The sequence below is a fragment of the Heloderma suspectum genome, chromosome 17 (genome assembly GCF_057233095.1).
Source record: "Heloderma suspectum isolate Gila_16-S chromosome 17, 16-S_ref, whole genome shotgun sequence".
NCBI classification, from domain to species: Eukaryota; Metazoa; Chordata; class Lepidosauria; order Squamata; family Helodermatidae; genus Heloderma; species Heloderma suspectum.
The window spans coordinates 20373639-20439326 of NC_139474.1; the positions used below are offsets into that span (position 1 = coordinate 20373639).

At 49.2% G+C, this 65688-nt stretch overlaps 1 protein-coding gene across 3 annotated transcripts; it reads left to right on the top strand.

Annotated features, from left to right (window-relative positions):
- The first annotated feature begins 3611 nt into the window (after positions 1–3611).
- Positions 3612–58309, top strand: PIP5K1A (phosphatidylinositol-4-phosphate 5-kinase type 1 alpha). 3 transcript variants are annotated; one of them, XM_084823717.1, is made up of 17 exons: positions 3612–3692; positions 23077–23114; positions 25411–25497; positions 31232–31362; positions 31962–32079; positions 33523–33675; positions 39372–39671; positions 40207–40412; positions 42277–42360; positions 43924–43972; positions 44771–44855; positions 45848–45985; positions 46899–47028; positions 50530–50607; positions 51632–51697; positions 55727–55811; positions 56195–58309. In XM_084823717.1, the coding sequence occupies exons 1-17, from the start codon at positions 3632–3634 to the stop codon at positions 56195–56197; spliced, it is 1812 nt and encodes a 603-aa protein (XP_084679843.1). In that variant the 5' UTR covers positions 3612–3631; the 3' UTR covers positions 56198–58309. The 3 variants fall into 3 exon arrangements, with proteins under 3 accessions (XP_084679843.1, XP_084679844.1, XP_084679845.1); XM_084823718.1 differs by lacking the exon at positions 51632–51697; XM_084823719.1 differs by lacking the exons at positions 50530–50607; positions 51632–51697.
- The last annotated feature ends 7379 nt before the right edge of the window (positions 58310–65688 follow it).

The following is a 65688-nucleotide window of genomic DNA, read 5'->3' on the forward strand; positions in this document are numbered from 1 at the left end:
GATCAGACCCAGAAAGACGATGGCCTTGTTTGCATGTAACAACAACCCGTTGGTTAACCCATGGTTTGTTGTTGGGTTAATCGCTGGGTTGTTTAGCCCTAAAACACCCAGCTGTCTGGGTTTGGATGTCACACTCCACAACCTATGAAGGAGCTGATCATGTGTTGCAATAAAACGTGCTGCAATAAAAGCAGAAGAGGCAGGCATGCTGCAGGTACAGCCACAATTTATTGTATTCGTAGGTGGGTCTTCTGGCAGCTATTAGTCATGGTGGCTCAATAGAACACCCATGTTCAGGAGAAGTGTAACTCTGAGTGCCAGTTTCTGGGTGAAACAGCATGAGGAATGTTACTGCATGTCCTCGGTCACATGTGCATGTAAACACACATCTACATAAGCATATCAAAGGATACAAAAATACCAGGATCTTTGGGGCAGAGGCATGCATGTGTCAGCTTGTATGCCATTACTTAGACCAAGTGGGGCAATTATATTGCAAAGTCTGTAAAATGTGAAATTAAAACACTGCATTTAAAGCACATTTATTTGGTTCAACCAGGGTGGGTGATTTGGGACTGCAGACTATTAAAGCAGCACAGCCTGCTGATCTCTGGACAGCGACAGAAGGGTTTGTTTTCAGAGAACCCACCTGGTTTGTTTTAAACAGATATTCCTCACAAATTGAGATAAGACATTCTGCGATGGATGGATGTGAGTGGTGAAGGGGTATTCTCTGCTGATTCCATAGTGAACAGGAGTTAGATCATTTGGACTTGACCACCTTCCGAGCCCTGCTCTGAGAATGCAAAAGGAATCAACAGCATGAACCTGATTTTAAATCATTGGTGTTCCAATCTTTGCTTTTTGGAGTTATTGGTCCCTACCAGTACAAGCAGTGGGGTGGATTTCAGGTTCCTCCAAATCCCACCTGCAAGTGCAACCCCCTGTGCAAGACTGAGGAAACACTAACATGCTGTGGCCCATTCCAACACTTGAAATGAGCACTGTGGCCCCCCATTTAAAAAATCACAGGTTGTTTAGTGTATGCATTTTTAAAATTGCTTGATCCATTAAGGGAGCGATCCTGTGACCCCTAAACAGCAGCTGAAGGGCCATAGGATACTTTGGATTCCTAGATCCGGGGTTGAAGACACTCCTATTAACAAAGGAGTAGCTTTTATTGCCAATAACTTCCTCCACAGAATTCAGGGTAGTGCGTGTGCACACCCCAGTCAACTATGTCGTGACGACAACTCGGTGAGGCAGGTTAGTCTGAGAAAACAACTGATCAAAATGACAGTGAGTTTCAAGGCTGGGTGGGGTTTTGATCCTGTATCTTCGTGATCCCAGTCCAACTTGCCGTCTACCACACAGAACAGTAGCTCTTTACAAGGCTGTGGCCTCGCAATGGTTACTAAGAGCATATGTTAAGCACTTAATGAAAACGAACAATGCCAGGATGTAGCACCTTGCACTAACTTGACGTAGCATTGGGCAGTATCCACTGGTAGCCCTACTTAGATTAGGCCCTTTCATGTCAGTACCACTGGATACTACCCACTGTTTTTATATATTTTATTTATTTATTTTAGATTATTTTCAGGCTGCCTTTAAGGATGGAACCCTCTCTGTTATTATTAATAATACTATTTATTAATAATAATAACAGCGATAATAGTCTTCTCCCAAAAGAGGGTCTATGACCCCCCTTGGCAAAAGTGAAGTACAGGCTGAAGGGACAGGATTGCAGCTTGAGATCAATAGGCATATGGTCAAGGAACACTTAATTACTTTGAATGAGTTCAGATCTCCAGGGCCAGATGAACTGCATCCTAGAGTAGTAAAGGAAATGGCAGAAGAACTGGCAGAACCACTGTCTATTCTCTTTGAGAAATCATGGAGGACAGGGAAAGATCCACAGTTGGCTACAGGATCGGACTCAAAGATTGCTTATCAATGGGATCTTCTCAAACTGGGGAGAGGCAACGAGCGGGGTACCGCAGGGCTCAGTCCTGGGCCCAGTGCTCTTCAACATTTTCATGAATGACTTGGAGGAGGAGGTGCAGGGAATGCTGATCAGATTTGCAGATGACACAGAATTGGGTGGGACAGCTAATACCCTGGAAGACAGAAGCCAAATTCAAAGTGATCTTGATAGCCTGGAGCACTGGGCAGAAAACAACAGAATGACATTTAATAGGGATCAATGCCAAGTTCTGCACCTAGGAAAAAGAAACCAAATGCACAGTGACAAGATGGGGGATACATGGCTCAACAACACTACAAGCGAGAAGGATCTTGGAATCATTGTCGATCACAAGCTGAATATGAGCCAACAATGTGATGTGGCTGCAAACAAGGCCAATGCTCTTTTGGGCTGTATTAATAGAAGCATAGCTTCCAAATCCCAGGAAGTACTAGTTCCCCTCTACTCAGCACTGGTTAGGTCTCTTCTGGAGTACTGTGTCCGGTTCTGGGCACCGCACTTTAAGAAGGATGCAGACAAGCTGGAGAGGGTTCAGCGGAGGGCAACGAGGATGATCAGGGACTGGAAACAAAGCCCTCTGAGGAGAGACTGAAGGAACTGGGCATGTTGAGCCTTGAGAAGAGGAGACTGAGGGAAGACAGGATAGCGCTCTTCAAGGACTTGAAAGGCTGTCACAGAGAGGAGGGCCAGGATCTTGTCTCAATCATCCCAGAGTGCAGGACACGGAATCACGGGCTCAAGTGACAGGAAGCCAGATTCCGGCTGAACATCAGGAAAAGCTTCCTGACTGTTAGAGCAATACAACAATGGAATGAATTACCTAGGGAGGCAGTGGGCTCTCCCACACTGGAGGCATTCAAGACGAGGCTGGACAGCCACCTGTCAGGGATGCTCCAAGTGGGATTCCTGCACTGAGCAGGGGGTTGGAGTAGCTGGCCTTATAGGCCCATTCCAACCCAACTATTTTATGATTCTATAATAATATATGATGTCACTAGTGCAGCACAAGATGAGGTCATCATGGTGGAGGAATGGAGCAAGGCCACATTGTCATGACGACGGTGTTGCTGTGCCAGGGTGTGCCTTTGATTGGCCAGCCTGCATTACTATGGCGACAGCAACTCTGCTCCCCCCCCCCCCGAGAACCCTTTGTGACGGTGGGGAGTCACGCCCGCTTCCACGCAATCCGTGACGACCCTGCTAGAGAACGTCGACCGGCCACTTTCCCTCTGACGCACGCGCAGTGTCCTTTCTCCCTCCCGCTCCTTGGCTACCCGCGTTCCGTTATAAACAAGGCGGTGGCGCCCTTTCCATTTCTGTGACCCCCCTTTAGCTCCACCCCCCCTCCCACCTGAGCAAAGTGGTTTGTCCCGAAGCCGTTTGGGCGGGTCCATGAGAGGAAGCGGGTGTGTGGCGTTTGTGTGTGGAAGTGAAAAATAGGAGGCGGAGAAGGCGTGGCCACCCCTCCAAGCGCGGGGGTGGTGCGGCCCGCAGCCGCTGCTTGAAGCGAGGCGGGCGAGACCAAGAGGAGAGTCGGGGGGGGGGCAGGAGGAGAGGGGGGACAGGACTAGTGAGAGGAAACGAAGGCGGCGCCCAAAAATAAATAATTTAAAAAAGAGGCGGAGAGGAGGGAGAAGCGGTAAGATGGCGTCGGCCGGGCCCGAGTCTGGGGGCAGCAGCAGCAGCAGCGGTGGCGGCGGTACAGGTGAGGGGGGGCCCTTTTATGAGGGGGGCTAATACTGGTGGGGGGGCTTGCCAGGGGCGGGGAGTTTCTCTTCTATGGGGCCAGGGGTGACTATGGGGGGGGCTGTCCTCAGACTTTTTTTCCTGAGGGGGAGGGCGATTTTGAGCCCCCCATGAGTTAGGGGTCCTGGGGGAGGCCCGTGAGACCCCCATCCCTCTCCTAGTGCATAAGGTTTGGAAAGGAGTTACTTACCTCGTGGGGGGGGGACTTGTGGGGGGGGTTGAAAGGAGAGAGGGATTCAAGGGGGCCTTTAAGTGTGGATTTCTGTGAGGAGGGGGCGTCCTTGCCAGACTTCAGACGGGGGGGTTCCTGAGGTAGGGGGAGGTGGATGACCCCCCCCCCCGCCCGCAGAAGCTTCCCTCAGTGGAGGAGATTAGGTGGGCGGGGGCTGTTTGAGTTTTTAGTGGGGGGCTTAGGGGGAGGATTTGGAGGATGCTAAATGTGACCCCCCCTTTAATGGGAGGAGGAAGTTTTATGTGGGGGCGCTTGGGGAGTGGGAGGAGATGAAACAATTGGGGAGGGGGAATAAGATACCCCCCTCGAATGGGGGGGGCACTGAAGGGTTGAAATAGGATTTGGGGGAAGAATGAGACAACCTCCCCGTAAGTGGAGGGGAAAGGTGGGAGAGAAGTTTGTTGGGGTCTTATGGGGGGCGCTTGGATTAGGGAGTGTCAGGTCTATCCCAAACTCTATGGGGGGGCAAGGAAGATTTTGACACCCCCCCCCCAAAGAGTGTGAGGAAAGACATGAGACCCTCCTCCCTTCCCAGAGAAGGAGATTTGATGGAGGGCATTACAGACGTGGGGCACCTATGGGGAAGTGAAGAGAAGGAGGAAGGGGGGCTTACTGTGGGGCAAATGGGGGCTTGAAGTTACATGGGGGGAAGAAGTGAGTTTGTCTTACATGGTGGGGGTGGGTGCACATACCAAATACCAAATTTGGGATTTGGTAGTCCCAAATTGTCTGGAGGAGGGAAATAAAATGGGGAAGTCTTGACAATCTGGAAGCATCGGGTGTACGGTGGTAGATGGGGTATTCTTCAGGTGGGGTGAGGGGCTGAGCCTCCTTCTCTGTGGTGAGAGCAGATGGGGAGTAGCTGGCCCCCAATGTGGGGCACCTTGAATAGGCAAGGGCGCTAATTTCACTGCCCCATTGTGTACTTATTTAAAATACTCATAAATAGCATTGAAGGGGACTTAACAATAAATAACTTGAAAAAGCAACTTAAACTTTAAATAAGATCCTAAACAATAACAGCAAAATACAAAACAGCAGGTTTATATAAAAACCAACAAACACTGGAATAGGGAATTTAGATAAAACACAGCAGTTAAGTAGTAATGAATGGTTGGATGTTGCAGAGCCTTTTTAGGATAGTAGAAGAAACCTTAGGGTGATATAATGAAGGGGGAGCACTGGACACACCCCCCCCCCCCATGGGGAGGGCGTACAGGGGAAGTTGTGTTGGAACAAAGGGATCCTTTGTGGGCCAGAGCATCCTCTTCATTGCTGGAGGAAGGGGCTGTGATGGGGGTCCTTCAGTGTCCTGTGTGTGTGTGGCGGTGATTGTTGGGGGGGGGGTGTCCCTGAAAAAGAAAGGGGAATGGGGGCCTGCAAATACCATTGAGCATATGGTTGTGTGTGCACGCATGCATGTGTAGGAGTGAGAGACAGCCGCTTGGCCTAATAAGGGAGGATTCTGGGAATAAACATCTCATATGTGGGAGTGGGGTCATTTAAGGAGATGAATTGCAACTTCGCGGGGTGCTCAGGACGGGTTGCCCCCCTCTCTGGGGAAAAAGGGGTGATGAGAGGACCTTCTCAGAGGTGGCCCTGGGAATGTTTTGCAGATCTGGTGGAGGGACCCATGGATGGTGTATACCCCCTGCTATGCGGTAAGGGGGCAGTTCTGGGATACATTTCTACCAAAACCTGGCTTTTGCATGCAAAGGAACACCCTAAGTGATTGATTAGACAGTGGTTGGGGGAATCTTGGGGGGGATGGAGGGGCTTCTCTTAAGAGGGAGAAGGAAGTAGTTCGTGGTTTTGACAGAGGTAGGGTCTCCTGAGGGTATCCTCAGGCTGAGGATGAAGGTCTGTTCTGTGTTCTTTTTAAGGAAGAAGGGCTTAATCTTGGGGGTGGAGGTAGTTGGGCCCTTAATGCAATAGGGATGCTTAGATAGGTGCCTCCTTTTCCCAAGGGAGGTTGCATAGTGGGTACAGGGCACTCCACGAAGGAAGCGATTGGCTGGCTTGCACTCAGATCTCATGGGTGGTTTTATTTCGTGGGTGGGATGAACATTCTCTGTGCTGTGGTGTGGAAGGAGCAGAGTCCCTCAGAGGAAAGAGGTCAAATAAGTCCTTGGGGTGTGTGTGTATGTGTGTGTGTGGGGGGGAGACTTTGCAGGGAGTTGTGTGTGGGGAGCTGGAAGAAGCAGGAAAAGGAAACAAAGCATGGTGCCCATTTTGGGAGCAAGTCGAGGTGGGACTTAGTCATTCTTTCCTTTGATTTATGTAAATGGAAGTGTGTGTGATCTGACTTTTCATAAGAAGGGTAGTGTAGCCCGTTGCCATGGTGTTGTGGGCAAGCACCAAATGTGGGTTAGCAGATTCTGCTGGGTGGGACACCATTCCCAAGAGAAGCCTCCGGTCTCTCATAACCCGCCTTCCATTACCAGTTATCATTAATAAAGCTGCCAGCTGGAGGACTGATCTTGTGTCTTGGAGGCACATGTGTGAGATTGCCCAACAGGGATTTATTAACCTATAAACGTCCCTTCAGCTACCTTGTCAGTCCCTGTGGTTGCCAAAGATTTGGGGGAAGGCAGTTTCCCCATCCTTCCACCCCATGCGTATGGGGAAAATGGGGCTTTAATCTCTCCCTGCACGCCACCCCAGTGATTATTGAATAAGCAGCCCCAGAATGATGAAAATTCTGGATTACTGAAAACAGAATACAAAATCTTATGCATTGGCTCTTTCTAAAGTGGCACACCTGCCTATAGTAAAGGGGAGAAAGTTTATTCATTTCAACCTTCTCGCTCACCCCACTGTCACCAACTAATGTTATAAGAGCTACTCTGAAGAAGGGGTGGAGACAAGGAGCCTTGCCTCCCCTGCCCCGAATTGGTTGCCAGCAAAGTCATTGCTGCAGCCATCACCCACCCCACAAGACTTCTTGCCTCTGGGCTGGCTGCTGTGGGGCCAGTTATATTTCCTCAGGGGGCTAGATGTGGCTTTGGAGCCTCTGGGTTGATGAACTGTATCTTAAGAAATTCTGTAGCACTTCCCATAGTACAAAACAAAACAAGTAAAAAGTGTATCTGCTTCTTTTTTATTACTACCTGCCCTTGTTCCTGCTGATTTGGAGATGATGTTAACAAGAGTTGGTTACTGCATCTAGACAACATCAAGATGAAGCCAGGAATAATAAGAGATTATTAATGCTGGCAAGTTTGTCCAGTCAGAGCATATTTTTTTACAGTTAATGTATAGCCCTAAATCATGTATTAAATCAATGTATTAACTTGTAAGAAATCTTAATTTTCAGCTGATATATTTCATAATGTGCTTCTCTTTTCTCAGTTATACTAGCTGAGGAAACATGGTATTTTTCTCCTACCTTTTTCTCAATCAGCAGTTCTTCTGGAGGCAAAGTTCTTGGAAGGATGATCAGCAAGTGGAGAAACACAGCCATGAACTTTACGCAAGGCCCGTGACGTTTACCTCTTTTGGCCTATGTAAGGCCTGCTGATGTGAACACAACCTGCCATAGTAGAGAGTGTTGGGGCTTTCATGTGCTTAATAGTTGTGTAGAAAAGGGAATTTTAGCAGGTGTGAGTTCTCAGACAGGTGGAAAAAACTGCTGCCTCCTGTGTGCAACTTCTGAATTTTATTTGATTGTAATATTTACATTTTCTGCTGTAATGTGAGGCCCCAGTGGTCTCCTGTCCAAGGATTTGATCAGCCCCCATGCCCATTCAGCTTCGGCAATGCTTGAGATTGTCTCCTGCAAGGATGGAGAACGTGTGGCACTCCCAATGTTGGTGGACTGTGAGTCCCGTCATTCCTCACCATTGGCCATGCTGGCTAGGGCTGATGGGAGTTTCAGTCTTACAACATCTGGAAGGCCGCATGTTCCCCACTCTTGGTCTAGCGCAGCCTTCCCCAACCTGGTGCCCTCCAGATCGCCATGCTGGCTGCAGTTGCCACCCAGCAGATGTGGAGGGCACCAGGTTGAGGAAGGCTGGTCTGCCAAGACCCTGCTTAGTCTCTGCCTGCTGCCTGAAATAAAAGGCACGAGGGATGTGCTTTGAGAGAGGGATGGATGTCTGTGCTGGCTTCGAGACAGTGGGCTCCCCTGCCAAAGAAATTATTTTGGCCCTGCTGCTGCTCGTGCTTGGCAGGGAGCTGAAATCTACCTTTTTCCAATGGGCTTTTTTAGAGTGATGCCTTTTAAAAGAGACTTCTGAATTCTGCTGCTGTTGCACATCCAATTCTGGCCTTTTAAATTGTAGTTTAAGCTTAGTTTTTATCGTGAACTTTTTCAATGTGGTCTCTTAACCTTTGATCGTTGCCTTGACTGCTTTATAGAAAGATGAGATAAAAACAGTGAAAGTCAGTCAGCAGTCTTGCATGCTCCCAGAACAGCCGCTGGGCCCAGGACGCTGCTTTTAAGAGTATAGGAGCCTCAACGGTGGGTCCTTTGTATCTGGCACCCTGCCTACCGGTGGTCACAGGCCCGCCCGGGTGTGCACCACGTCCTGCCCCCAAGCTTCCGCTGTGTCACTGCTGCCAGCTTGTTCTAGGGAAAATCCTAGCAGGCCATGTAGAATCCGAAGGATCTTTCTTTTAGTCTGTCTCTGCTTTTCCAATGTGCTGTTCTTCCCTTCTCCCCCCCGCCCCAAGCCAGCCCCAGCTGCCAGTAAAAAAAACAAACACCCTTTGGAGGCTTTAGGGAACTGTCTGTACCTTGTTAACAGGAAAAAAAATAGAAAACACCCATAGAGGATTGGGCAGTTTCTCCCTTTCATTTTTAGATGGGTCAAGTGCCAGAAATAACCAAAGGGAATGCTGGGCCCCACCCACCCCATGCACCTTATGTAACGTGGTTGTCTGTGAATGACATTTCTAACTCAGTAATAATACTATTTGAGCTTTCAGTAGCAGTTTAGAGAGGTGATCCTCAGCATATTTGCTTGGAAATAAGGTCCTCAGAGTTTAGCGCAATGTAACTTCAGTACTGATTAGCTTCAGCTTCTCAAATGCTTAACAGTGTCGTTTGTGTTGATATTTATGGCTTTCCTGTGAACTAGGACAATATTATTCCCACTTTACAGATGACAGGTAAAACTGAGGCTACCTGAATCCCATGGAATTTCCATGCCAGAAGTGGGGCTTGAGACTTTAGGTCAACAAAAAAGCTGTAGTAATGAAGCCAATTACATGTGTGTTTTTATTACAGTTTTGGTGGTGGTTGTTTTTAAGAAACATCAATTTCCAAATTGAAAACAGGGAAGGTCAATAAGGTTCTGTTGCTTAGAATTTAAAAACAATAGTTTGCTTGGTATCTGTGGGAATGGAAGGTTGAGGCGGCATGTAAACAACTATAAAAGTGAAATGTCACTATCTTGATCAAGTCTAAGCTTTAATAACAATACTTAGTTTAGTGCTTTGTATGCATTTTCGGGGGCCCTTACAACAGGGGTGGGCAACTTGAGGTTCTCCAGATGTTTGGGCCTACAATTCTCACCAGCCCTAGCCAGCATAGCCAATGGTGAGGGATGATGGGAGTTGTAGGCCAAAACATCTGGAAGGCCACAAGTTGCCAGCCCTTGCCTTACAACAGCCATGAGCTTATGGCTGAGGGGACAACTGGGGGCTTCCTAGCTCAGAGCTTTACCTCTTAGTCCCTGTTACATTAAAGCTGCTGTCCTACACTTGCTTATCTGGGCATAAGTCCCACTGAACTCTGTGGGCATTATGAGTATGTCTGAGTAGTTACGTAGAGGATTGCACTACAGCTGCAATCCTTTGGGCGCTTATTTGAGAGTAAGCCCCTTTGAACTCAGCGAGGCGTAACATCTGAATAACCATGTGTGGGATTGACCTGTGCATCTCCTTGAAACAGCCCTATGATTTGATAACAACTGATCCCATTTTACAGATGACTTCCTCACAACCTAGTATGGTTCAGAAAATTATTCTGCATCCCAGGCCTTGTTTTGCTATGACAGCAGCTTACATTGAGCAGATGACACAGTTGCCGTTCCGGTAGAGAGGGACTGACTGCAGCAGAATGATGCTCTTGCTTTTCTAAGCACTATTCAAACAGGTCTGTTGAAATGGGACACTTTCTTCTGGGTGAGAAAACAGACCAGAAAGCCAAAGTGGAAAAATACAGCGGGTTATTTACTTTTCTCATAGCTTTTGAAAGCTGAGTCTCTAAACGCTTGCTCTTGTCACTGTTATGGGCTAAACATGGAGAAAGAAAAACATACAATCCTTTAGCCAGTAAAAGATTGTATGCTTCCCCCAACTCCAAATGTTAATAAATGCATATTGTTTTTCTGACAATCTTAACTAAAATTCAGGTCATGAGGGGCTGGAAATTACTTACTTACTTACTTATTTATATGCCACCTCTTACTTAGGATAACTCCTTATAGGGTGGCCTACAAAATGTTTAAAACAATGAAAACACCACATAATAAAATCTCAAAACAGCACAGCTTTAAAAGTCATCTAAAAATCCTGCCAACACATTCAGATTCCAGCTAATCAAAAAAGGCTGTCCTAAATAAAAGTATTTCCAGAGCGTGTATAAATACATAGAGAGAGGGGGGCTTGTCAGATTTTCCTGAGAAGATCATTCCATAATCTAGGTGCACCTGGTGAAATGACTCTGTGCCTAGTATTCACTGAACTGATTCAGCAGGAGACCACAGAACGGGGCCTGAGATGAAGATCTTAAAACCCAGATAGATTTATATGAGCAAAAGTGGTCCTTTTGATAAATGGGACTTGGAGATGGTTGCTGGGCATGTCTTTACAACAAACATGAGTTTTTCCAGACATGTGTGTTTGTAGTGGATAGCTGGGTAATGAGCAAATAGGTCTACAGAAGTTACTAGGCAGCCTGCTATATTTGCACATGCATAAACTTGAATAAGAATATGACTGATGTTCCGAAGGAAAAAAAGCATTGTTGCTGTTGAGGATTTGTTAGTGACCCTGGTTGTCTTTTTAAGCACAACAAGTTGGGCTATAAATACTAATGCGTGAATACATGTTCCTCACTTGCAACCTGAAAGAAAATACTCATTTCTCCCCTAATGTTTAAATGCTTAGTCACCAGGAAGCAATTCTCTTTCCTCAGGGATGACTAGGTGATGGCTGTTGACAATCCTGGTGGTCCTGAGGTGCTAAGAGAAACTCAGGTGGCATTGGAGGCGCAGTTACAAGACCCCAGTATCAAAGTGGAGGGAGGTGAAGAGAAATACCACTTGACATTAGGGGTGGACGAAAGTCACTTACCTGTCCTCGAAGCTTTTCGTGGTGGGGGGGAGGCACTTCGTTGCTCCCCCCGCGAAGTTCAGGCTGGGGGGAGGGAGGCTTCCCGCCTCGCCCGGCCGAAATTCAGGCCGGGGAGGAGGCGCCTCGCCCGGCTGCGAACTAAACAGTAAAAAAAAAAAAAAATGCCCCCGTGATAGGCTACGTGACGATTAACGTAGCCTATCACGGCTAGATCTGCAAAGTCAGCCGTGATAGGCTACGTAAATTGTCACGTAGCCTATCACGGGTGACTTTAAAAAAAAAGAAGAAAAAAGCGCGTACGCAAATGGCGGCCCCCATAGGGAGCCGCCATTCACGTTCCTTATTTGGTCGCTGTAGTCTACGTAAATCTTTACATAGACTACGGTGAAAATAAGGGCAACGCTATTTGCGTTGCCCTTATTTTCGCCGTAGTCTATGTAAAGATTTACGTAGACTACAGCGACCAAATAAGGAACGGGAATGGCGGCTCCCTATGGGGGCCGCCATTATCCGTACGCGCTTTCTTTCTTTTTTTTTAAAGTCACCCGTGATAGGCTACGTGACGATTTACGTAGCCTATCACGGCTGACTTTGCAAATCTAGCCGTGATAGGCTACGTTAATCGTCACGTAGCCTATCACGGGGGCGTTTTTTTTTTTTCTTTTATTGGAATTGCGGCGGCGGCAGCCGGTCGAAAGATCGGCTGCCGCCCCTGACGAAGACCCGACGAACCGCCGGCCGGACCCGCCTCCGGGAGGGACATTCGGCAAAGGTAAGTCCCGTCCCGGGGGGGGGGGGGGGTGCGGAGAATTTCTCCCCGAAACTTGTTCGGGGGGCCGAACATGTTGGCGCTCGGCCCCCCGAAGTTTCGGGGAGCAATTCTCTGCCATCCCTACTTGACATGGGAGTTGGGATCAGGCAGGGAGATGGGGGGGGGGTAGATATCCCAGGCACTCCGATGCGTCCTCTTTACATATAGGCACGACAGTGAAATTTGTTTGTTTCAGTGGTTTGACAAATTCTCTCTTCACCCACTCTTTTTTTTTTTTAGTCTAATATATATTTTTACATTTATTTTCTCCATCAGGTTGCTGACATATGTTATACGCCCTTAAGTGGTCAAGGCTTCCATTCTTAATTTTCACTCTTAAACAGCTTTATTTCTCTTCCCTCTACCCCTCTTCTCCATGTAGCTTTCAGCTTCCTTTGCTGCTCAGTGATGCCTTCTCGAAGATGTAGATATATGGGTAAAATCAAGACACAAGCATGGACTTCTCTCCTCTCTAGTTACTAGCCACTAAACGGCCTTGGCTTTAGGTTTTATGGGAGCGTGTGTGGTGTGGAACTGAACCTTAGGCTTACTGGAATTGTGATGCTCCTGCCTTACTTGAGAGAAGCTCCTTAACTGAAGCAGCTGCTTCCTCTCCCCTGTTTTTTCATTTATATTCAGGCTGGAGCAAGCAGTTCTAAAGCTCAGTGCTAGAACTCCTCAAAATTCATGGCGGTAAGAAGTATTTCTGTGGTGCTCTTAAGTGCTTGGAGCACCTATATTTATCTCAGTAATGCTTAGAACACCAGCCCTGAAAGGTATCCTAGTATTAATATACCCATTTTGCAGAGGAAGAGCTTGAGACTTCAAAGTATTGGTTTACCTAGAGCCCCTCAGTGAATAGGAAGCTGACTCATACAGAGCCGGACCATTTGTCTATTTTCCACCCCAGTATTACAATTTATCTGCACAAGCTTTCCTCAATGTGGCACCCTCCAGATGTGCAGTTGTGTGTTCGTTCTAAACTTAATATGGCTGGGCTTGGGGCTGGTTGGCTAGTTTGGCTTTTTTGTCCTGGCTTCCCCCCCTTTTTTTTTTAACCCAATGTGAAAATTGCCTGTGCTGCTTTAACAAAACATTGCTGCCTCTTGCTACAGACCCAGTATAAGTGAGGGATCGAGGGTGCAGATAGATGTGATGCTTCTTCTGCCATTTGCTTTTGCAAACTTGATGCATGCTTGTTTGAAACCTCAGCCCTCCTCAGTTTCTGGCACTCTCCTTCATGCTTATGTGCTGGAGCTGCTGCCATGCTCCTATTGGCTAATATTCCTAGATATTATTTCTATCAAACTTGAGACATGCATAGCAAACTTCTTTTTAAATTATTCTCCCAATTTGGAGCACTGCAGGCAGAGGGCCACAATTTGCCATCCGTGCCAAGTGTCCCATTGTCCTCTGGAGAGCAGCACCAGCCCCAGCCTTTCTCCAGCCTGGAAGGGGGCGGGTATCACCTGCTCAGATGGCTTGCACTTCAGAGGTCCTTGGGGGAGACTGTGGCAGCAATCCCTCTCATGCACGCGCACAGGTGTGGGTCTGGGGAGGAGAGCAGGGGGTTGTCCCTGACCATGCGCTGAATTTTAGAGGCAGAGTGCAAGGTCAAGGACATGATCCTAGCTTTGGGGGAAGGGAGAGTGTCCTGGTGATCACACCTTTTTGGCTACTAAGACCAAAATTTGTGGAGCCCTGATTGCTGGAGTCTCTGTGGTATGAATGTTAAATAAACGGCCCTGGAAAGAAGCATAGGCATGCTCCCTCATAGTTTCCACTTGAAATGTTCTGGTTACAGGTTGCGTGTCCTACCCCCTTGTTCACATATGGGTAGGGCTGGAAGTGCATGATTCTAACCATCCTTTGGGGGGCAGGGGGACTTGGGAAGGGAAGCCAAGCTCCATTGCTGCTCTGGGCTCAGCAGGAAATGAACCGACCTTTCTGTCTTCTTTCATGTGGAAAACCTTTGGGGCAGAGTAACTGAGCTTTTGGCCCTCAGCAGCAAGAAGGCTGATTTCATGTTGCATTTGTTACATTTGTAAGGCACCTATAAAACAGATTCGCTAGGCACCGCACAATAATTTATTTCCTTAATGTAAAACAGTTGTAGATTGTGTTTGCGAACATCCAGAGCAGTTAGCAAGTAATAAAACAAACCATAAAACAAAACAGTAATGCAGTTTAAAAAACACACACTACAGAACTAGCCACAGAGCTTTGATTAGCTAATGCCTGATAGAAAAGGGAAGTTCATATTTCTCTTCCCACCCCACCCCCGTGCTTATCCAACCCCCCAGCAAAGACGTGGATTTTCAAAACTCAGGCAAGACACCCCAAAGCTTGGGAGCCACCACCATAAAGCCCCTGCTTCTAGCTGCTCTGGGCATTACTTGCCATGAGGGTGGAAGGCCAAGCCATGTCCAGGATCTCCATCATCACTGTTACTGTTAAGTTCACATGAAATGAGCTGACCGGCCTCCCATTCAGAACAGTTCTGGCCATTGTGGCACAGTTTGTGTACCCCCTGGGATAATTTGTACCTTCTTTAGGATTCTCTGCATCTTCTCATGAAGCAAAGGGTGTAACTACAGTGTGTGGGAATGGATGTTCCCAAACTTGACCTCTGTGGAGTCGATATGGTGAAGCATTTGTCATATTTTTTCACTGCTTCTGCACCTCTCTTGAGGTATTCCTGCAACTGGCTTTGTAAAAATGGCTGTTGTTGCTTTCATTGCCCACTAGGGGGTGCTGCTTTTGCGAGCTGTTTATTTCTCCATACGATCCATACCTGTTTCCAGGTGTAGGATGGGGGGGTGCAGGCAGGAATGTCCCCACTGCAGTCACAGGCCTTTCTGTATCCGTGTACAGCCTGACTCACGCTGAGGGTCTCTACGTGATCTTGTGGCGCCTTGTGGCGGTGGGCTCAGGATGGATTGCACAGGAAGATGGAGAAAGTGACTGGCATGTACATAGAATCATAGAATAGTAGGGTTGGAAGGGGCCTACAAGGCCATCAAGTCCAACCCCCTGCTCAATTCAGGAATCCAAGTCACAGCATCCCTGACAGATGGCTGTCCAGCCTCGTCTTGAAGGCCTCCAGTGTGGGAGAGCCCACTACCTCCCCAGGTAATTGGTTCCATTTTTGTATTGCTCTAACAGGAAGTTTTTCCTCATGGTCAGCCGGAATCTGGCTTCCTGTCACTTGAGCCCATGATTCCGTGGCCTGCACTCTGGGATGATCAAGAAGCGATGCTGGCCTTCCTCTCTGTGACAACCTTTCAAGGACTTGAAGAGCGCTATCCTATCTCCCCTCAGTCTTCTCAAGGCTAAACATGCCCAGTTCTTTCAGTCTCTCTTCATAGGGCTTTGTTTCCAGTCCCCTGATCATCTTGGTTGCCCTCCTCTGAACCCTTTCCAGTTTGTCTGCATCCTTCTTAAAATGTGGTGCCCAGAACTGGACACAGTACTCCAGATGAGGCCTAACCAGTGCTGAGTAGAGGGGAACTAGTACTTCCCGGGATTTGGAAGCGATGCTTCTATGAATGCAGCCCAAAAAAGCATTGGCCTTGTTTGCAGCCACATCCATTGTTGGCTAATCTTCAGCTTGTGATTGACAACAATTCCAAGATGCTTCTCGCTTGTCGTGTTGTTGAGCCACGTATCCCCCATCTTGTAACTGTGCATTTGATTTATTTTTCCTATGTGCAGAACTTGGCATTGATCCCTATTAAATGTCATTCTGTTGTTTTCTGTCCAGCGCTCCAGGCTATCAAGATCACTTTGAATTTTGTTTCTGTCTTCCAAAGTATTAGCTATCCCACCCAATTTTGTGTCATCTGCAAATTTGATCAGCATTCCCTGCACCTCCTCCTCCAAGTCATTAATAAAAATGTTGAAGAGCACTGGGCCCAGGACTGAGCCCTGCAGTACCCCGCTCATTACCTCTCCCCAGTTTGAGAAGATCCCATTGATAAGCCCTCTTGGAGTCCGTTTCTGTAGCCAACTGTGGATCCACCGGATCGTTGTCTCTTCTAGCCCACTTTGAGCCAGCTTGCTCATCGGGATATCATGGGGCACTTTGTTGAAAGCTTTGCTGAAGTCTACATTGTATTATGTATTATGTCTACAGCATTCCCACAGTCCACAAGGGAGGTTACTTGATCAAAAAATGAGATCAGATTCGTCCAGCAAGGACTTGGTCTTGACAAATCCATGTTGGCTTCAAGTAATGTTGGACTTGATGGACTCCATGTTGGACTTGATGGCCTTGTAGGCCCCTTCCAACCCTACTATTCTATGATTCTACTTTTCTATGCTTTTATAATAATCACGGCATTGTTGTCAAGGTGCTTACAGATGGATTGCTTTATCATCTGCTCCAGAATTTTCCCAGGGATTGATGTCAGACTGACTGGTCTGTAGTTCCAGGTTCCTCCTTTTTACCCTTTTTGGAGATAGGGACAACATTAGCCCTCCTCCAGTCATCTGGCACTTCACCCATCCACCATGAAACAGCTCCTTGTAAAACAGGCCAGGGGAACATGTGGCCTTCTGGATGTGGTTGGACTGCCATCTCCCATGATCTCTCACCGTTAACTAGAGCCGGTGGGCGTTGCATCCAGCAACATCGAGGGCCACACATTCCTCACCCCTGCCAGTGTCACCAAGGGTGGGGATCTGATAGGTACTAACGGGGTATTCCTGCGGAAGCGTTTTTATGCCTCCCTTTGGTTAAAAACAAAAGGTAATTCCAGGGTGGTTTACAGTAAAATACAAAGTAGGAGAGCTTGAAGGGTGCCGACGATGCAAGGAACGTGTAGGTTGTGAGGCAGTCTGCCTCGAAATTCCAGTGGTTGGGGGCCAGCCATAGGAGAGGGGTGCTGCTCTCATGCCTCTGTTTGTAGGCATCCCTGGAGGAACTGGCTGGCTGCTGTTGGAATCAGGGTGTGGAACTATGTAGGCCAGCTGTCCCCAAGATGGGTGTCAGGGATTCCAAGCCCTCCTGCGGAGCAGGAGTGGCGAAGCAACAGGCTGGGAGCTGCCCTCTGGGCCTAATTAATAAAATAAAAGAGTTCGTTAAGAGAACTACTGAAACAGGGCAGTTGCCCTTCAACTATTGAAGGAATCATGCTCCACTAGCTTTTTCTGGGCTCCTCCCTTCAGGGAGGGCCCTCTTGACTCCACATCTGATAGGCCGCCTGTCTGGCAGAACGCCTCCCACCTCCTCTCAGCTCCGCCCGCTTAACTTGGTGGCGAGCTCGGGCATCTGTCAGTGCTGGTCCTTCCTCCCCCTCTGATAGAGACCAGGTTCCCACGGGGACGGGGGAGGCGATCTCTGACCCTGGCCGTCCTGGTCAGTAAGCCCCCAGGAAAATACTTCACTAATTCCTGGAGAGTCTTGGGGAATGTCCTCCCCTGCTCCCTGTCCTGGCTGGGTTCTTCTAGCTCTGAATCTGGATCACAGTCAGAAACCAAATCAGGGAGACTATGCCCAATCCTGACACTGGGTCCCTCCAGATACTCAAAACATCTGAAGAGCCCTGTTGGATCAGACCAAAGGCCTCCCTAGTCCAGTAGTCTCTTTCAACAGCAGCCAACCACCTGCTCTAATGGGAAGCCCACAAGTAGGACATGAGTGTATTAGCCTCCTGTTTGTATCCTCCAGCAACTTGTATATAGACTGGTGCACATAGGCATACTGCCTCTGATGGTGGAGGTAATATTTACACATCATGACTAGTAGCCATTGATAGCCTTCTCCTCCACAAATTTGCCAATCCCCTTTTAAAGCCATCCAAATTGATGGCCATCACTATAACTTGTGGAAGTGAATTCCATAGTTTAACTCTGTGCTGTGTGACGTAGTCTTTCCTTTTATCTGTCCTCCATCTCCCACCAATCAGCTTCATGGGATGACCCCATTCGTGTTCTAGTATCGTTGAGAGGGAGGAAAAACCTCTCCCTATCCACTTTCTCCACTCCATGCAAATGTTATACACCTCTATCATGTCACCACCCCTTGCTTTTTTTCTAAACTGAAGACAACCAAATGTTGTAAACTTCCATTGTAAGAGAGTTGTTCCAAACTTGGTTCTCCTCCCTTCCTGTTCTCGAAAGAAAGAAAGAAAAGAGAAGGTTATGTGGAGCTTGTGCTGTCACGTGTGTGCACTTGCACACACCATGCTTGATCCCAAAATGACACTCTCTTGTCTCAACAGTTGGTCACGACAGGCTTCCCAGTTTCTAGGTGGGGTGTGGCTGTGCAATGCACGTGACAGTGGAGGATTATTGCCCCATGGATGAGGCATCAGAATCCACATGTGGGCTATGAAGAAACAAAAAATAAAATCCAGTGTATTTATTTTCATTCTTTGTATCCTATCTTATAGCAAACAAGTGTTCCAAAGACAGTTCTCAAATGAAAACGGTTTTATTTTATTTTTTTACAAAATAAAATGGTAAAACAATTTAAAGGCGTTCTAAAACAAATTCAGAACATTTTAAACACACACCGACATTCTCTCTACCATCTTTCATGTGACTTGGCACATTTTTTTAAAGCTCTTAATGTGTCTCTGAAAAGAGACCAGAGAGGAACAGGAAACAGAAGGACTTTCCACGTCTGCAGAGCCACAACCAAAAAGTTCATGCTCCTTGTGGAAGCCTGTGTTTTAGAGGCTGGGATACCCCCTAAAAACCAGTCTTGCACAAGTATTTAGAATATCTACTGCAGGAGTAGGCAACCCAGTCGTCGTGGTGTCATGTCCAGACCAAACTCCGCTCCGCCAAAATGTAGCCGCCACCACACCACCGAGCTGTGGTTCGATCAGGTGGTAGAAGGATTAGCCAGCACAATGTACCGTTACCAGGGTACGCCTGATTATACAACAATCTTCGAGGAGGCTCCTTCCGTGTATCCCAGGCAACCTGGTGCCTTCCAGTTGTTTTGGATTACAACTCCCATCATTCTCAGTCAGCATGCCTAGTGCTAAGGAATTGTAGGAGTGGTATTCCAAACCATCCAGAGGGCACCATTTTCCTTCCCAATCAGTTGTGATGGGGTTTTCTAATAAACCATCTAACCGTGACTGTGCAAAAGACTGTACTGGTGCTTACTGATCCACTAGGCTGCTGACGGAGGCAGGTGAGCAGCACGTCCCCCTCCCCAGTCTCTGAAGTGGACTGCTAGTATGTTTTTCTCCCCCCCCCCAGCCACCTCTTTCTTCATCTTTCTCTCCAAGTCCTGAAAACCCACATAGATTTCTACTAGCCAGCCTGCCCAGAGTACCTCCTTAAGCCATTTGCAGCCATGAAGGAAAGTACCCAGATGGAGAAGATGCTTCTTCACCACAGACAGTGGCCATGTATGAAACTGCCCTAAGGATGTGTAAAGGGTCTTCTGTGGCAGGCAAGGGTTGGGTTGACCACTTGCAGGCCAAGGAGTGTTCCTGATATAGCCTTACCCGACCTGGTAGCCTCCAGGTGTTTCAGACTACAACTCCCAGCATTCCTGGCCATTAGCCATATTGGCTGAGGCTAATGGGAGTTATGGTCTAACAACATCTGGAGGGCACCAGCTTGGGGAAGGCTGATTTGGCCCCTAGGCTGCTGACTGTTATTATTGGTCCATCAATGTAAATTGTTCCTTTACAGTCACGCAAAAGCCAGGTCCCTGCCCTGTGGAGTTTTACAATCCAAATTGGGATGGGGGAAGAGGTATTGGGGGGTGGGGCCAGTTTCAATAACAGTTGACTTTTAAACTTGCGAAGTGTTTTAAAGTTGCCCTTGGGTTGTGTGAAGGCAGTCTCTTTACCAGTGGACATGGGATGGCTGGAGGCAGAGATAGGACTCAGGAGTTTGTCGATGATTATTGGCCATGGTGGCTGTATAGAGCCTCTTTGTTCAGAGGCAGTAAGCTGAAGGGAAGGACTGTTTCCTTTATATCCCGCTCGTGGCTTCTCAGAGGCATCTCTCTGACCACTGCTGGACTCAGGGTGCTGGACTAGATGGACCTTTAATCTGATCAGCAGGGTGGTTCTCATGTTCCCCAGCCCACGTTTCCTAGATCCAAAGACCATGGTAGCTCGTAGTATTCTTCATAGCAGCATGAAGTTCAATTCTGTTGAAGCTGAGAAAACCCGCTTGGCTCATTCAAGCCACCAAGCTGTGTCAGAAACGGAAAGCAAGCCAAGCTCAGGCACTTTTTCATCCCGCCCCGGACAAAATGGCTCCCATCCTCCATGCTGGGCTCTCTCCCAGCTGCTAAAAAGCCAGCACGTGTATCTGCGTGCCAATGCGTTTGGCAACCTGGCAGTGGGTGATTCACTCTGCCTGGGAGCACAGAACATATGGGGAGGGAAGAGTGTTGTGGGAGCATCATTAACCCTTTGAACGCAAATGTCAAAACTTGTCACAACCAGCTTCCAAGCAGAGCATGCTGGTAACTGGCGAAAGCGGTTGCATTTGTTGGGTGCCTTTGGCTGGGGTCAGAGGACAGGCCGCCCAGGGTAAACAGCAAAGCCCGCTGCTAGGTTGTGGGTTTTCCAAGGGCCGTGTGGATGGCAGTAAAGTGCCAGACCAGAGTCCTGCAAGGTTGCAAAGCGAGTCCTAGGCCTGAGGAAGGCAAGTCGAGGTAGGAGCTGTGGGGCAGGCTTGACTTGCTTCTTAGAACTGCCAGGAGAGTTTTTCGGAAGCCCCTCAAGAGGGGAGGGTGTTGGGCAGGGGCGGCATGTTCTCCACTCTTAAGCCTGTTGCGATTCTGCACAGAGGAAAGCTCTGTTCTGTGACCTGCATACGTTACACAAATTGTGGAAATGTGTGTATATTTGCCTCTTAACATTGAATAATTCAGTTTTTGCTAGACATGGGGGAGGGCAAAAAGCTATGCAAGGAACTGACCGAACACCCCCCTCACACACACACCCCATCTAGTAATGGAAAGGGCATTCAGTCTCCCCTTCCTGCATCTGAGGTTTCAGCAGGCACTGCCATAAGAACTAGGAACTTACTACTTTTTAAAAAAGGCAGAGATTGTCAGAAAGTAGAATCCTCTGCCCAGTACTACATTCCACTGTTTTTTCTGAATTCCTCTGGTAGCCTTCCCCATCTTACAGATGTATTGGAGTACAACTCCCATCACCCTCCCCCCAGCCAGCATGGTACAGCCCAACACATCTAGAGGATGCCAGATGGGGGAAAGCTGTCCTTTGAGATTGGCCCTGGTTTATATGTAGCCCAGGGGTAAGCAGTCTGGCACCTGTGAACACCTTTCTTAGTGCCCACCAAGGCGCCCTACCCCTCCTACATTTTTTTTAATAACATTTCTTACTGGCAGCTGGGATCACTTCAGAGCAAAGTGTGGGCCTCAAGCTGCTCCCCATTTTCTTGTGCCATGAATGCCTCTGGGCCACACGTGGGGCTCAGATGCTTTCGTAGGAAATGAAGATGGCAGGCGGCTGCAGGCTGATGCTTTCCTCTGCTGCATGCCCAGGACAGTTTCTCAGATTGCCCATGTGCCTGAAGAGGTTCCCTACTCCTGTGCAGTGTGCACCAGAGGTGGCTTGTAAAATGTCAGGGAAAGGTGGGCAGCAAATATAATTTTAGGCTGGACCACCACCACCCCATCTGCAGAACGAGGTGCCCGAATTCGTGGTTCCAGGGGCGGGGGGAGGAGCAACACCTGACTGTGTTGGGGCCCATGGTTTGCTTGGGTGGACTTTATCTGGCCCCTGGAAGGTTTGCCAGAGATGTTTTCAACTTGTAAGAAATAGAGATTCCACACCTGAAGGTTCACCTCTTCTGGACATGTTGTATGTAACATACCTATTTTATATGTAATGCATACTTGCTCAGTCACAGCAAAGCTCTTATATAGCTGGCTTTTCTCCACTGCCAACCCAGCCCCAGCCACTCTCTGGAGAGCAGAACATCCTCTGAGATTGCAGAGGCTGGCCAGCCCTGGGTCATGCCAAACCAGAAGCATGCACATTGAGCTGTAATGTGCGAGTGTGGAAAAACACAAGCTGTCGGCATCTGGGTGACTCAGATCTGCGCTGTGAGCGTTCCTCAGTTTACACAAAATGCCAGGAATTCAGAGAATCTGGCTAAGCCTGAGTAAATCAAAACAGACCGCCTGGTGCGATAGGCCACAGAGGTGGCTTAAGTCATGGGAAGCGGGTCAGTGTGGTTCTAAGGAGCAGACTTCGCCAACCTGATGTTTTGGACTACATCTCCCATTGGCCCTGGCCAGCGTGGTGAGGGATGATGGGAGTTGTGGTACATGACATATGGAGGGTGCCGGGTTGGGAAATGCTGCTGCAAAGGTGAGCTGGGACCACCCTCCCTTTGCCATGACAGCACAGAAAAATTGGGAGGGAACCAGCAATTAGTCTGCTACGGGGAGGGGTAGGTGTTGCATGTTTTTGTGTATTTATTTATTTCATTTGTCCTCCACCTTTCTAATGCCAGCCTGTTGTAGCTCAAAGCTCTTACTGTCAGTAACTCAGCCTTAGAAGAGGCACTTTAACCTTTTAGAATAGGAAGCAAACTGCAAAAGCTGGGAAGCCACCCAACCATCAGTGGCCAGGGGAAAGGCTGTGGGGCCAGTGGAAAGACTGTGACCATTGGGGGAAACCCAGAGGGTGGATTTCGCCTGCAGAACCAAGGTTCAACCCACAAACATATTTTGAGTTCTCCCCTGGAGTTTTTATTTCCTTATATTCATATTATATTTCTACCATGCTCTTCTTCTGAGGGGCTCAGAGCAACATGCGTAGTGTCATTCCCTCTTCTTCCTGCACCCCCTCCACCGCACTCCCTCCCTCTCTAACCCCCCCCCCCCCCCCGCATAACAAGCCTGCCAGGAAAGGTAGGCAGAAATTGACTGGCTCAAGGCTCAGGGTTTGATTTAGACAGCTTATTTATTTAATGGCAGCATTTCTCATCTCTCTTCCTCTTCTCCCCTTTCTCTCTCTCTCTCTCTCTCTCTGGCAGGGGCACCAGGAACAGCCACATTTAAAAAATCACTTGAGGTAAGTTGCAGTTTCTGGAAAAACACAAGGAAGAAATGTGGAGGACAAAACACGTGAGTTCTGAACTTCTAGGCCTGAAAGTTGACAGGTTGATCAAGCTCCCATTTGCTGTGTGTCATGAGAAGACTGTTCAGTGCTTATTGGCCTTTGTAAATAGATCAACAATATATTTTTTGCCCAGAAGTAATGAGCAGGCATCCTTTAAGCCAAGGGTTCAATTGCACACACACTCCCAACCCTTACCCGCTGGTCAAACAGAAGTCACTTGTCTTAGGCTGGGAATACAGACCAATAATATCATCTGCAAGCAAAACACAATTTTCTCACCCAGCATGGTGCAAACTAAATGCTGTCTTCCTCAGTGACTCGGCCAGGTGCAAACACAATGCAGTAGCAACCCTGCGTGGTGCAAAGCAAACCCACTACAACTGTGAAGCAGTCGGTAGCAAAGTTGGGTGCATGGGGAAAAAAAGATCAGTGAACTGAAGCCCAGATGATGATGAGTGGGCACAGGATTCTGTTGCACTGTACAAATGAAGGCACTCTGCGAGTTAGCTGTCCATCAGTTGCGACACTTTGTGTGTCTTGTTTGGTGTAGTGAAGCTCAGAAGCCCTCGATGGGTTTGGCATTCGATCTCTCGCAGGGGCTTGCCCCGAAGCTGTTGTAGCGTTCCTGTAGGAGCACAGATTCGTAAGGTGGGCAGAGACCTGAGTGCCTAGTTCAGGGGCACACAGCCTGGTGCCTTCCAGAGGATTTGAACTAAACTCCCATCCTCCCTGCCCGTTGGCCATGCTGGCTCGGGCTCATGGGAGCTGTAGTCCAAAACATCTGGAGGGCAGCAGCTTGACCACCCCCAGCCTACCTCCTCACAACTGCCCCTACCCAAGATCTAGGAGGAGGTGAGGCTATGGTGTGGTGTTTCTGAACAGCACGCTGGCTGCAGCGTTGGCCCCCCAGGCGCTGAGGATCACACTGGGAGAAGGGAGCTTCTGGCCTCCACGGGGAGGTGTCCACAAGCGCCACCTTCCCCTGACACAGGCAGGAGCAGAGGCACTGCGCATCTGTTCCTCCTCCTCCTCACATATCTGATGGTGAGGTAGCTGCAGATTTTCTTGGGAGAGGGAAGGAGCCGTGGCTCTTCGGTAGAGCCCCTGCTTTGCATGCGGAAGGTCCCTGGTTTGATCCCCGACACCTCCAGGGGAGGCATGGAAAGACCCCTGCCTGACACCATGGCCACCAGTTAGTGGAGACAAGACTGAGCTAGCTGGGCCGGTGGTCTGGCTTGGCATAAGGCCCGTCGTGTGTGTGTGAGAAGATGCTGGGGGTCGAACCTGGGACCTCCTGCATGCTACGGCCCTTCCCCTCAAAGGAAAGCAATCCTCATGGTTCCAAATGAAGGGCTGATTTAAAAGGAACATAGGAAGGAGCCTTAGGCCAAGTCTGTCCATGGGTCCATCTAGCCCAATATTGTTGACGCTGACCAGCAGCAGTGGCTCTCCAGGGTTCCAGGCAGGGGCTCTTTTCCAGTCGTACCTGGAGATGGTTACCTGGCGATCGAAACTGGGACCTGCATGTAAAGCAAATGCTCTAGCACTGAGTTAGGGACCTTTCCCTTAAAAATATTCTATTCCTCATGGTTCTGAATAAAAGGTTGATTTAAACAGGAGCATAGGAAGCTGCCTTCTACCAAGTCAGACCCTTGGTCCATCTAGCCCGCTATTGTCTACACTGACTGGCAGCAGCAGCTCTCTGGACTTTCAGGCAGGATTCTTTCCAAGCCTACCTGGAGGTGCTGTGAAATCTGAATGCAAATCAAGGGTTCAGCCACTGAGCCACCACCATCCTTTCCCTCTCCCCTGAGCATTTTTCTAGCCATCAACACATGCGCTAGAGTGCTTGGAAGTGTCTGGACACCCTACACTGGGATTCCAGCTAGGCAAGTTGGGCTGTTCCTTTAGTCCCATGCGAAGAGAAACTGTGCATCCAGGAAGCCTTGTGGCTGCGTCTTGAAGGGGAAGATCCGTAGTGGCCAGGCCAGCTGTCCTCTGTGGCCATGCAGACCGAGAACGAGGTTGGGAAAGGCTGGTCTAGATTTCCAAGCCAGGCTTTGTGAAGTGCCATGTACGTGGGTGGCACTGTATAAATAATACATGTGAGGAACATCAGGTCAGATGGAGCTCCCCCAGGAGTTTTCCAGCGGGGCCCTGTCACCAGCAGGGGCAGCGAGCCGCCAAACCGAAGGGCTGACACTTAAACGCCTGTATTTGTGTCTCTCCCCTTCACTCCTGATCTTAGGTGCCCGGTTCCTCTGGATACTCCTCACAGACTATAAGGAAAGGCCACCGAGGGGTGGACTCTACCGGCGAAACCACGTATAAAAAGGTGAGTGCTCTTTTGCACCTTGAGCGTGCGTCTCTGCTCTCCTTCTCCTCCTCCCCCAGCAGATTCCACCCAGCATTCTGAAGTGTCTGAGTCATCCAGCCGAGCATAAAAGGCCAGACTGATTCAGGTAAATGTCAAACTTCGCAAGCAACAAACGCCGGCAGAATCCAGGGAGTTGAAGCTGAAGTGCCTGTCGTAACGTCGCTGTCCCAACGCAGGAATTTCTCTTTGGGCTTCAAAAGGGCCTCCTGTTTCTCAGGATCTGTTCAGTTACCTTTTGCTATCAGAAGGCAGAAGCAGCTAGCCAATCTGGGATTTCCTTTAAAAAAAAATAATTATTTTTTTTTAAACCATGCTGTGGTGGATGTGTATCTTTTTTCCTGGACGGGTGCACTCAGTGTGAAAATCCTCAGGGACCCGACTTAGGTTGGAGCTGAGCAGCTATGCTCCAGCTTGCCTTGCCACAAGACCCGTTCCTTGCACCTGGGTGAAATGGATGTTAGCTCGATCTCTTCCTTTCGACGGCCCTCCCTTTCTGTAAGTGGAAACAGACCTTGGGTGGGAATTGCCTATCCTGCCTGTAGTCGATAAATGTGCCTGAGGCTGAGGGAGTGGGGCGGGGGGAGCGGGGTGGCAGGTGAGGAGTGTGTGGGGCTGCTTGGGGATGGTGGAGCAGGGGGATAGTGGCGAAACTGGAGAGTAGAGAGAAGATGAGGCCAAAGTTTTGAAGGGTGTGTTCTTGCTACTTTTACTTCCTTAATCTACAGCACTTCTAAGCTTGGTGCGGCAGAGAAAGGGGGCTCTTTTCTCATTCACTACAGTTCAGCATCCTTCTTTCGATGGTGCTTGATGCAAAAGAACTGCTCTCACCTTTCAGCACCAAAGATCCTGCTAGTTATATTTCGTCTCCCATTTTTTCCTTCTTTGCCCTGGCTTCCGAGCAGCACTCTGGAATTTCACTAGGACTGATGTGCTTGGGGGAGGGAGGGAGAGCATGCTCACACTGCTTCCTGTTTCCTTTTGATATGTTGTTTTGAGTGTCTGCCTGCACCCTCCTTTCCCCAGGGCGTTGGGTTGGCTTGTTGCGATGTTTTTGGCTTTTGTGGCTACGCAGTGCCACGCATACCTTGCGCCCACGCGCCTGTTTGTAAATCCAGGGAGACGACTGGAAGCGTGTCACCCGCATGGGGCGACTTTCTGCTTTTCCTAGGGTCCCCTATCTTCCTGAAGTATGTGGCCTGTCACTGGGGGTCTCTAGGTCAGCCTCCCAGTATGAGCAAAAGCAAGGCTCTTTCTGTTTGAGGGGGGCATCCTGAGTTCTTTGATCCAGATTCGGGGTGGGCAGACTTCAGACTTGCAGGTTCTGTTTGTTCTTTACTAGAACCCTAGATCCACCAACGGAGTCCAGTGCAAAAGTCATGAGGCCAGAATTTGTTTGGAGCGCCCAGTTCTTCCATACAGTCCAAATCTACTCCTGGGTACTCCAAGCTTCCTTCATTCCAGTATAATTTGGTGCGGGGGGGATGCCAATTTTGCTGCTGCAATTTGTTGTCAAACAGTTGGGAGTCAGAAATCCTTCCTGGTCTACTGCCGGTTGGCCAGACCTACCTTCTGCCCACCTCTGATCCACATTACACCAATTCCTTAGTTCCTTATTTTACATGGTTATTTTTTTCTTTTCTCTTTTGTCATGCAATGTCTTGCCACTCCACACAAGTCCCTACTAGGACTACTACTTAACCCTTTCGAGGGTTCATTTATATTGAGAGCCAGCATGGTGTAATGGCAAGAGTGTTAAACTAGGAGCTGGGAGATCCGGGTTCTAGTCCCCACTCAGCCGTGGAAGCTCACTGGGTGACTTTGGGCCAGTCACAGACTCTCAGCCCAGCCCACCTCACAGGGTTGTTGTTGTGAGGATAAAATGGAGAGGAGGAGGAGGATAATGTAAGCCGCCTTGGGTTCCTTGCAAGAGGGAAAAAAGGTGGGGTATAAATGCAATCAATCAATCAATAGTCTCAGGGACCCTTAACGACAACCCTGTAAAGTGGGATGAGTTTGTTTTCCTGATGTTTCTGTTTTGGATGGAGAGGCGGGCAGGCAGGGCTGACACTGAGAGAACGGTAGCTTAGCCTAGTGAGACTAGCTGTAGTGTGATGTGTTGTTATTAATTTTTATAGCCCCGTCGATGTGCACAAAACTTGACAAAGTACAAGAGAGTAGGTCCCTGCCCCATGAGGCTTACAATCTATAATGCAATCCAGGAAGTGGGAAGGCGACAGAAATGGGTAAATGGAGGGAAGAAGAATATGCATTTATTTTAAGGACACTTCCTTGGGCTTGGTTACAGTAGGGTCTGGAGGCTAAGAGATGGTGGCAAAAGCTTCCACAGAAAAGGTGGAATTTGAGTAGGGATTTAAAGGAAGTGTGAGATAGTATCTCATGGTACCAGTTCCAGGTACGCTGCTGCTGCTTCTTTGATGCATTTTTATGTTTATTATTTGAAGTATTTTTATGCAGATCCTCAGCCAAAAAGGCACCCAGAGCAGCTAATATATACTCAGTTAAACAAGAGAGTACTCTTCCCGCAGGCTTTTCAAACTTAAAAGACACGATACAAAAGCAAAAAGGGATGGGGGCAGGAGGGAAACAGGGGTGGGTGTCAATTCTTTTAGCAGGGCTGATAGGACAGTCCTGCCCTCCCTCAGCTCAGCCTACTGAGACAGCTGCTGGTAGTAACAGGAGGAACTTCAGACTGCCACAGTTGGGCACTGTCTGCAGCTCGACACCCCTCCTGTGACCCATAGAAAGAGCAAGCAGGCCCCTCTCTGGTTTCGAGTTGGTGAATTCACCCTGTTGCACCTACCTCCATAAGAGCTAGAAATTTGCTTTTAAAATAAAAAAATTAGCCATCAGGTTTTAAAAAATTAGCCATCAGGATCAGGTTTTCAGGATGTGGGTTTCTGTACACAGTACTAGATTTCACACTGGCCTGATCCAGTAGCAAAGCCTAGGGTAGTTTTCCTCACTTGCCCCCTCTCCCACCCCCGGTGACATGAAGCAGGCAGGGAAGCAAGCCTCACATCACAATTGTTCCCCTGTTGATGAGTTTCGGAGGTGGTGCTGCCTTCACCTTGGATCTTTATCTCCAGAGATTAAAAGTGAAACCGAAGCTTTGGTCTGGCATGGAGGGAAAACAATGCAGGGTGCGGGAGGAAGTCACAGGATGGGCCTCGTGGGGTGGGTGGGACACCCGGTAGGCAGAGCTGGAAAAGTCCCAGGCACCAGGTTGTCTGAGATCTGAGCCTGGCTTTTAGGAGGTCTGCGGGGAGAGGGTGTGTGTGTGTGTGTGTGTGTGTGTGTGTGAGAAACAGGAAGGGAAGGCGGAGAGGAATGAGAAAGGGGATTTCCAGGTGCTTGGAAGCAAACCCCTTTCTGATGGAGTGGGGGAAAGCCGCCATTCCACTCTTTCACAAAGTGGCAGTGGCTTATATTGTCACTTGGAGATGGTACAAGACATGTTGCCTTACAAAACAATTAAACATGGCAAGCCACACTCTCAAGTACAGTTTTAAACCGACTTGCTGATAGACCACTTCCCTGGTCTCCTGTGGCGAGCAAGAATCCTCTCTAAGCAAACAGGAAGGGACCCTCCCACCCACCCCCATTTGCTTGTTTTCCTTTTTCTAGGCGACAAATTCCTAACCTCTTGGCCTTAATCTAAATCAGGTTAAGGGAGTTCCGTTACCGCTTGCAGTATAGTGGGGGACGGAAGCTTAGATGGCTTTAAAGCAGGGGTGGGTCACTTCTGGGGGTGGGGGCTGCACTCCTGGCCCCTGCTGCCAAATTTGCTGTGGCTGCAAACAAAGCAGCAATTTAGCTTGAAAAGAAGATGAGGGGAGGGGAGCACGCAGGAAGATTCCAGGGGCACGATTCTGCTTCTGAACAAGGCCTGCGCTCCTTGTGCGCCCTGCTGTCAAGCAACGTCAGCACTTCTTTGCCACTGCTACAAAGCAGGGGCGGGGTGTGTGCATGCAAAAATGTTGCCCACCCCTGCCTTAAAGAAAGGAGTTAAATGCATTCATGGGGGCTACCATAGTTATGCAGGACCTCCGTGTATGAAGGCAATACACCGGGACGAATGGGAGAGATGGTCTTCTCCTTCATGCCCTGCTCATCTGCTTCCTAGAGGCATTTACCTGGCTACTGCTGGAAAAAGGTTGCTGGACTAGATGGAACTTGACTCCTGCAAAGCCATTCTTGAGCAGCATTAACTCGGGTCACATTTTCAGGCAGGCCAGATTAAAAAACATCAATGTTCCCGGGCGCCATGAGGCTCCCTCCCTGCGTGCCAGTTGACCCAGGTTTAAGGTGCATTTTGTTTGTAGCTAGTGCTCATCTTCTTCCTGAGACACACACAGGCCTTCTCTTGCTATCTTTTCGTGAATTTTTGCATTTTGAAGTCTTTAAAATCCGTTTTCACAGTGTTTTAGAATCTGCCTTGGGAATTCTGTCTTCCTCCTGCCCTCCCCCACACTCTGCAGGTCTGTTTTTTTATTTGTTTATTAAATTTATTAATCGCCCATCTGGCTGGTCACCCAGGCACTCTGGGCGATGTACAAGCATATAATAAAACAGTTTAAAACAATAAAATTCTACAATAAAAACATTTTCTAAAATACCCTAACCCACCCCAAATGCCTGCCTGAACAACCACGTTTTTAATGCACGGTGGAAGCAGCCCCCAGTGGGGGCGGCGCATGCATTGACTACACCTTAAGGAATGGAACCCCATATATTTTGCTTTTTAACCTTGGTTTAACGCACAGGTCATAGAATCATAGAATAGTAGGGTTGGAAGGGGCCTACAAGACCATCGAGTCCACCCCCCTCCTCAGTGCAGGAATCCAGGTCAGAGCATCCCCGACAGGTGGCTGTCCAGCCTCCTCTTGAAGGCCTCCAGCGTGGGAGAGGGCCCCCCCCCCCCCAGTAATCGGTTCCATTGTCATGTTGCTCTAGGTGGGCCTTTAGTGCAGGCTGTGTGGGTGCCGGTGTCCAGCCCCTTGCTGAAATTTCTCCCCATCCCATGCTGCTGCAGATCATGCTACCCAGCCAGCCAAACTGCTGTTGGGAACACGTTTGAGCTAGAGAGGGTGATACACAGGGAGCTGTACTGGCTCCAGGTTTTGGGGGGGCCTTGGGCAAGGCTCCCTCAAGGGGGCCCCTCCCTCAGTGAGTCTGCCTTCTCACTGCCATTTTCACCAGCTTCCCTTGCTCCTCCTCCTGTTCCTCATCATGGCTGCCGCTTGCTTACTTGACAGGCAGAGAGCCTGGTGGCAAGGAGGCCATGGTAATTCCTGCTCCTCCTCATTAGTGCTGTCTGGGCCAGAGTGAGATGAGAGGCAGGCGAACAAGCAGGTTGCAAGGGTGAAGGGGAGGAGCAGCTCCAGGGGGCTCTTGTCAGTGGGCCCTCGACCAGTGCCCAACCATGCTGACCCTTGGCGCTGACCCTGACAGGGAGGGTTAATCCCATGTTTCATCCTCCCCGTTTGAATAGCCGTTCCTCCAAACTGACCATTGCTGGGAAAAGCTGTGTCTGTGGCACAGCAGAGCGGAATGATCGGAGCTCAGCGTGCAGGAAGGGTTGCAGAACCTCCCTGTCCAACCCACAGAGCCTCCCTGGGCTGCTCCGGGAGACCGCGCTTAGCCATGGCTCTTTGTTTCCTCTCCCTTCCAGACCACGTCATCGGCCCTCAAGGGTGCCATCCAGCTTGGGATCACCTACACAGTAGGTAGCCTGAGCACCAAACCTGAGCGAGATGTCCTCATGCAAGATTTCTACGTTGTCGAAAGCATCTTCTTCCCAAGGTAAGTATTTTGCACTTGCAGGTTCTGTTCCTTATTAACGTGTTTTAAGCTGTACTCTTCAGCCGAAGAGGCTGACAGTCGGAAAGCCACAACACAAAAGGGAAAGGGATTGCAGGGACGTATACAGCAATATTTGTCAAGGCCTTCGCTCAGACTCTGGAAAAGAGACTAAATATAATCTGTTATGGTGAAGAGTTATAAAGAAAACCTCCAAGCAGCCTGTGGATTCCACCTATATCTTGGCTTCCCCTGGAACCTCTCTGGGGTTCCTCATGAAAGGCAGACACTGAAGCCTGCATGGCTGCCATTACCGGTTTCCCCTCAGTAGCGGGCAATCCCAGGAGACTGTGGGGGTGCATCCTCAGGCGCCTTTACCTCATGCGGGACTGAACGGGTGTGTACACTCTTCCTGAGGACCGTGCTGGAGTCCTCCTGCAGTATGCAGCAGTTCTGTAGCAGACCCACAGAGGTCCCCTGGCAGATGCATTAGAACGTGGCCCGGGTCCCTGAAGGTGGCAGATTTGAAAACCACAGCTGTGGCAGATACGGGACTTGGAAAGGACTGAGGCGCTGACGTGGCTTCCGCCCTCTCTCTCCAGCGAAGGCAGCAATCTGACGCCAGCCCATCACTACAGTGATTTCCGCTTCAAGACCTACGCCCCCGTCGCGTTCCGGTATTTCCGCGAGCTGTTTGGGATCCGGCCAGATGACTATTTGGTGAGTGGGATCAGCGTCCTGTTCTTTTCTGAATCGTGATCTGTTCGTGCCAGAGTGAGATGAGCTGTGGAGCAGATGGAGTTTGATCTGCGTATGGGACTAAAAATGGACAGAAGTGTTGCCACCGCAGTCGATGTTGATGACCCTGGCGGGGTCGGCGGGGCCAGTCTGCGTACGTTCTGAGTGCGGTACTGCAGACTTGGGAAGCCCCTGGAACATTAAAAGCCTCTCGGAAAAAAGAGGGCAGTTTAGGAAGGCTGCAACTGAGTGGCTGATTGCAGTTGCTTGTCCTTTGCCTTTCGTTTTCGTGACGGGAGGGTGGGGAGGCTGTCACTCAGTGGTACAGCATGCAAACGGTCCCTGGTTCAGTCCCCGACATCTGCAGGTAGAGAAAGACCCTGATCTGAAACTCTGGAGAGTTGCTACCAGCGAGAACAGAGAAAACTCAGCTAGATGGGCCAATGACCTGATTCAGTATAAGGCTGCTTCTATGGCTTTTTCCTGGGATGGTTTCCATCCTGCTGAGAGAAGCATCAACGAGCCTCAAAGTGTGATGTTGAGGTTAGTGGCTCTCAAGCTTTCTTCACTGTCAGCTTGATTGCTGTGGAATCCTGTTATGCCTGCCACAGAACCTCCACATGTCATGTTCCAGGGCAGGGGTGGGCAGAACGTAGATTTCCAGATGTTTGGGACTTGAACTTCAGAAGCCCCTGCCAGCATAGCCAACAGTCAGGAATGCTGTTGAAGTCCCAAACATCTGGCACTCTGCTTTCTGCCCCCTCCTGTTCTAGTCCACACAGGGGTGATTTTAGTTGGACTCATATGGCAGAAGGTGGTCCTTCGGATGTCCTAGAGCAACTTTCCCCAAACGGGTGCCCTTCAGATGTTTTGGCCATGGTGGCTAATCATGAAGGGAGTTGTAGTCCAGCACATCTGGAGAGCACCAGGTTGGGGTAGGCTGTGACCTAGACCAGGGGCAGGCGGAAAGTAGATCTCGATCGCCAGATGTTTGGGACGTTAACTCCCAGCATTCCTGCCCATTAGCCATGCTGACGGGCTTCTAGGAGTTGGAGATGTACCTTCTGCTCACCTAGACCATTTAGGACTCTGGAGACTCCCATCCAGTACTTGGGAGTTTGTCTATTGTATTACGTTTACATCCTGCCTTTTTTCCTTTTGAAAGGAGCCCAAGTCAGCTTACGTCCTCCTCCTCTCCACTGTATCCTCATAACAACCCTGTGAGGTAGGCTAGGCTGAGAGTCAGTGCCTGGCCCAAAGTCACCCAGGGAGCTTCATAGCCGAATGGGGACTAAAACCAGGGTCTCCTGAGTTCCAGTCCAACACTCTAACCACCGTGCCACACTGGCACTGGGTTAAACCCAGAGATGAGCCAGAAACCGTCAGTGGCCTTCTTCATTTCCCCTGTGGTTTTTCTTCCCCCAGTGCTCCCTCTGCAGTGAGCCCCTCATTGAACTCTCCAACTCCGGGGCCAGCGGCTCCATCTTCTACGTCTCCAGTGATGATGAGTTCATAATCAAAACAGTTCAGCACAAAGAAGCTGAGTTCTTGCAGAAGTTGCTGCCGGGTTACTACATGGTGAGTTGGCTGGGCGGGAGTGGGGGACTCAGGCTGCTTAAAACCATCAAGTGTTTATCTTCTCCATCTCTCTCTCTCTTTGTCTCTCTCTCTCTCTCTCTCTCTCTCTCTCTCTCTCTCTCATGTGTTGTGTGATGATGAGATCATAGAATCATAGAATAGTAGGGTTGGAAGGGGCCTACAAGGCCATCAAGGCCAACCCCCTGATCAATTCAGGAATCCAAGTCACAGCATCCCTGACAGATGGCTGTCCAGCCTTGTCTTGAAGGCCTCCAGTGTGGGAGAGCCCACCACCTCCCTAGGTCATTGGTTCCATTGTCGTATTGCTCTAACAGTCAGAAGGTTTTTCCTGATGTTCAGCCGGAATCTGGTTCCTGTAACTTGAGCCCATTATTCCGTGTCCTGCACCCTGAGATGATCAAGAAGAGATCCTGGCCTTCTTCTCTGTGACAACCTTTCAAGTACTTGAAGAGTGCTATCATATCTCCCCTCAGTCTTCTCTTCTCAAGGCTAAACATGCCCAGTTCTTTCCGTCTCTCCTCTTAGGGCTTTGTTTCCAGTCCCCTGATCATTCTCGTTGCCCTCCTCTGAACCCTCTCCAGTTTGTCTGCATCCTTCTTAAAGTGTGGTGCCCAGAACTGGACACAGTACTCCAGATGAGGCCTAACCAGTGCTGAGTAGAGGGGAACTAGTACTTCCCGGGATTTGGAAGCTATGCTTCTATGAATGCAGCCCAAAAGAGCATTGGCGTTTTTTGCAGCCACATCACATTGTTGGCTCATATTCAGCTTGTGATCGACAACAATTCCAAGATCTTTCTCGCTTGTAGTGTTGTTGAGCCACATATCCCCCATCTTGTAACTGTGCATTTGGTTTCTTTTTCCTAGGTGCAGAACTGGGCATTGATCCCTATTAAATGTCATTCTGTTGTTTTCTGTCCAGCGCTCCAGTCTATCCAGATCACTTTGAATTCTGTTTCTGTCTTCCACAGTATTAGCTATCCCGCTCAATTTTGTGTCATCTGCAAATCTGATCAGCATTCCCTGCACCTCCTCCTCCAAGTCATTCATAAAAATGTTGAAGAGCACTGGGCCCAGGACTAAGCCCTGCGATACCCCGCTCATTACCTCTCCCCAGTTTGAGAAGTTCCCATTGATAAGCACTCTTTGAGTCCGATCCTGTAGCCAACTGTGGATCCACCGGGTCGTTGTTTCATCTAGCCCACTTTGAGCTAGTTTGCTTATCAGGATATCATGGGGCACTTTGTCGAAAGCTTTGCTGAAGTGGAGGTATATGATGTCTACAGCATTCCCACGGTCTACAAGGGAGGTTACTTGATCAAAAAATGAGATCAGATTTGTCTGGCAGGACTTGTTTTTGACAAATCCATGTTGGCTTTGAGTAATCACGGCATTGTTTTCAAGGTGCTTCCAGATGGATTGCTTTATGATCTGCTCCAGAATTTTCCCAGGGATTGATGTCAGACTGACTGGTCTGTAGTTCCCAGGTTCCTCCTTTTTGCCCTTTTTGAAGATAGGGACAACATGAGCCCTCCTCCAGTCATCTGGCACTTCCCCCGTCCTCCATGATTTCTCAAAGAGAATAGACAGTGGTTCTGAGAGTTCTTCTGCCAGTTCCTTTATGACTCTCGGATGCAGTTCATCTAGACCTGGAGATTTGAACTCATTCAAAGTAATTAGGTGTTCCTTGACCATATGCCTATTGATCTCAAGCTACAATCCTGCCCCTTCAGCCTGTACTTCACCTTTACCAGGGGGCTCATAGACCCTCTTTGGGGAGAAGACTGAGCCAAAGTAGGAATTGAGCACCTCTGCCTTTTCTTTGTCATCTGTTATCGTTTTGCCATCCCTATTTAATAGCTGAACAACAATTTCTTTCCTCTGCCTTTTACTATGCACGTAGCTGAAGAAAGCCTTTTTGTTGTTCTTAGCATCCCTCGCTAACCTCAGCTCGTTCTCAGCTTTAGCCTTCCTGACGCCATCCCTGCAATTCTGTGCTATCTGCCTGTACTCTTCCTTTGTTACTTGGCCTTCTTTCCACCTCCTATATGTGTCCTTTTTTATTTTCAGGTCATCCCTAAGCTTTTTGTGAAACCACATTGGCTTCTTCTCTTGTCTTCCACCTTCTTGTTGGAATTGTTTGTGATTGTGCCTTGAGAATTTCCTTTTTTAAAAGCTCCCACCCATCTTGGACTCCTTTTCTTGTTAGCGTCACTTGCCATGAGACCTGACTGATCATTGTTCTGAGTTTATTAAAATCAGCTTTCCTAAAATCCAGGGTACGCATTTGACCACACTTGGCTTTTGCTTCCCTTAGAACCAAGAACTCAAGTACAATATGGTCGCTTTCCCCCAGAGTTCCTGTAACTGCTACTTTATCCACTAAGTCATCTCTGTTGGTTAGGATCAAGTCAAGGATAGTCAATCCTCTAGTTCCTTCCTCTACTTTCTGTAGGAGGAAGTGATCCGCCACACAAGTCAGGAATTTCCTGGAGGGGCCATGTTTTGCAGAATTTGTCTCCCAACAAATATCGGGGAAATTGAAGTCCCCCATTACTACTACATCATGCTTCCTTAAAACATTGGCTATTAGCTTTTCAAAAGTTTCATCCTCGTCTTCTCCTTGGTTGGGTGGCCGGTTGTAGACGCCAACCACCATATTCCTTTTATTCTTTGCTCCATTTATTTTGATCCAGATGCTCTCGATGGGGCTACCAAACTCATCCTCCTGTATTTCTGGTCAGAGATATGTATTTTTCACATACAGTGCAACCCCACCTCCAGATGCAATATTAAAATCAGGATTAGTAGTAATAATGCTCACATTGCTCAGCATTGTGGGAGGAATAGAGGGTGTCGACTCAGATAACCTCTGGATGCATTAGAGGAACAGTTAGTTTATTCGTTCGTTCGTTCAGTTTATGAGTCGCCTTGTAGTCGAAGCTCTTGGGGTGACGCTCGTAATAAGAACAGCACTCTAGACTGGTAAATAGAACAGCACTCTATTCCTCCCACTACTGGAAATGTAAAGAAATACCTTCAGTCAGAGGCAGCTCTTTATTTGGGGTGAATGGGGCAGCGACCCCCTGCCTGACCCCCCACACACACACCTGACCCCCCGTAAACAGCTACACTTGCTCCAGTGGGCAGCTGATAAGTGCCACGCGTGAGCTTTGACTGGCCTCCACCAGTGGGCATCAGCCGCCACTGCTCAATACAGGAATTACTGGGGAAACCGTGTTAATGGTTAAATTGTTGACATTCTGCACATCCTCAAATGCATTTGAACATGTTAATGAAAGATGGAGCCCATTAATGGTTTATCTTATCAAGGACTCTTTGTCGCTGGCTTATGACCAATTTGAATGGCTAAACCCTATAGAGAGGGTAATGTTCTCCCTGTTGTAAATGGATTTTATCTTAGAAAAGGGTGTTTTGTACATGGCGTGTATCTTTTAACTTCTGTATAAATTTATTTTATAAAAACAACAGCAGCACGATAAAACCAATAATAAAACCCCAAACAGCAGTCACTTGAAAGCAAGAACAGTCATTTAAAAATAATTTTAAAAGGGGAGACAAAAATCAAAGCAGCTTAAATGTGGAAAAGGACGAGTGGTTGATGTGAAAATGAGTCTGTGTTTTCCCTCGGGAAAATTTGGTGGGTTGAGCTTTACCTCCACTTCAGGGTCTGGTTGACTGTCATATTTCAGATCAAGCGGGATCCTACCACCAACTCCCCAGGTCAAATGGGCTAGTGAAATGGAAGAAGGATGTGCAGCACAGCTTGGCTCAATTCCTCGAGTCTTCTTCTTTTTTTGATGGGGAGAGGACCGTAGCTGAGTGGGAGAGCACCTGTTCTGCATGCCGAAGGTCCCCTCACCCCGGCATCCCTGGTTAGCAGGATTGGGTCACGGTCCAACCTAGTATAAGGCATCTCTTCTGGCAGCATTCAGTAGGGCACCTGCAAAACATTCTGTGGTAAATGCTGCCCTGGCTTGCCTAGCAAAGGTTTCCAAACAGCCTGCCTTCAGGGAACCCGTTTCCCTACTGTCTGATCAGCCACAAGGGAGCCGTTGTAGCGTCCCAGTCAGGGACAGAGCGAGGCTACGGCTATAACCAGTCCACAGAATCTTAGGCCATAAGACGTGTGTTGGTCTTTAAGGTGCCGGAAGACTTCCTGTTGTTCTTAATGCCTAAGCGCATCAGTTTGGGAGTCGGCCCCCTTTGCAGCGAGACTGACCTGTGAGTCCATATGGTAGGATGGCGTGAGACTGGGTTCTTGGCTCAAGCTAGATTGGTATCATCTAACCCAGTCTGGTGTTGTCGTCCCCACAGATGTGTTAGACTACAATTCCAAGAATCCCCCAGCCAGCTATGGGAGTTTTTAGTCCAACACATCTGGACGGCACCAGGTTGGGGGAGGCTGATCTAATTGGATGTTGGCTCTGAAACATATTGCCTTCGCGCGTGCGTTTGTGTGTTTTCCCCCGATTCATACCTGCCTCTTGCCATGAACGGAGTAGGTCTTGGACACGGCCCTCTATCTTTCAGCCCTTGCATCTGCAGTGTGAGGAGGATAGTACTGATCAGTAGGGTTATTTGTAAGAAAGACAAACCTATATAATGGATGTGAAGCACTTTTGACCAGTCTGTGACAGGACAGGGCATTGCAGAGCTTTCTGTTCTGCATTCGTGTTCTGTTTGCAGTGGGGACTGGCTGGCCAAACCTTTTGGGCCTTAACATCATGCCACGCGAGCTGACAGTGTTCTCTAGAACACCTCCCATAATGCCCTGCCACCTGGGCATTGCTGTGAAAGATCAGTGATGGTGGAAAAGCTTGCTTTCAGGGAAGATGTCAAGGACGCCCCCCTCCCCATAACTTCCCACGAAAGCCCAGAGTTCCCTGGAGTAAGGCTCTTAAAACTGTTGTATACACCAGTAGGTCTAGGTGATTAGCAAGGGTTTCCAATTCCCAATAGTTTAACAGTAGCAACAACAAAGGGCCCCCTTTTCCTTCCAAATTCAGCAGCTTAAATCAAGAAAGCTTGCATGTGGAAGAATTTGTGTGCAAGCTCCCGTTCTGGTGCTGAAAATAAATTCCTGGGTGGAACATATGCTCAGAGGCTCCTTGTTCCACAGTTCCATGTCCACCTTCCTGAGCCACTATTTTTTAATTATTTTTTAAATTTAAAATACTTTGTCCTACTCCTTGGCCAAAAAGACTCTGGGAGCAGTTTACATATAATTGGTAAAATAAGACAGTCCCTGCCTGCAGACTTACCATCTAAAAAGACACGTCACACAAGGAAAAAGGAATGGGGAGGGAAGAGGAAACAAACTTAACTTTTTCAGCAGGGATGGGGGAATGTCCCTGCTCCCCCCCACCCACATTCTCTTTCAGCACAGCCGGCTGGAATGGCTGCTGGTTGAGGGACAAGGAGCCTTCATGGTGGACTTTTGAGGGAGGAGGGCTCTGGTTGGAAAACAGAGTAGATGCCATAAACCTAAAGCCTGCCCACCTCTCGTGTAGGGAGGCTGGTGGGTAGCAGGAGTCTTGCTTTGGGGCAGGAGCATTGGGTCAAGAAGGCATTTTGGTCCAATCCAACTCTGGATCCTTATTTTTTCCCCTGGAGGTTTTGCATTGAGAACTCTTGCCCTGTTCCTCCTTCTAGAACTTAAATCAGAACCCCCGGACCCTGCTGCCCAAATTCTACGGCCTCTACTGTGTTCAGGCCGGGGGCAAGAACATCCGGATCGTGGTGATGAACAACCTGCTGCCCCGCTCTGTGCGCATGCACCAGAAGTATGACCTGAAAGGCTCCACCTACAAGCGCCGGGCGTCGCAGAGGGAGCGTGAGAAAGCCTTCCCCACTCATAAGGACCTCGACTTCATGCAGGAGCTCCCTGACGGCCTGTTCCTGGACGCCGACATGTACAGTGCCTTGTGCAAGACGCTACAGAGAGACTGCCTGGTAGGTGGGAGCGGAAGCGGTTCTGCCGGGAGCCTGCACGGCTGGTCCATTCGCTCCAATGGCCGGATGCTTTTTCCTCACAATTGGGGCTGGGGGCTGGTGCCTCCAGTTAAACATGGTAGCAGTTCCCAACCTGGTGCCCTCCAGGTGAGTTGAGCTGCAACTTCCAGCATGCCCCAGCCAGCTTTTTTTTAAAAAGAAGAGCTATGTGTATTAAACAATTGCCAAACTTTCTGCCATCAGCCCTTTAAGGTAGGATGCGAAACAAAATACATTCTGAACTTGGCTAAAAGGCAAAGAGGCCCTCAGGATGAGGGCAGGCTGAAGATTAAAATTCTGTGGCTTGGCTAGAACCAAAGGATGCAGCACTGTGGACTTCCTGGCTTGATATAGGCCAGACTTCCCCAGTCTGCAGACACATTTGGACGGCACAAGGATGGAGAGGCTGATCTAGTTAGATGTTGGCTTTAGAGCAGACTGGCTTCATTGGGTGCATTCCTTCCCCTTCTCTCCCCCCCCCCCCCCAATACCTCAGGTTTTGCAGAGTTTCAAAATCATGGATTACAGCTTGCTTGTGGCAGTCCATAACCTTGACCTGGCTCAGCGGGAACAGGCCATCGTGGACGGGGCCTCCCAAGCGGACACACGGCGGCCTGCCACCCAGAAGGCCCTCTACTCAACGGCAATGGAATCCATCCAAGGAGAAGCCCGGAGAGGTGGCACCTTCGAGACCGATGACCAGTAAGTCTGATGGCAGCTCTGAAGTAGGTGCACTTGGACACCAGGAGGGGAGCTTGAACCGAACCCCCAAATGATGTCCGGAGAAGACCCACGTTTTGTTACGTAGATGAGGCGTGTCTGCATATTGGATTACCTTGCGCCACTTCCCTGCTTGTGCTGGCTGGAGAGGGTGGGAGGGGATATCCGAACAGCAGCGGGGACCCTGAAAGTTTCTGCTCCTTCTCCCTGCCCCCTAAGCGTCTGGGATGGGGCGGCGGCATTGCCCACTCCCTTTTCAGCCTTCAAATAATTCAGTTTCAGAGGACTGCTCTGGGGAGAAGGAGAGGGGAAAGTTTGGCATGCATGGGGGCTGCAGCGCCTCAACCCCCAGCCCCTAAAGCAGGGGCATCAAACCTCTTTCAGCCCGAGGGCTGAACTCAGTTTCGGAAAAGCTGCCAGGGGCTGCATTCCAGTGCTGAGTGAGGCCACAGTCAGGAGAGGCAGGGCCAGAATCCCAGCCTGTTTCAGCTTCAAGCTCTTACTCTCCATCACTAAGTCTCTGGAGAGGCAATTCGACCTTTCAGAGTGGGGGGAAAACTGCACAAAAGCTGGGAAACCACCAGATGGTGGTGGGGCAGGAAGGCCTGGGGCCCTCTGGCGGACCCCAGAGGGCCGGATATGAGCTGCAGGCCTGAGGTTCTACTCCCCTGCCCTACGGTAACCCGCTGGAGCGCTCAGCTGCTGCCGACTTCAATTTCTGCCTACAAAGTATGTGCTTCTCCACTGAGCTGCAGCTCCTTCTCACCCAGCTGCCTCTAGGGCTGGCAGCCAAATTAGTTAATTGCTGCTTTTATCTCTTTTTGTTTTGTATAGCAGCACACCTTTATTCTTTCTGCTGTTTTGTGTCTCTGTAACAATGTTTTGTTAAAAAAATTCTGTTTTGTGTCTCTGTAACAATGGTGTGATTTATGGGATTAGTTAAGCCACCTCAAAGGCCATGGTTTCAATCTTCCAAAACAAGTAAATAATCCGAAAGGGCCCCACCTTGTGTGTCTCTCTGAAGACGAGACTTGGCCCAGGTTGCCTCCAGCTGCTGACCCCTGACCGCCCAGGTCTAGGAACCTGCAAAAGGCACTCAGCACTCATTACGGCCACCTCTATGGCCATTTGGAGCCCAGGGAGCCAGTGAAAGGGTCCTGCTGCCACAGTAGATTCACACATACGCATTGCAAGATGTTCAGAGGACCCCTCCCACCTTTTGAACTTACTGATGCATACTAAGGCCTTAAACCGGGGGGGGGGGGGGGGGGGATGGACATGTGGCCTTCCAGATGTCTATTTATTTATTTGATTGATGCCCCACCTTTCTATAAAAAAATGGCACTCAAGGCAACTAGTTGTCAGGCTGCAATTCTTGACCATTCGCCACGCTGACAAGGGCCGAAGTGGTTGTGGTTCAGCACCTCCTGACGGGCCACGTGTTCCCCTCCCCCCCCCATTCTGGAATCCAGCCTTCCCCCACCTGCGGACCATGATGTTGGACTGCAGCTTCCATCATTCCCAGTCATTGCATCTGGAGGGCCTCAGGTTGACAAAGACTGCCTTAAACTAGGCTGAGCCATGGTCATTGGTCAGGGTGACCCAGTAAGCAAGCCTGGCAAAGCCCTTTGTCCAGAGCATTTAAACATTCTCTACCAAAGCTGTTAACTCAGCTGTTTTGTGCCACGAGCTGTTCTTGGGGGTGCTCAACCAAGGCAGTGAGCTGGGCCAGCTGCTGGTACACTGGCTCTGTGGGGCTGAATTGCAGGGCAGCAGATGTGAAGGGAAATGCCCGTTGGCTTGGCCGGGCACCCACAAACTCACCTGTCCTTGTCCTCTCTTCTAGGATGGGAGGGATCCCAGCACGAAACGCCAAGGGGGAGAGGTTGCTTCTCTACGTGGGGATCATAGACGTCTTGCAGTCTTACAGGTGAGCAGCTGTCAGCGTGACTTGCACCTTGTCGTCGGTTCGATTGTGTACAGCTTAACGATAACACAAGAACAGAACAGAACAGTTCTCATCATAAGCATTATAAATCTGCATTTTTGTTTCATTTGGTCATAATTATAATATGGCTGCTGGCTGGGGGATGCTGGAAATTGAAGTCCAAAACATGTGGAGGACACCATGTTGGGAAAGGCTGATCCATAAGGTGGGATGTAGCTGTAGGCTTAGAAGCCACATGGCTGTTATTCACTGAGACAGTTTTGTGTGGTGCGCCTCCTTCGAACACCTACCTGTTCAAGTCCCACCGTACTTGCAACAGAAGCGTGACCCTCATTCACTCTTCTGTTTCCGATAGCATGAAGCCTGGATTGGTGGCTTTCCTTTCTGTAAACAAGGAGTTGTCAACTGGTTGGCTGGGGAATGCTGGGAGTTGTAGGATATATATTTGTTTCCATTCAGATATGCATGGGATTGCGTCCTCAGCATACTAAAACCTTGAGAGCTAATCTCTGTCTCTTGGGACAGCCCTAACTGCAGGGAGGAATGCAAGAGTGGCCCTTTGCACCCGAAAGGGAAACTTGCCTGCTCACGGGAAGTAATTAAAAGCTGACGAAGCCGTCGTTGCAGGCAAGCCCTTGCAGAGTCAGGTGGTGTGTCAGGCTCAGTTGTTATGCCGAGGGAAGGTACAGGAAGCGAGGGAGCAGGGAGAGGGGAAAGAACACGGGCGGCGGCTTGCTTTTGCCAGAATTTCCTGGCAGGTTGTGTTGTTTGTGAGACATTTCTGTGGCCTTGCGACAGCAGACCACACACTTGGGAAGTGGAGCACCTTCAACAAAGCAGGCTGTGTGTGTGTGTATGTGTGTGTGTGTGAGTGAAAAGATAGTTGCCTTGAAAAACATTCCAAGGGGAAATGGCCTGTTAGTCTCAAGGGGTGCGAGGCGAATCAGGAATGTTGGAATCGGCCATCTGAAAAGGGAAACAGACAAAAAAGCACAGGCAAGCCAAAGCCATCCAAGACAAGACATTCTTCCTGGCAAGACGTAGAGCAGCCTTCCTCAGCCTGGCGCCCTCCAGATGTTTTGGACCACGGCTCCCAAAGGTCAGGTGATGGGAGCTGTCAACCAAAACATCTGGAGGGCGCCAGGCTGGGGAAGGCTGGCCTCAGGGTGTGGTGATGAAGTAAGCCCAGCATTGTGTAGGTTGGGTCATTCGGTGCAGAGATAGCTTGATGGGCAAGTTCTGCTGCAGGCTGTTCTAGCTGCTCACCAGAATCATGCCCGGCTGCTCTAGCAAACAAGGAGAGTGTTAGCAAGGGCCTTGGAGCAGACAAGCTAGCCCTCCTTGTGACTCCTAGAGCATTCCGTGAAATGAGGCTGAGGTTGCTGGGCTTGGTTTTCTAGCAAGACCGACAACGGGGTGGAAGGGGTGGGGTGAGGACTTGATAAGAAGATCCTCTCGCAATGTTCTGCCAGCTACTCCCCGCCCCTCCCGATTTTAAAATCTGCACATGAAGCTAACTTATTCCCACCTTTCAAATCTTTCTAGGTTCATTAAGAAGCTAGAGCATTCATGGAAAGCACTTGTTCATGATGGGGTGAGCTGCCAAAATCACTACCTCTTGTTGTCTTCTTTGTCTGGAAAGTGCTGGATTTTTATTTTATTTTTGTGAACAGGGAGAAGGAGGGAGAAGGCATTCTCACCCCTTTCTTGTCATTGTGGGTATTTTAAGATCAGAGCTGGCAAATGCAAAAATGAAAACTAAAGGGAGGCAGAACAGCTCTTGTAGCGGTGTAGGTGGGGGTCACCCCAGTTCTCTGAAGACGTCTAGTGGGCAGCATTCTTATCAGAGGGTAGCAGCTTGGCCCTAACAGTGAACCCACCACCCCTTAAAGTAAATCTTGGGAACTTTGATCTACCAGTTAATCGGCTAAAAGTGTATTCAGTCCATTGGTAGAGGACAGTTTTAGCTTTAGGAACTATAATGGCCTTTTTCTTCCTGGAAGGGGTGACGTCCTTTGTATAATAAATGTGCACATTACGGGAATCCCGACACAAAATGCCTTTCTGAGAGCTTCACGAAAGCGTGGAAGAAGTTCTGTTCAAGCCCCAGCTCCTCTCTAGAAGGAAAGTCATTTTAAGCATCTCCTGTTCCTGTTAACAGCAAGTTGCCTTGTACTTCCTTCAGTGTCTTGAACAGGCACAGCTGGTGAAGGTTTTGGTAACTTTCCAATGTACTTTAAACTGGCTAAGGCAGATGATAATCAGCAAATTCACTGTTGGGTTGATGGCCATCTTTCAGGCTGTTTTGTGGTGGTAAGTACAGCCTCTAGATGGAACCCTTTAGCCCTTGGTTACTCCTCGGTGTGACTCTTGCTGTGTTTTTTGTTTGCAGGACACGGTGTCGGTTCACAGGCCCAGTTTTTATGCTGAAAGGTTCCAGCGGTTCATGTGTAACATAGTATTCAAGAAAATCCCTTGTACGTTCATTTTGATTCAGAGGTCATGGGTTTATCCTGCTCTTTGTGCGTGGGTGTTTAGTGGGCTTTTCTAGACCACCGCCCTGCGAATATGAGAGAATTTAATTTATTTCAGTCCCTAGACCACGCACAGACCATGTTATGAACCACCCAGAGAGCTTCGGCTATTAGGTGGTATAGGAATTTAATTAATTAATTAATTAATTAATTAATTGTAGAATACAATTTTGAGATATCAAACCAAAGTAAAAACTAGAACGGTATATATCTATACCAGGTTAGTACATTTGTGTCTTGGAAGGATGTCCCATTTACTTCCAGGGGTAGGCAGCTTGCAACAGGCCTCATCAGGCCTGCCAAGACTTCCATGTGGAGCCAGAAAAAGCCCTGCCGTGCAGGGGTGGTTGATGACATTTTGCTGCCAGAGGTGGTAGCCTCAGACCCCCTCCCAAGTCAAAGTGCACAGTGCCCATGGCTGGTGATCTTGGGCCAGGAATGTCAGACCCTTTCCAGCTCAAGGGCTGATCCATTTCAGAGAAGCTCTTGGGAGGTCACGTTCCAGTGGTGGGTGGACCAAAGGCTAAACGGGTGGGGCCAAAATAGCCTATTTTAATTTAAAGCTCTTCCTGCCAGCACCTAAGCGTTAGGAAAGGCATCTCAGCCTTTTAGAATGGGGAAAAAACTGCAGAAAAGCCAGGAAACCACCAAACAGTAGGTGGTCAGGAACAGGGTGGGGCCAGAGGAAGGGGGCGGAACGCTGGAGGGCTGAATTTGGCCCCCAGGTCTGAAGTTCAGCACCCTGGACTAAATGGTTATTTTCATCTTGTTAGCTAGGATGTGTTGGATTTTTTAGTCTCAACTTTTTTTGAATGGTCCTAACTAGGTTCCTGTTTGGTGGTTACTTACATATCCTTTGACATGTTTTCTGGATAGATACAGGCTTCCTCTAAGCGTACTTTTGGTGTGTGTGTGTGCTTTTTTTCCCTTTAAAGTAAAATCTTCCCCTTCAAAGAAGAGTCGGTCTGGCGCAGCACCTCCACGTCGGCCAGGCCAGAGTGGTGCCCCTTCCCAGACGCAAGGAGTGTGCGAAACAAAAGTGCAGGTCACAATGGAAGCAGAAGTCGAGCCAGGTGGGTGGCTCCCTGCAGGCCGGCAAGCTTGTAAAGGCTGAAGCCTTTCTACCTCTCTGGGCTGATGAGCAGGAGACACAGACCCCTCAGGATGCTCTGTATTGCCAGACTGTGCCATTCCATGCTTTGGGCAGGGAATTGGATGCTTCCAGATCCAATTGTGTTTAAAATCCTCTCTGTAGACCAGCCAGTTTGGCACCCCCCAGATGTTTTGGACTTCACATCTCCTAGCATTCCCAGCCAGCATGGCCATTTGGGATGGTGGAAGCTGCAGTCCAACACAGCAGGAGGGGGCTAGCCACGTTGTGGGGAGGCGGCCATAGGCAGACATGTCATGGGGAGGGCGCTCGGTTCAGGCGCTTGCAGGACCCTGGGCTGTGAAATGGCTCGGCCCAGCAGTGGATCTGTTAGGTGGGGCTTCAGCATGTCTGTCCAAGCATGTGGTTGAAACCGTTCTGGGATGGCTTGTGGGCAAAGGGGAAGCGCACCGAGCAAAGCTCAGAGTTCCCCAGAGGATTGCCTGTCACGGAGTGGCTGGGAGACAGCATTCTCCAAGGGTGGATTCTCACGGCGACATCCAGGCTGAGGCTGGAGGGAGAGAATGGAGGGAGAAGGTTCGGGTGTGGTCCTTGAACTTGTTTTTGTGCCTTGGGGAGGGGAAGGTGTGCATTCCATACAGACAGAAGCTCTTAAAACGTTCTGATACAGCCCAGTAGGTGGGACTTCTAAAAGAACTCCCCAGCCCAATCTTTTGGCTGCTGGTCTTAAGCTCCCCCTCCCCCTAAATATTTGGCTTAGCCCCCAGAACGTGGGCTGGGAAGCCCCGCTTTTAAGTACAGCCTGGGCTGAGTGCGGGTCATTCTTCTGCTAAGCTCGACCGCTTATTTCTTCTTTCTCCTCCTCCTCCCGCCAGGTTCCCAGCTGGGCCGCCCTGACCTTCTCCCTCGGACTCCCCCTGTCGAGGAAGCAAACAGCGACTCAGCAGCTACGACCTTGTCCACCTCCTCCTTGGGGAGCCAAGGCCACAATTCGCCAGCCAACAGGTGTGTCTCTGCCCGGCATTGTCAGGCATGGGAACGCGGCGCTGCCTGCTCATGAGCCGAGACCCAGCTTGAGTTGCACGTTTTTCCCCTCTGTGTGCACGCCCTCCCATCCGTGCTTGCTGCAGGCATGACCCTCTGAAAATTAGGCCGCTGAGGGATTCAGCCTCCCAAGGGAGGTGGAGTTTATTTTCCTTTAAGAACGTTTGATCTGCTGCCTTTCTGCCTGACAGCAGTCCACCAAAACAACAAACCATCAGTGAAAATTCATACGTGGCGTTCAGCGGAAACGGAACGAGAGTCCTCTTTTAAAGGCAGCGTTGACATATGGCGGCTCCAGGGGGGGAGTAGAAAAGGCCCCCTCCTCAGGCCTTAGTCGTTGCTGCTGTGGCTGTTTCCAGGGCTTCTCTTCGAAGGCCCCACTGTGACTATAGGGGAGAAGGGCTTCTCCGCCCCGGGGGGCGGGTGCGCTGTTCAGCAGCCAAGGTAGCAAAGGACACTTTCATCCCTGGGAGGATGAGGCGTCTCATCACCCAGGCAGGTAGATGGTTTGCAGCTTGGGGGGGGGGGGGGGGATGGGGACTGATGAAGGCTCTGTGGGAGATGATGATGGATCATGTCCATTTTCTGGGGGCTGAGAGGAACTGAAGGACCCAAAGGTGGAGCTTCATTGCCCTGCATACCTTCTTGCGGTTGTCACCTCCTTCGCAGCTGGCGGGATCAGGAAAAATGGTGCAGAGGGGCCTGGTTCCCTCCGCCGATACACCATAGCCTTCCTTGGTGTAGAATCTGGATATTTGGGCAACTGCAGTGGCTCCACCACCCAGCCCGGCTGTGGTTGCGAGGCCTTGATGGGCCGCTGGCTCACCAGGGCGGGCGAGGGCCCTCTGAGGAAGCAGGTGGGGCGTGTTGCACCCCCAGGACCTCCATACCTGCCCTGTGTTGGAGCCCATCTCTCTCACTCTGGGTGGCCCTTGCTTCTCCACACCACTTTGTTCGTTGCCTCTGAAGCTGGCAACCAAAGCAAACCCACTGACGTTCCTCGGGACCAGGGTTGGCTTCGGGGTCTTCCAGTTGCTGTCCTTGAGCCTGCCGTAAACCAAAGAGCAACTTCAGGCCTAGGAGGCCACAACTCTCTTGGACAGCACAAAGCTGGGCATTGGCAAGGCTGGCTGTTGACCCCTGGTTGCGGGGCAGCGTCTAGCTTGAGGCCATTTTCAGGGAGGGCTCTTCCCTCCGCAGCTGCAGGGGCCATGTGGTTGGCCGCTGTGGGAGACTGGGTGTTGAAGCGGACGGGACGTTTGGCCTGGTCAAGTCAGGCTGCTCCTTCACATTACCCGGGAGCTCCTTTGGGTGTTATTCCGCCACCGTGTGCAGTCAAGTCAGTGCCTGCCCCTTCCTCCGTGCTCCTTAAGTGCTGGGCCTCCCAATTGGGGCCATGTCCCTGTGGCAAGGGGGCAGCGGAGGAAGAACGTGCAGCTGAGGCTCATACCCTATCCTGTGGCGCGGAAGGGCGAGCGGAGGAAATAACGTCCAAACAGGCCCTGAAGCGTCTTAGCAGCCCCAGTCTGTGGGCAGAACTGTCTCTACACGGGAGGGTTTGTTGCACTCATAGCACACAGTCGTCGTTGCTCTCAAGACAGCTTGTGGGGCAGAAACTCTCAGCATACAAGTCTTTTGTACCTCAGTTGTCCCGGGCTCACCTTCTTCAGCTGGCCTTGAACCACAGAGTCGGTTCCTGTTGCAACAGCCTCAGCCAAGAGCAGTTTTGCTGCAAGCCAGTCTGTGCCCTGAAAGACCAACAAGCCCTGGGATCTGGGAATCTCCCTCTTTAAAAGTATTTGCATGGTGTCAATGGGCCAAGAAGAGGGGGAATTTCCCAGTTTAGCCCAACCCTGAGTGCACTTAATTGAGTTTACTAACACCAGGTGCAGTTTAAAGGCAGTCTTGCCTGCTTCCTTCCATCCTGGATCTTGCCGGCCAATATGCAGCCGCAGCCCCTCACCACAAGCAGTGTCTGCAGCACGGCATGCCGGCTTGATTTCCCTCTTGTGTGGCCTCTGTCCGTGCCGCATGTGTCCCTCTTGCCGCCTCCAATGTATCTGAGCAGTTGCCCAGCAATCCACCCTAGAGTCCCTCCACCCCTCATTTTTTGGTCTTTCTCCAGGCGTGCTGATGTCTTTTTACCAAATTATCCGTGGCAGCACCACCTGCTTGGCACTTCTAAAAAAAACTGTTGCTGTGCCCCTCAGCAGCCATCAGGGCTGCTCATTTAACTTCAGTGCCGTTTGAGCGCAGAGGGGATGTAACGGCCTCCAAAAAGGGCTGTGTCTTCTGCACAGCCAACTGTAGTGCAAAAAGACAGAAAAGAGCCAAGCCCAAGTTTCCTTCTCGTGGGGGGGAAGCTGGGATTGCCATCCTGGTGCTGACTCCAGTCTTTAAGTTACAGACTTGTCACAGGAGCAGCTTCTGAAATCCTATTTATCCACATCCACCCATTGCCACTTTCATCCTTGGATTTAGAAAGGACTCTGGTGAGTTGGCTTCTGTCCAGCAGCCAGATACTTTCTGTGAATGTGCTTGGGCATGTTGACAACCTGCTTGCTGGAATTCTCTGTGCAACTCCTTTCTCAAGGCTAAACCACCCCACAGGGAAGCACCAGGGAACGCCCGCTCATCGCAAAAAGGAGGGGCAAGAACAGTGTGAAGGAGGAACTACGATGGTTTACCCCTCCCTTTCACAGAGGTAGCTTTTCCTGAATGCCGCTGTCTGCACCCCAATTGATGCAGGGGGTTGGACGCGATGGCCTTGGAGGCCCCTTCCAACCCTACTATTCTATGATTCTGTGATCGGCAGTAAAGGTCTGCCTGGAACAAGGTGTTCTGCTTATCCCAGCGGGAAGCCCGGTACAGAGCTGAAGACCAGTCGCAAGAAGCACTTGAGTCTGAATTTCATGTTTTTGTTCTTATTTATGACGTTTCTTAGGGTGCAACCCTATGCATGTTTAGACAGAAAGAAGTCCTGCAACCCCCAGCATGCCCCAGCCAGCCATGTCAAAAGCATGCTTCTGCCAGTAGGAAGTAAGAAAGGGGGGGCAGGGATTTGATGGTGCATCAGGGGCCTCCTTACTAGAGGAAGCTGTGTATGAAGTTTTGTCCCGATCCTGCAAACTTCCAAGGGTTTATAGACACCACCCCCTTTGGGGCACAATGGGTTTTTCGCTCCTTTGGACGAAAACCCAAAAGAGAGAGGGACTGCGGCACCAGGGTGGGGAGTGGAGCGCAAAGGTAGCTGGGATACCATCCCAGCCGTGTGGGAGGACTGTGGAGGGAGGAGGGGCGAGGGCAGGGGAAATAAGCTACGCACAGCAACTTATTTGTCCAATCGTGTGGGGGATACAGGAGCTTATAAGCTACTGTAAGTAGCTTATGAACCACCATGGCTTAAGTGATGTGCAGACCCGACCCCCCCCCCTTCTTTCTCTCATATATTTCTCTGCTTAGGTCACTAGGAGTTGAAGTGCGCAAATCAGGTGCCTCAACGGATCCAACTCTAAGCATTCCGGAAAGCTGTTCCCCTAGGTGAGGGGAAAAGGCCATGCCATGTTTTAGCATCTATCCTTTGTGAGCTTTGCATGCAAGAAGTGGCTTTTATGGTGCGACTGGCTAATGTTTTGGCCATGTTTACATATTCCCAAGATGCCTGTGTGTGTACGCAGCTGTAAACGGTACGCAGTGGTGTGTCCACACGCTGTGTGAGAAGGTCTGCGCATGGCAGAATTTACCATTCTCATTCTACCTCTTCCCCCCCGTCCATCCGGGCAGTTAAACTACCCGCATTGGGCACAACTTTGTCTTCCAGTACAGCACTTCCTATGTTGCGTTACACTTTGGATGGTGCAGCTTTTCCCACCAGTGTGCCGGGGTGATGCCGTGGCGCGTTTGCAGATGTGCCATTTGCTCAGGGAATAAAGCTGTCTGAATTCCTGCAGCCCAGGCAATTGCACAGGAAGGGACAGTTGTCAGTTCAGCTGGGATTAGGACTTCACCTGGGGACAGGCTGAAGACTGGGAAGAGTCTGACTGACCACTGAGAGAATTGGGATACTGGACCAGATAAGGCAGGGGGTAGGCAATCTTTATGGGCTTGTGGGCACATTTGGCAATTTGAGAAGCTGTCCAGGGCACCAGCACAAAATGGGCACACTGCAGATGAAAACATCGGCTGCCAAGTGGGGCCCAGAGGCATTTATGGGTGGGGAGAGCCTCACTGCTTTGAAGCCATCCCAGCTGCAAGTAAGAAATTCTGTCATTTAATAAAAACAAAAAGTAGGAGAGGTAGGGCCCCTGGGAGGCACCAAGAAAGGTGTCCATGGGTGCGCTGGTGTCTGTCGTTGCCATGTTGCCTACCCCTGAGATAGTGCCTTTGATCCGTGCTTCGGGTCCTCGTTAAGCTGTGGAGAAAGCAAACACAAGGGGCAAGGTTCCTTTCAGTTGGCTCTGCCAGCTCGTGTTGCCCAGGCTTCCCTCTGCTAGATGCATCTGCCTGCCTAGCTGTGCTTTTCAGTCTGGCCCAGACCCCTAATTCCTTTTCAATCTCTGCTTAGGTCACAGGCAGAGCTAGCGTCAGAATTGTTTTCTGGTGGGACCGTGCTCAGCACCCCTACGTTTAGGTGAGACGAGACAGAGGCCGGCCAGCTGGTGCTCGAGGATCCGCTATTCACAAGTTGAAAGACTGTGTGTGGGGGGGGATCCTAAATAGGTTACAGGATCTGGATATTACTTGGGTTTCACGCTGCCTGGCCTTTGAAGTGATGCACCCATCTGCGAGGCGTGCCCACACTGTCATGAGCACAGTTGTTATATTTTGGGCAGTAGTTATTGTGAGACTGTCCGGCACATTTGCACTGTTCTAAGCACACTTGTTTAACCAACAATTAATGTCTCACTTAGTGGGATTCCAGTTTTTATCGTGGGTTCTCTCCCCACCCCACCCACCCCGTTTTACCTGCTGTTGTTTTGTACACTGCGCTCGAATTTGTTAACGAAGGGCGGAATATAACTCTTACAAACGGTGCCGGCCTCCACGGGCCCCCTCCCTCAGCGAGCCCCCCTTCTCGCCGCCATGATCGCCAGCTGCTCCTGCTCTCGCTCCTCCTCCTCTTCCTCACTGCTTGTTAAACAAGCGGTAGCAACAGAGAGCCAGTGAGCAAGGGGGCTGCGACATCTCCTGCTCCTCCCCCCCACCACCACCACAGTTGTCATCTGGGCTGGAGCAAGAGGCAGGTGAACAAGCCGGTTGCAATGGGAAGGGGAGGGGCAAGTCCAGGGGACTCTTGGCAGTGGGCCCCTGCTGGGGGGTGGGCCCTCAGCAGGTGTCTAACCATGCCAACCCTTGATGCCCGCCCTGATTTTAAATGAATTCAGTAAATAAATAAAATTTTGAAATGCAGTAGGTTATAAGAGGGCTGGTACTTTCCTGCATGGTGCCTGACACAAAGTGGAGAGGACAGGGGTGGTTTGGTTCCCAGTGCAAGGAAGTACTCGCCTACCTGAGTTTAATGTGAGAACCGATTGCTGCTGTTCTGGTAACTTGAGTGTGAACGTCCCATTCTCTGGAATTACGTTGTCAGAGCACATTGGTAAGGCTGTCCCCAGGACAATTTGCCTGTGTCCATTCCCAGCACCAACACCACCACCCCTTTCAGCTTCAAAACAAGAGTGTAGGCCTGTCTGTGTTGGGCAAAACAGCAGATCCAGGTTTAAAGCACCGTTGACATTGCTGTTCTTAAGCATGCTCCTGTTTTGCGGTTGGCAAAGCATAGACGTTCCAGGACAGTGTGACGCTGGCCTCGTTCTGATTCTCTGCCGTGAGTTTCCTAGTCCTCGTAGAGGCAGGGGAAACTCACAAATAGGGCAGCTGTGGGCTGCCAACCCAGCCTTCCCCAACCTGCTGCCCTCCAGATAGGTGAAACTACCAACCCCCATAGTCCCCCAGCCATCTGGAGGGCACCAGGTTGGGGAAGGCTGGTCAGAAGCTGAATGGGAAGGAGGAGATGGAACTGAGGAGCCCTGAGGGGGAGAGATCTGGCCAAGGCAGCAAGATGCTGAATACGTTGTGTCGCCCACAGCCTTGCGTTGCCCTGCCTCTTTGCCCCCGTGTTCGCTTCCGGCATTCACAACCCGTGATGCAGGGCCAGGTCATTTCGGACTCTGGTCTTCGGGGGCGGGGGGCGGGACCTCTTTCGATGGCACTGTGTGTGACTTTGCTCACTTCAGATTGGAAGCGAATTGCATTAGCCGTTGTGTGTGGGGAGCCCTCCTGCCCATGCAGCTGAGTAGGAGGGTCCTGGACCTCTGCCCCAAAGGCCTGCCCCGATGGCAGCACCCTTTATAGCCACCACTGAGGCGGTGGCGAATTCAAACAGAACATTTTGGCTGCCTCTTCTAAGGGTCCCTATTGGACTTAACTGCCCTTCCATCTTCTGGTTCTCTGTTTGGGGGAGGGGCTGTAGTTGCTTTGCACCAGAAGCTCACAGGTTCAGTCCCTGGCATCTCATGTCAAAGAGTTGTGGTGATGGGAAAGTTGCCTGCCATAACTCCTGCTCCCAGACACACCATACTAGGCTAGAAGGACAAATAGTCTGGCCCCATGTAAGGCAGCTTCCCATGCTGTTTGTTTTAGAATAATAGCACGAGGTTCTAGTCCTCGTAGTTGCAAAAAGAAGCTTGTGAGAAAGAACACTTAATCTCTTGTGTATATTTACCATAGTTCCCTATTCTGTTATCTCTCATGCACCTCTTTTTTGCCATCTCCTTAATTGGCTATCCCAACATGTGTTTTCAGCTAGAATAGGTGATGGAAATACAGCCAACTACAGCAAAGGTTCATAACTGACCTTTAAAAATAGGGTTCTCCTTGATGCAGTACATCTGCAGGGGGCGGGGGCGGGGTGGAGTTGGGCACTGGGGGTCTTTATCCTGTACAGCCAGCCAGCTCGTCATGACAGAGGGCCTGTCTCTTAATCCCCACCTAGGTCACGGGGTGAAGAATTTCTCAGGTCAGACAACTTCTCTGCGGAGGTAGCTAGCTCAGCGTGCTTTCGAGTAGGTGAGACCTAATCTAGTCAGACCAGGGAGCAGCTGTGTTGCCTGTGAGCTGCGCGCGGTAGCCCAGGGTGCCCTTGCAGCCTGCAAGGGGCGTTGGACTGTTGTGATTTGGAGATGGGCCCTCGGGGGGTGGCGGTGGCACCAAGCCGCTGCAGCGAGGCCTAATTCCCGCTCGGGCAGTCAGGAAGCCTGCCAGGCCGCTGGGATGGGATGCCCTGTCTGGCACAAAACTAGCAGGACACACAGGAGTCTTCTGCGACACGGGGGAGGCCTGTGGCTTCCCAGAGGGCGCTGGGTGGCATCAACGCCCCACCCGCAGTCTGAAGGGTGCCGTGGCTTTGCTTTCCTCTCCGGAGAAGCTTCTGTCTGCGCTTCTGCTCCCTCGGCTGGGGGTGGCGCAGAGAGTTGGTCTAGGGCAAGAAATGGCTTGGCAGGGCTGGGTGACATCAGCAGTTGGGCTCATGCCCCCGATGACGTTCAGTCCCCGGCTGGAGCACCAGCTGGAGATGTTGGTTTGCAGCGCACAGGCGTTCCCCATCCCGCTGCACTTGTCCAGTTGCCACTTTGCTTGGGGCGACTTTGCCTGCCCCCCCCCCCCCCGGCCTGGCCACCGCCACCGCCTTCCTCCATTGGGGAGGATACGGGGCAGATGAAGCTAGTGGGGAGGGGAATCCCCACTGCTGTCCCTAGTCTTGGATTCCCTTCTCCACCAGCCACTCCGCCACGTGGAGGGCCTCATTTGAGGGGCCAGCCGGGTGGGCCAAACTGGCCCATGGGCTGGAGCTCCCCCTTCCCTGGCTTAACAGGGCTGGGTTCAAACTGACAGATTGGACCTGACCACTATAATGAGCATCTAGGAACAACAACCAAGGCAACAAGGCGGCGCCTTTCGTTCCTGTGCGTTTCAAGGGTAGCTTTTCTTTCCAGGGGTACGATTTTGCAAACGGAACACTGCTTAGGGAACGGAGGCTGGAAAATACCAGCCGGAAAGCTTGGCTGACCCATTTCTTCAGCTGCGCAGGCTCCACGCACTGCAGATTAAATAAACCCAGTCAGCGGAGGTGCTCCAGGCATTTGCCACTCAGGTGCCCATTCAGGGAACCCTGGTGGCAGCTGTGATGGTGCCATGAGCGGCCCCTGGGATTGGAGGCGGGCCAGCGGCTTGGCTGGGCTCCTCACTCCAGCCACGCCGCCTTGAAACCAGCGGGGTCTTTGCCACAAAGGCAACCAGAATGGTCCCTGTGGAGCCCTCGTTGCCGGGGGGGGGGGGGGGGCTTTTTGTTGCCCATTGAAGTGCTACTGCCTGAGCAGTGCAAAGGCGCTAGAAGGGCTGGATAGACACATTTTGATAAAGAAATACCTTCGAAGTGGATTTCCTCCAGGCGTTGCTCCCCCATCCCCCAAACTCCCACAATCCAGACCGTGTCGTGCCCCAGGCTGCAGCTCTGGTCTGACAAGACGCCCCTGCAAATGGCCTCCTTGAGCACGTGGTACCTTTTGCCAGCGAAGCGTCCGCAGCCATGAGGTGCGGGCAACTGCCTGTCCTATCCAAGCAGCACTTCTTAAGCTTCTCTTTCCCTCCTCCCCTCCAGTGCTTCTCCAGGACCCTCCGTGCCAGGACGACCGTCTGAGCTGATGGAACAGTTTGAAGATTTGCCAGAGACAGAGATCAGCTTTGTAAGTCTCTTCTTTCCCCCCTTCACGGTTTCCCTGCAGCTGACCTGTTGACATGATTACGTTTGGGGGTAAGGGAGAGGATCCCTGTCTCAGCCACAGCTCTTAAACAAAGCGCAGGAGAGATCCTAGCTGGATGTTGTAACTGCTCTGGGCTCGGGACTCTAAGGGAGCGTCTCCAAACTCTTGACTCTCGCTACCCAAACGGATACTTTCCATGTGTAAAAAGCCCTTTGGTCTCATCTCCAGGGCTGCTGCCTTTTGCTTTAAGATGCAGGGGCTGGAGTGGCGGTCCTTCTCCTCCCTTGATCACGGTCTTCGTTCTGAGATGCGTATCTTCCCTTTCTGAAACTTGCCTGAGCCGTCTATTATTTCCCTTTTTGCAGTGAACTGTCGCAGCAACAACCTCTTTGGGCGTGAGCAGAAGACTTCCCCTGCGCTCTGCATGGTCCGCGGAGTGGCAAACGTCCGGCCCTTGGAGGCTGCCGATAATCTCGAACTTTTTTCGACCTGAACAGACAAAGGCTGGACTGCCCCCGGCCGTGTTACCAGCCGCGTGCTGTTTCCGAAGCACGTTGCCTCTCTGAAGACCCCCACCCCCCAGGTTTCCTCTGGTTATGGGAAAGAGGCCCCCAAGTGTGGGGTTTTACAGGCCATGACTCAAGGAGGGACTGGCGCCCTTCCGTACGGCCCCAACCCAGCGGGCACTGAGCGCTGGAGCAGAGCCGCGGCGGGTGCCAAGAGCTCTTCTCAGTGCCCCGGTTCCTCCGCAGGGAGGGTCGGTGCCTGTGTTGCCCCACTTGGAAGAGTTTGCAAAGATGAACGTTGTCATTTTATTTTATTTTTAACTTTCTAAAAATGTATTTAAACTTTTTTTTTCCTGAATTGCCATATCAGGTTTTTTGTTCTGCTTTTTAAGTATGCGATTTTAGGCCAAGAAAGTTTTCAGTGAACACACCAAAAATGGCCTGAATCCAAGGGTCTAAGGGAGATGTGTTCTCCTCCGTGGTCACCCATTGAGGGTGCCTTGCTCGTTTTTAATCATAAATACAATGATTGGTGCAGGCGATACCCCCCCCCCCGGCAATCTAGTTGGGTGCCCATCATTTTGAGGAGGTGATGCACAAAAGGGGTCTCCCCACTCCCCCATACATACACACAAACTTGGTGCTCTACCCCCTATCGGGGCTTATAGTGGGAGGAATTTCCCAGGCTTTGGCTTTTAAGCTATGCTATATGTGGGTCTGCTCAGAAGCAAGAACAGTCAGATACAGTTTTTAAGCCTTTAGTATTTTAACTAGTGGACCAAAGTGATTTCCCTTACCCTTTGTGGGAGAGGAAGGCTATTCCTGTTCTCAGTATTAAGTTCTTTCAAGGACTCAAACCTATAATCCCCTTTTTAAAAAGAAAAAATCTGAAATTCGCCTGGTTTCTGTTTCTTACAGCTACACTCAAATCTTCATTTTGAGTCTTTTCAGCTCATTTTGCTCTCTCTCTATAAAAATGGCCAACTCTTTTCTTCCTCTCCGTTTATGTAATAATGGGTGTTTTTGGTTTTAACTTTCTCACTAGTTGTGATGATCTTTGATTTTGAAGATTGCAACTTGTTTTAGCCGGGGTGGGGGACAGGACACATCAACACATCTCCCTAACGAAGGAAGGTGCTCTCAGCTGCTTGAGATGTGTGATGTGCTGATAGTCTACATTAAAAAAAAAAAGACGAGATGAAATAATAGCCTTTGCCCCCGCCAGAGAATTTATATTTATCTCTCCTAACTCTTCTTTTAAAATTGGGGGAAAAGAATGTCTCTTCCTTTCCTTCCCAACCACAGTTTTGAAAATTTTTGTGTCAATAATAAGAAGCTTAGAAGCTCTATAGAGGGGTAAATTTCTTTCTCTTAAATTATTCGATGTATAGATCGTGCCCTACCATTGGGATCTCAGGTTGAAGCAAAAAACTTTTTTTTAAGAAGCTGGCATTGCCCTGTAAGCTCAAACCAGTCCCCCTTTCCTTTTCAGTGTCTACCTTCAGTGTAGGTATTACTAGCAGTTGTGACTAGCCATAGTTAGCTTTAAACCAGAGTTTCAAACTAGTTTTTGGAGGCACATTGCAAGTTAATGACAACCGAGGTTTAGTGTCGAATCTCAGTGCAGGCATAACAATATACCTTCTTTTAGTACTGAAATAGAGATGGAGGAAAATGGGGCCCTCCTTTTCTGAAAACATGGTTAAGAGATCAGGAAACCTGATATCTGACCCAGGCATAAATGATTCTGTTTTTTATTTTTTAAAAGCGCTTTTTAAAAAAGATACCATTGGGGAGTGGGGGTGTCATTCAAAGCAGGAAACTAGTTCTCTTCCTGTAGTTTTGATCCATGCAGTGGTAGGAAAAATATCAGTGTTGAAGCCAACTCTAGGTGATGACACAGACTCATAATTGGGAGAATTCTTGTAAGTTAAAAAAAAAAACAGCCTTCCTCCTTTCTTCCTTCCCTCCTTCCTTCCTTCTTCCTTCCCTCACCTACACCCCCAATTCTCTCAGAGTTATATTTTAAATAACTGTCTATATTAGACACCCGTGACTCTTCAGAAATGTCCCCACATCTCTCTATTTTTGTCCTGCAAGGAGAAAAGAAGACCGCAAGGTTATCAATTTGGGTTTTCGTGTGTTTTTTTTTCCACAGTGTTACTATTTATGAAGTTGTATTTAATTATATTCCCCCACCCCACTCGCTGGGGGAAATTAGCTTTTCAAGATGAAGTTTGGGAGGGAATGGGCTTCTTTCATTATAGACTTTGCTTTTTGAATGGTTTTAAGGAAACAGCAGGCAGATGGTTTGTTTGTTTTTTAAAGAAGAAAAATAAGACACCTTGAAATGGATTGTAAAGTTCAAGTCAGCCTCGCAAAGGAGCCATGTTGGCAGCAGAAATGGACCTGGCTTCTCTTTCAGCACGGCGTCTGATCTCCATCACCCCATTCTTTCTCTCAGTTGCTGGAGATGGGAATCTGGAGTGACCGCTTCACACAGAAGGATCCGGGGCTTGTTTCTGGCCAGAGGGAGAGCAGTCGGGATCTCGAAGCATCATCCATCTCACCATGTCGTGGATTTTGTCACTTGAAGCTTGTAACACTTTTTTTTTTAAAGCACACGACTGCCCAATCAAAGGGATGTTGATTTCCCACCATCACTACCAAAAGAATCACACCTGTTCATTGGCCTCATCTATTGGGATGAGACATAACATGCAGTGTGCTACTCAGTTCAATAAAGGTGTCTTCATTTCTTTTTCTTTAAGTGTGGTGGCATGTTAAATTGTCGGATTTTACTGTTTCAGCATTTTGCCACGATTTAGGGATCCTGTATTTTTCAGGCTAGAGGGGTTCTCAGTGGGCCCATCACACTGCTGTCACTGCTGGCAATTCACTTTCCTCCTCCCTCTGAGCCCAGTCCCCACAACCGCCCCAAGGGGAGAGCGCCAGGCAAGTGAAGGCTGCTACTTGTTCTCCTCTCCTGATGCTTGGCACTGCTTTCATCCATGGAGAGGACAGATGAATAGGTGATACCTCTGCAAGGAGCAGAATAGCAGGACCTGGAAACTCCAGGGCTCAGGAGTGGGGCCGCCAGGCAGCGGTACGGACACTAGCAAGTTACCTGACAAGGCCAACCCTTGAATGACACCATTTCAGGCTGTGCACTGCGCAAATCGGAGAGTTTAAAAATGGGTAAAATCCCACTTAAGAGTAGGTTCATTGAAGTGAGTTAAATCTGTTAACTCCCATTCATTTCAATGGGTCTACGCTAAGTAGGACTTTGGTTGGATTTTACCCCAGGCAGACATGTAGAACTATGTAGAGCAGCATTCCCCAACATCGTGCCCCTTAGCGGTTTTGGAGTACAACTCCCATTATCCCTGACTATTCCATGCTGGCTTGAGCAGGTAGGAATTGTAGTCTCAAACATCAGGGCGCCACAAGTTGCAGAAGGCTGATGCAGAGCAAAATTCACAGTGGATGGTAAATTCCTTTGCACCAACGTGTGACGTAACTGCGGCATACAATGCAGGCTTGTGGAATTTGCTACCACAAGACATAGTGACGGCCACCAATTGGGATGGCTTTAAAAGGCAAATTCCTGGAGGAGAAGGCCATCCATGGCTACTAGTCCTGATGGCTACATGCCACCTCCAGCATAAGCCTGTGTACACCAGTTGCTGGGGAACATGGACGGGAGGGTGCTGTCGCGCTCATGTCTTGCTTAGGGGTTTCCTGTGGGTAGCTACTGTGTGAACAAAATGCTGGACTAGGTGGACCCTTGGCCTGGTCCGGCAGGGCTCTATGTTCTAAAGAGTAAATGAGAAGTGATTTGGAGTGAGACCTTAAAGGGGAGGCGTTGCCAGATCTTTATTCTGCCTTTTCGCTCTTACTGGAGGTCTTGAACCTATTTGTTGTTCAGTCGTTCAGTCGTGTCCGACTCTTCGTGACCCCATGGACCATAGCACGCCAGGCCTTCCTGTCCTCCCGGAGTGTGCTCAAGTCCATATTCATTGCATCAGTGATACTATATAGCCATCATCCTCTGCCGTCCCCTTCTCCTTTTGCCTTCAATCTTGCCCAGCATCAGGGTCTTTTCCAGGGAGTTTTCGCATTAGGTGGCCAAAATATTTGAGCTTCAGCTTCAGTGTCTGTCCTTCCAATGAGCACTCAGGGTTGATTTCCTTGAGGATGGACTGATTGGACCTCCTTGCAGTCCAGGCGACTCGTAAGAGTCTTCTCCAGCACCACAGTTCGAAAGCATCAATTCTTCGGCGCTCAGCCTTCCTTACAGTCCAGCTCTCACAGCCATACATCGCTATGGGGAAAACCATAGCTTTGATTATATGAACCTTTGCCGGCAAAGTGATGTCTCTGCTTCTTACTGTGCTGTCTAGGTTTGCCATAGCTTTCCTCCCAAAGAGCAAGTGTCTTTTAATTTCATGGCTACAGTCACTGTCTGCAGTGATCTTGGAGCCCAAGAAAATAAAATCTGTCACTGCTTCCATTTCTTCCCCTTCTATATGCCAGGAAGTGATGGGGCCAGATGCCATGATCTTAGTTTTGTTAATGTTGAGTTTCAGACCAGCTTTTGCACTCTCCACTTTCACCCTCAACAAGAGGCTCTTGAGATCTCTTTGCTTTCTGCCATTAGGGTGGTATTGTCTGCGTATCTGAGGTTGATAATTCTCCCAGCAATCTTAATTCCGACCTGTGATTCATTCAACCCAGCGTTTCTCATGATGTACTCTGCATATCAAATAAGCAGGGCGGCAATATGCAGCCTTGTCATACTCCTTTCCCAATTTTGAACCAATCGGTTCTTCCATGTCTGGTTCTTACTGTTGCTTCTTGGCCCGCATACAGGTTTCTCAGATGACAGGTAAGGTGGTCTGGTACTCCCATCTTTTTAAGAATTTGCCACAGTTTGTTGTGAGCCACACAATCAAAGGCTTTAGTGTAGTCAGTGAAGCAGAAATAGACATTTTTCTGGAATTCTCTTGCTTTCTCCATGATCCAGCGAATGTTGGCGATTTGATCTCTAGTTCCTCTGCCTCTTCGGAACCCAGCTTGTACTTCCAGTAATTCTCGGTTCATGTACTGCTGAAGCCTAGCTTGTAGGATTTTGAGCATCACCTTGCTGGCATGTGAAATGAGCGCAATTGTATGGTAGTTTGAACACTCTTTGGCGTTGCCGTGCTTTGGAACTGGAATGTAAACTGACCTTTTCCAGTCTTGTGGCCACTGTTGAGTGTTCCAAATTTGTTGGCACATTGAGTGCAGCACTTCTAACAGCATCATCTTTTAGGATTTTAAATAGCTCAGCTGGAATACTGTCATCTCCGCTAGCTTTGTTGTTAGTAATGCTTCCTAAGGCCCACTTGACTTCACTCTCGAGGATGTCCAGCTCAAGTTCAGTGACCGCACTATCATGGCTATCAGGGACATTCAGATCTTTCCTGTATAGTTCTTCTGTGTATTCTTTCCACCTCTTCTTAATCTCATCTGCTTCTGTTAGGTCCCTGCCTTCTTTGTCCTTTATCATGCCCGTCTTTGCACAAAACGTTCCCTTGAGATCTCCAATTTTCTTGAAGAGATCTCTAGTCTTTCCCATTCTGTTGTTTTCCTCGATTTCTTTGCATTGTTCATTTAAGAAGGCCTTCTTGTCTCTCCTTGCTATTCTCTGGAACTCTGCATTCAGTTGGATATATCTTCCCCTTTCTCCCTTGCTTTTCGCTTCCCTTCGTTCCTCAGCTACTTGTAAAGCCTCATCAGACAGCCACTTGGCTTTCTTGCATTTCTTTTTCTTTGGGATGGATTGAGTTGCTGCCTCCTGAACAATGTTATGGACCTCCGTCCATAGTTCCTCAGGCACTCTTGTCAGGTCTAATCCCTGAAAACTATTCCTCACCTCCACTGTATATTCATCAGGGATATGATTTAGGTCATACCTGAATGGTTTAGTGGTTTCCCTACGTTCTTCAATTTAAGCCCAAATTTTGCAATAAGAAGCTCATTATCTGAGCCACAGTCAGCTCCAGGTCTTGTTTTTACTGACTGTATGGAGCTTCTCCATCTTTGGCTGCAAAGGACATAATCAATCTGATTTCGATATTGACCATCTGGTGACGTCCATGTGTAGAGTCGCCTCTTGTGCTGTTGGAAAAGAGTGTTTGCTATGATCAGCGTGTTCTCTTGTCAAAACTCTATTAGCCTTTGTCCTGCTTCATTTTGTACACCGAGGCCATGCTTGCCTGTTATCTCAGTTATTTCTTGACTTCCTACTTTAGCATTCCAATCCCCTATGATGAAGAGGACATCTTTTTTTGGTGTTAGTTCTAGAAGGTGTTGTAGGTCTTCATAGAACCGAGCAACCTCAGCTTCTTTGGCCTCAGTGGTTGGGGCATAGACTTGAATTACTATGATGTTGAATGGTTTGCCTTGGATTCGTACTGAGATCATTCTGTCGTTTTTGAGATTGTACCCCAGTACTGCTTTTCCCACCCTTTTGTTGACTATGAGTGCTACTCCATTTCTTCTAAGGGGTTCTTGCCCACAATAGTAGATATGATGGTCACCTGAATTAAATTCGCCCATGCCTGTCCATTTTAGTTCGCTGATTCCCAAGATGTCGATGTTCAATCTTGCCATCTCATGTTTGACCACCTCCAGCTTACCTTGATTCATTGACCTTACATTCCAGGTTCCTAAACAATATTGTTCTTCACAGCATCGGCAAAGGACTATTTTTTTTAAAAGAGTAAAATCACAAGCAAAGCAATATGACCAGTTTAAAAATTAATTTTAAGACACATAATTGTCTTTACATGGTGGCAGAAAGGCATAAGCAATGGGGCAGTTCTACAGTCTGGGTCCTCTCACTCTCACACACACAGGCAAACAAAAACACATTCGCTTGGTTACTACGCCTCAGCCAGGAAACGGCAAAGTTACAGAGGGGGACATAGCCATACTTAACGTTGTGGCCCTCCAGATGTTGGACTGCACATCCCATCATCCCTCATATGCTGGCTAGGGCTGATGGGAGTTGCAGTCAAACATCTGGAGGGCCACACCTCTACCAGGGCTGTTAAAGCAAAACTTTGAGACTAGAAACTTGCCATTTTAGTCTCACAACAGTTCTAGAATCACAGAATAGTAGGGTTGGAAGGGGCCTACAAGGCCATCGAGTCCAGCCCCCTGCTCAATGCAGGAATCCAGGTCAGAGCATCCCTGACGGATGGCTGTCCAGCCTCATCTTCTAGAAATTATTCTTTGCAAACCACAAGAGCCAGTGCAGCTGGTAAGTTGAACTAAGATCAGAAAGCTGTAGTTTTAAATCTACATGGCCGTGGAGTTCACTGAGTGACCTTGGTCTAGTCATTCCCTCAAAACCCCCAACAAGGTTGTTGTGAAGATAAAATGGTGTAGTGATACATATGCTGCCATGAACTCCTTGTTGGATGTAGGAGATAAAAATTTAATAATTTAAAGTATCAAATGAATTGAGTGAGAACAGATAAAACTACTGTTCTTCCTCTTCCAAAGACTGCTGGGAAAGAAGCACATGGGAAACCTGTAAAACTGAGCACAGGTCTTCACTCCTGTATTTGACATGAGACCAAGACAGGATTTATTCCTTGCATAAGCAGTGCCAACAATCCCTTTTAAACCACACAGCTGGCAAGTTAGGAAGGCAGTACAGCATTCACTAATTTGGAAAACAAAATTGTTTCTTGGAACCAGAGGGCTACGTGGTTGTGCTGGAATTTCCATCATCCCTAGCCATGGCAGAGAGCAGTCACTGCTGGACTGGATGTTGCCTTCAGTCCTGGGTTCAAACGTGCCCTTTGCTTTGTAGATGTATCAGTACTGCTGTAATGGCAGCTACAGACCTGAACATGTACCAGTTCTGTTAACATCACGTTTCCATCGCCCCACCTTGTGTCATAATCAAGCACTTCCTTTAAAAAAAAAAAATGCTGCTGGTGCCGCTTTAACAAATAAAACTTGATTTTATTTGCACTAATTACCAACAACCAAACACAATCTAAAACTAGAGCAAAGGCAAGATAATCCAAGGAATCACAGAATACATTCTTGCAAAATAAAATTTATTTCGTATGTAGTTGGCATATAGCCATCTTTGTTTAGTTAGCTATTTCTACCCTGAAGCCTTTTCTCAGGTGCAGCCTTCTATTCTGCCTTTCCTTCAGCCTAATTTTCTGCACCAGGTGAAAAAACTCTCAGGCATTTGGCAGCATATAATGAGTTTTTAATCAGGTCCTGGATTATCATTGGCTGATTGTTTTTAAAAAGGTTTTTTTTTTACATATATGCTGTCTGGGTATGTGCTGTTTGTTTATATGTTTTTATGTAAATGGTTTTGCACTTTGTATTTTTAACTTTTGCGAACTGCCCAGAGAGCTTCGGTCATGACACACTGTAGAAATATAATAAATGAAATAAAAGATATAAAACAGTCAGTGACTAACGCACGAGAAATATTAGTCTAAAAGCCAAACCTTTCAGCTTCTGCCTTCTTCAGCTGTGGAAACATTTTGCTTTAAGACTTTTAAGGCACAATCCTATGCAAGTTTAGACAGAAAAAAGTCCAACTCCCAGCCGTCCCACAAGTTCTTCACAGTTTACTGAAATAGATACAAGGATGTCAGACGGATGGAAAATAAAATGGGAGGATGATGTTGGGATAACATGAGAGCAAAATGTAGGGGATAAATTATGGCCGACTCATTCAAAAAAACCTGTCTTGACTGTCCTTCGGGAGAATTCTTTAGGGCACAATCCTATGCTTGTATAGACAGGATAAAGTTTAGGCAAAAAAGAAGAAAAGGTGGCACAGCAACTTTTAAACTAAACCCCGGGGAAAAGCCGACAGCAGCTAGGAAGTATCCGGTTGGACTAGATGGACCCTTGGTCTGATCCAGCAGGGCTCTTCTTATCCCAGGCTGGATATCTCGTCTGATCCCGGAAGCCAAGCAGGACCAGCCCTGGTTAGTACTAGGATGGGGGGCCGCCTGGGAATCAGGCTTCCTGCATGGAGCAGGGGCTGGACTTGATGGTCTTGCAGGCCCCTTCCCGCCCTGGGAGTCGGTGTCTATGTCTATGTCCTTACAACTCCCAGCATTCCCCAGCCAGCCATGATTTCTATTATGTTAGTCACTATGCGCGTGCACGTGTGTGTGTATGTATGTCTGTGTGTGTGTGTGTGTGTGTGTGTGTATATATATATATATATATATGTGCGTGTGTATATATATATGTATGGGTGTGTATATATATGTGCATGCGTATATATGTGCGTGTGTGTGTATATGTGCGTGTGT

Coding starts and splice junctions, on each gene's coding strand:
- PIP5K1A (XM_084823717.1), top strand. CDS start 3,632: ATGGCGTCGGCCGGGCCCGAGTCTGGGGGCAGCAGCAGCAGCAGCGGT. Junction 44,856..45,847: donor AGTATTCAAGAAAATCCCTT/GTACGTTCATTT, acceptor TTCCCTTTAAAG/TAAAATCTTCCCCTTCAAAG. Junction 51,698..55,726: donor CTCAGCACCCCTACGTTTAG/GTGAGACGAGAC, acceptor CCTCCCCTCCAG/TGCTTCTCCAGGACCCTCCG.